The 72,089-nt window shown below is 42.5% G+C and overlaps 1 protein-coding gene across 1 annotated transcript; it reads right to left on the bottom strand.

Moving 5' to 3' along the window:
• Positions 1-32,891: 32,891 nt before the first annotated feature.
• Positions 32,892-59,345, bottom strand: LOC141127026 (aquaporin-2-like). The gene is made up of 4 exons (XM_073613150.1): positions 58,890-59,345; positions 50,329-50,493; positions 42,515-42,595; positions 32,892-37,930 (listed from the first exon to the last, which is right to left on the bottom strand). Exons 1-4 carry the CDS (start codon positions 59,250-59,252, stop codon positions 37,718-37,720), a joined length of 822 nt encoding a protein of 273 aa, XP_073469251.1. The 5' UTR covers positions 59,253-59,345; the 3' UTR covers positions 32,892-37,717.
• Between the last annotated feature and the right edge of the window lie 12,744 nt (positions 59,346-72,089).

Below are 72,089 nucleotides of genomic sequence, written 5' to 3'. Positions count from 1 at the left end.
GGTGACTTAGACATAAGAGGTGTATGGGGAGCTGAAACAAGGGCATCCCCTACTTTCCAAGGGATTCTGAGTTCCACGGGCCCTCCCGTCACAGAGATCTATGTCCCTCAATGCAGACAGTGTGAGCTCAAGGACATGTGCCCTCAACAAAACAGATATCAAATTGAGAGCAGTGGCTGTGTCCGTGCAGCCATTGCATTCAAACACAATATTCCCAAGGCACACATAAGGCTATAAATGTAAGTGGGTCCTGCAAAGATCACCGGCTGGAAACCAAAGACATTCAAAGCAGAAAGTACGTCACCAGCACACCAAGGATCTCCAGAACGAGTCCAAAACTTTATTTAGCGATCACACGATGTTATCGTGGAATATAGCATTGGAACTGTTCTGGGGATCCTTGGTGTGCTGGTGACATACTTTCCGCCATGCAGCACCTGCGTCTCAGTTGATATGAATGGGACTTCCTGAAGGCACACTGGTGAGTTCACACCTGAATCCCACAGGAACGTGGTCCATGTTCCTGTGCAATTCCTGTACAACTCAATACCTATACAACATTCAAAATGGGCTGAAATTGCACTGGATCGCACAATAGTTGTAGTAAAGGCACTACTTTTCAAAAGCATGCAGCACCAAATTGTACTGTGGTACAATGCAATGCGGTGCAGGCAAGCGCATTGTGTTTGTGATTTGCATTTGGGGTGTTGTTAGGAATATACTGACTCCTGCAGCAGAATGCATACCCAGTGCATTTTGAACGTGGTTCAGGAATCGCACATAGAACATGGGTTAACCGCACTGCGTTCTGATGTGAAGGAGCCCTTAAAGCTTAACTTATGGTAAACTGCTAAATACACAGATAAGGGTGCCTTTTAACCTTCTAAAAGATTTGTATTTCTGTCCAACAGTAGGGAAGTTTCCTGATCCCACGTAAAAGTCCCCTCCCCATTCCCACCTTGGTACTGGGCACTGAAAAGAAAGCATTAGACTGATGAGCTCATCTCTCTGTCACTCTGCTCTCTGTTTCCATCAGCATGCTTCTTGTACTGCAGCACACCTGCTTGCCTTCTTGTGCTGCTTCCCTTTCCCCCCACTCTGAGCCCTGCTGCACGGTAAGCTGCAAGCAGGGGCGGCCTGACCATCGGGCACTGCCCGAGGGCCCGTTCGCCAGTAGGGGGCCCCATGACAGCTTCCACTTTGATCTATCCATCAATCACAGCTAGCTGACAGGTAGATCGGGTTCTAAATCCCTGCTCCCTGCTAAGAGACTGCAGTGTAAACAGTCCTCTCCTGATGCGCTCCTCCCCGCCGGCCCCGCCTTCCTTCCCGTCCACCCCAGGTGCTTGTATTTGTCATCACCTTGGACGGACAAGAAGAGAGGAGGGGCCAGCGGGAAGGAGAGCCTCACGAAAGGTCTGTTTACAACCATTTCCCGTGCTACTCTGCATTTAGGAAGGAAAGTGCAGCAGCTTGTATGCTGTCCTGTGTCCCTTTATGTGCCCAGCATCCTGCTCTGTGCTCCAATGCCCTAATGTCTGCCCCATGCCCTATATTGCCCCCATGCCCTGCTATCTGCCCCATGCCCTGCTCTGTGCCCCCATGCCCTGCTCTGTGCCCCCATGTCCTGCTGTCTGCACCCATGCCCTAGGCTGTGCCCCTATGCCCTGCTCTGTGCCCAATGCTCTGATGTGTGCCCCCATGCCCTGCTCTGTGCCCCCATGCCCTGCTGTCTGCCCCATGCCCTGCTCTTTACCCTGGTGCCCTGCTCTGTTTCCCATGCCCTGCTCTGTGCCCCCATGCCCTGCTGTCTTCCCCATGCCCTGCTCTTTGCCACCTTGCCCTGATGTCTGCCCCACACCCTGCTCTGTGCCCCATGGCCTGCTGTCTGCCCCATGCCCAGCTGCCTGCCCCCATGCCCTGCTGTCTGCCCCATGCCCTGCTGTGTGCCCCATGATGTGCCCTGATGTGTGCCCTGTGATGTATTCTATGACCTACTGTCATGGGACACATCACCCTGCTCTGTGCCCCGTGATATACCCTACTGTGTGCCCCATGATGTGCTCTTGTGGTGTGCCCCATGATGTGTCCTACCGTGTGCCCTACTATGTGCCCCACTGTGTGCCCAGTTCCCTCCTGTAGGCCTTGTGATGTGTCCTGAGCCTTACTGTATGCCCCATTATGTGCCCTGTACGCTGATGTGTGCCATATGATGTGCCCAACTGTGTGTTCCGTGATGCATCATTCAGTGCCCCATAATGTGCTCTGCTGTGTGCACCATACTGTGCCCTATATGTGCCCTCTTGCCCCATGTAATATCCCCTGCTGTGTCCCATTATGTGCCCTCTTGCCCCCATGTAATATGCCCCATAATGTGCTCTGCTGTGCCCCATAATGTGCCCTCATGCCCCTATGTAATATACTCTGCTGTACCCCATAATGTGCCCTCCTACCCCATGTAATGTTCCCTGCTGTGCCCCATAATGTGCCCTGCTAGCCCCCGTAATGTGCCCTGCTGTTCCCCATAATGTGCCCCTCTGCCTCCCCCCATGTAATGTGCCCTATATGTTCCCTGCTGCCCCCCCCATGTAATGTGTCCTATTGTGCCCCCCCAACCTGTAATGTGCCCTGGTGTGCCCCATAATGTGCCCTGCTGCTCCCCATATAGTGTGCCCTCCTGCCCTCCACACACACATATTCTGCCCTCTTGACCCCCTATGCTCTGACCTGCTGACTTCTATACTTTGCCATGGTTCCCCCATGCTCTGCCCTGCTGCCCCCTGTGTACTCTGCTTGCTTGCAATCCCATGCTCTGCCCTGATGCCCCCTGTGCACTGTTTATCTCAGGTTCGACCCAAAATTGAGTGTGGGCAGGGACACAGGGGGCCCCATGATCTCCTGTTGCCCCGGGCCTCATGAGTTGTCAGTCCGCCCCTGGCTGCAAGATACCAATAAAAAAAAAAACACGAATGATATTTCAATGAATAGACAGCTGTTTTAATGTGTGCCTTTTATATCTGCCACAAGTTTAGATTATTCATTTTTTTTCTGCATTAATTACTGTGTAAAATTTACTTTGCCTATTATTTGCTGGCTACTGTTTTACAGCAAGATTTGTTTTCTACATCCTGTGTTTTTACAGTGTCTTGTGCTTTTTTCAGCATGAACTGCAGGGAGGCTCTAATTGATTCTCATAGCCCAAAATGATGCAGAAGACAATTTTCATTCCCTATCTAAGAAGCAGATCACCGACAGCTTCTTAAATTGCTTGCTGGCATTTAACATAATTTTGAATTCATCATGTCAACAAGAAACTAACAAGTTAACTACTCTACTCAGCCCCTCTTCACTTGTGCTGCTGCATGGAGTACTCCTTTATTAGCACGACTCTCTTCCTCTCCTCCAGTTTAATTTGGCATTTGGAAGAAAGTTGATGTCCCTGCTTGCTAAAATGTAATCAGACGCTGGATTCTTTGTTCATACGGAACAATTAATAATTACACTGTGATAATCTCCGGTATGTGATATTGCTATAATTAGACTGCTCTCAAATTATGACTTACTATTATTATTCCATTTAACTTCCTTTCATCTCCTGTATAATTAAGTTGCTAAGAACTTTGTAAATAGAATGATGATGCCCTGCTTTGAGACGTTAAAGCTGAAGGAATCATAGTCCTTTAATTGTTTTTTATTTTTTTTAATTATGTAAATGTGAACAATCTTATTAACAACTGTCAGTTTATTAGAAAATGTGTTCTTTCTATATTTCATATACAGTATATACAGTATCTCACAAAAGTGAGTACACCCCTCACATTTTTGTAAACATTTTATTATATCTTTTCATGTGACAACACTGAAGAAATGACACTTTGCTACAATGTAAAGTAGTGAGTGTACAGCTTGTATAACAGTGTAAATTTGCTGTCCCCTCAAAATAACTCAACACACAGCCATTAATGTCTAAACCACTGGCAACAAAAGTGAGTACACCCCTAAGTGAAAATGTTCAAATTGGGCCCAATTAGTCATCTTCCCTCCCCGGTGTCATGTGACTTGTTAGTGTTACAAGGTCTCAGATGTGAATGGGGAGCAGGTGTGTTAAATTTGGTGTTATCTCTCTCACTCTCTCATACTGGTCACTGGAAGTTCAAATTGGCACCTCATGAAAAAGAACTCTCTGAGGATCTGAAAAAAAGGATTGTTGCTCTACATAAAGGTGGCCTAGGCTATAAGAAGTTTGCCAAAACCCTGAAACTGAGCTGCAGCACGGTAGACAAGACCATACAGCGGTTTAACAGGACAGGTTCCACTCAGAACATTCCTCGCCATGGTCGATCAAAGAAGTTGAGTGCACATGCTCAGCGTCATATCCAGAGGTTGTCTTTGGGAAATAGATGTATGAGTGCTGCCCGCATTGCTGCAGAGGTTGTAGGGGTGGAGGTCAGCCTGTCAGTGCTCAGACCATATGCTGTACGCTGCATCAAATTGGTCTGCATTCCAGAAGGAAACCTCTTCTAAAGATGATGCACAAGAAAGCCTGCAAACAGTTTGCTGAAGACAAGACGACTAAGGACATGCATTACTGGAACCATATCCTGTGGTCTGATGAGACCAAGATAAATGTATTTGAGTAGCAAGGTATTGCCACCTAGGTATAGCTAGGGATTATTCAATTTGCGAGTACCATCATCCTAAAATATTGAAACTAAGAGGGAGTGGGAGGACCATAGCAAGGGCTACTCCAAACAAACCCTTCCTCCCCATAAAGAAGTGTTTGAACTGTTACGGTACCCAATAGAGACATATAGTATAGATAAAACTTTCAATTTATTGAATTACAAATGGTAAAAAAGTATATATAAATATACACCATTTGACAACAAGGCAACTTGAGAATTATTGCAAAAACAACATCCATTAAAAAATGACAGTGAGTAAAGCCCGCATGTGTAAATGAAGGCAGTTGATGTACTAACGGACGTTAAACCTCGACAGTTTTACGGCCAATGCCGCTTCCTCAGGAGGCATCCAGATATAGCATCTAAAGAGGTGAAATAATTAAAGTTACATACATAAATTTACAAAGATAATAGCAGTACATTTATCTTGGAGAGTAGTATTGGAGTAATTACAAATTGTATGGATACACTCACCAACTATTGCCCCATCGGGCAGAAACGGCACTTGGTTCAGATGGTGTCAAGCGTGTGTGGCGGCAACCAGGTGAGGAGTACAAAGACAAGTGTGTCTTGCCTACAGTCAAGCATGGTGGTGGGAGTGTCATTTTTCTGGGGCTGCATGAGTGCTGCCGGCACTGGGGAGCTACAGTTCATTGAGGGAACCATGAATGCCAACATGTACCGTGACATACTGAAGCAGAGCATGATCCCCTCCCTTCGGAGACTGGGCCGCAGGGCAGTATTCCAACATGGTAACGACCCCAAACACACCTCCAAGAAGACCACTGCCTTGCTAAATTAGCTGAGGGTAAAGGTGATGGACTGGCCAAGCAGGTCTCCAGACCTAAACCCTATTGAGCATCTGTGAGGCATCCTCAAATGGAAGGTGGAGGAGCGCAAGGTCTCTAACATCCACCAGCTCTGTAATGTCGCCATGGAGGAGTGGAAGAGGACTCCAGTGGCAACCTGTGAAGCTCTGGAAAATAATGGTGGCCACACAAAATATTGACACTTTGTGCCCAATGTGGACATTTTCACTTAGGGGTGTACTCACTTTTGTTGCCTGTGGTTTAGACATTAATAACTGTGTGTTGAGTTATTTTGAGGGACAGCAAATTTACACTGTTATACAAGCTGTACACTCACTACTTTACATTGTAGCAAAGTGTCGTTTCTTCAGTGTTGTTACATCAAAAGATATAATAAAATATTTACAAAAATGTGAGGGGTGTACTCACTTTTGTGAGATACTGTACATGGGTGTAGTGTTATGCCCCGTACACACGGTCAAATCTTCCGATGGAAAATGTTCGATGGGAGCTTGTAGACCTAGCAACGCCCCTGCTAGCATCCCTGGCCTTATGCGTCTGCTGCTGATTGGCCTGGAGGCCTTCTATTATGTGACAGACTGGCTGCCTTCTTCTTGTGGGTTCAGCCAGAATCTTAGAGTATCACTACCAATAACAGATAGTGAATTGGTTAAAAAAACGGATGACTCAACAGCTTCCTTTCAGTCTTTCAACCTTGGGAGGCAGTTGTTGCTCAATATCATATTCTTACCTATACCTTCTTCTTATCCTCAATTATTGCTCCCTAATCTTCATTGCTATATTAACTCATTTTTTCTAGTTTGGCTTGTCTTTATTCCCTCGGCTCTTTCCAAATTAAAACATTTTTACCCTTTCCAGAGGTGTGCATCCAATTGATTGTTTGATATAAAACAATTCAAATGCATAGCTACTATATATTAAAGTGTTACTAAACCCACAACAGTAAAATCAGTCTGTACATGCAGTAAAGCATGCTTGTTATACATACTGTGGAACCTATGGGGTTAATCTTCTGCATTGTGTAAAAAGGCTGTTTGATCCTGTCTTCTCTGATGCTCCTCTTCTTTTACTGTCCCCAATCTGTCTGCTGATAGAACAGAGCCCCAGGAGGCACTCTGCACATGCTCAGTTTGGTGTGCATTGCTAGAGAGTTTTTTTTTTTTGGGGGGGGGGGGGTCGGGGTGCATGTGATCAGCACAAGGCCAAAAAGCACTGTTCAGACAGAAAGTCAGAGGTCATGCAGCATCATAGGACAGTCAGAGGAGAATGAAAACTCTTCCTACAAGCTTTAACCAGTGCTTGGCCGGACACTGATAGGAGTCACAAAACTGCTATATAAAGCTGATGAGAAAGGGTATTTAGCAGTTTATATATTTTTTAAATAATTGTATTTCCATGTTGTGTGTACTGTGGGAGACCAGATATAGTGAATGCAGGGTCCTGGGTTTAGTAACACTTTGAGTCCCAATGAGTTTCTAATTTGTTTATCCATTTTGTCCTATTTCTGGATATCTCCCTCTTCATGTTTGAATCACTCCAACGCTTCTTAACCCCTTCACACCGACCGTACACAAATTTGCTTTCAGGCTTGAAGGGGTTATACCGGGATGATGCCTGCAGCCACAGGCATCACTGCGGTACCGTTTTTTAGAGCGGGGGGGTTGGTTCTTTAGTGATAAAAAACGAAGTGGCTAAAAGCCGCTCGGCTGTTATCCTAAAGGAGCGGGAGGGGACATCGGCACCTTCCGCTGCTCTTCCCAGGCCTCTCGTCCCACCGAGAGACCCGAGCCACCAGCCAGCACTTCTGCCAGCTAGGCTGGGACCCGTATGAAGCCAGATTCGGCTCCGATCGGGTCTCCAAAGTAAAATCCTGGACACGACATCACAACGTCACTTCCGGTTTACTTGGCTGCCAATGGCGCCAATTTAAAAAAAATGACAGTATTCAGAATCGCTGTTTTTGGCATTCTGAATACTTTTAAGTGCAAAGGAGGGATTTGGGTTCTTTTAGATCCCTCCATAAAGAATACGTGCCACTGCTTATTACTGTCACAAGGGATGTTTACATTCCTTGTGACAGCAATAAAAGTGATCAGAATTGTTTTTTTAAAGTTCCAATGTAAAAATAAATAAATAAATAATAATAATAAAAAAATTTAAAGCGCCCCGTCTCCATGTGCTTGCGCAAGGAGCGTCCGCATATGTAAACGATGTTCAAATCACACATTTGAGGTATCGCCACAATCGTCAGAGTGAAAGCAATAATTCTAACACCAGGCCTCCTCTGTAACTCCAACCTGGTAACAGTTAAATTTTTTAACCACTTCAGCCCCAGAAGGATTTACCCCCTTCCTGATCAGAGCACTTTTTACAATTTGGCACTGCGTCGCTTTAACTGCTAATTGCGTGGTCATGCAATGCTGTACCCAAACAAAATTTGCGTCCTTTTCTTCCCACAAATAGAGCTTTCTTTTGATGGTATTTGATCACCTCTGCCGTTTTTATTTTTTGCGCTATAAACGGAAAAAGACCGAAAATTTTGAAAAAAATGATATTTTCTACTTTTTGTTATAAAAAAATCCAATAAACTCAATTTTAGTCATACATTTAGGCCAAAATGTATTCGGCCACATGTCTTTGGTAAAAAAAATGTCAATAAGTGTATATTTATTTGTTTGTGCAAAAGTTATAGCGTCTACAAGCTAGGGTACATTTTCTGGAATTTACACAGCTTTTAGTTTATGACTGCCTATGTCATTTCTTGAGGTGCTAAAATGGCAGGGCAGTACAAAACCCCCCAAAATGACCCCATTTTGGAAAGTAGACACCCCAAGGAAATTGTGAAAAGGCATGTTGAGCCCATTGAATATTAATTTTTGATTGAAGTGATTGAATAATGACAAAAAAAACAAACAAAAAAAAAATTACAAAAAGTTGTCACTAAATGATATATTGCTCACACAGGCCATGGGCATATGTGGAATTGCACCCCAAAATACATTCAGCTGCTTCTCCTGAGTACGGGGATACCACATGTGTGGGACTTTTTGGGAGCCTAGCCGCGTACGGGGCCCCGAAAACCAAGCACCGCCTTCAGGATTTCTAAGGGCGTAAATTTTTGATTTCACTCCTCACTACCTATCACAGTTTTGAAGGCCATAAAATGCCCAGATGGCACAACCCCCCCCAAAATGACCCCATTTTGGAAAGTAGACACCCCAAGCTATTTGCTGAGAGGCATGTCGAGTCCATGGAATATTTTATATTTTGACACAAGTTGCGGGAAAGTGACAATTTTTTTTTTTTTTGCACAAAGTTGTCACTAAATGATATATTGCTCACACAGGCCATGGGCATATGTGGAATTGCACCCCAAAATACATTTAGCTGCTTCTCCTGAGTACGGGGATACCGCATGTGTGGGACTTTTTGGGAGCCTAGCCACGTACGGGGCCCCGAAAACCAATCTCTGCCTTCAGGATTTCAAAGGGTGTAAATTTTTGATTTTACTCTTCACTGCCTATCACAGTTTCGGAGGCCATGAAATGCCCAAGTGGGACAACCCCCCCCCCAAAAGACCCCATTTTGGAAAGTAGACACCCCAAGCTATTTGCTGAGAGGCATGGTGAGTATTTTGCAGCTCTCATTTGTTTTTGAAAATGAAGAAAGACAAGAAAAAACATTTTTTTTTCTTTTTTCAATTTTAAAAACTTTGTGACAAAAAGTGAGGTTTGCAAAATACTCACTATACCTCTCAGCAAATGAAATGCTCATAGCTTCTGGTTTCTTAGGCCATAGAGATGTTTGGAGCCACTCTGGTCTCTGTTCAGCTCTATGGTCAGCTGGCTGAATCACCGGCTGCATTCTCAGGTTCCCTGTTGAGACAGGAGAGCCAGAGAAAAACACAGAAGATGGTGGGGGGGGGCATTCCCTCCCACTGCTTGTAAAAGCAGTCTAGAGGCTAATTAGCTGCTAGGATTGCTTTTACATGAAAGCCGACTGCTGGCTGAAAAGAATGATACCAAGATGATACCTAAACCCGCAGGCATCATTCTGGTATAACCACTCAAAGTCGTGAATGGCGTACCTGAAGACAAAAAAATGGTTAACAATAAAACACAGTAAACGGTAAAGTATAAAAAATTGCATACCCGAAAAGCAAACTTGATAAAACATAATAACAATAAAACATTGCAGAATAGAATACAGTAAAAAAGAGCAGAACAATAGAGAGAGAATAGAGAGAGAGAGAACAATAAAACGACAACAATTTTTTTTTTATTGTATATATTTTTTTTTACACTTTTTTATAACTAACTTTTATAACTGTAACTGGTTCCAGGTTCGGGTCTCTCAAAATGCGATGGCATCTTTGGAGACCCTGTGAAAGTGTGCCTAGTCTGTGCAATGCTGTACCCTACGCTAATACTCAACTAGTGTATGGTAGCGTTCAAAACATTCACCAATGCAAAGACCAGGATTATCAGGACAGGAGGGACAATAATAGCGGGTGTCACGCCTATATCCGCACTTGCTGCAGACACAACATCTTTTTTGGGGGGGTTCGCTGGGTAGGGGTACTCGGGAGGACATAAAGAAAATGCCTCTCATGCAGCCAACTGCATTTGGTTTGGGATGTGAATGGGGGAAGTACGGGCGCTGCAGAAGTGGTGGGTTCCCAATTAGGATTGGCGAATGCAGCAGGAAGGGCATTATGGGCACGACGGGCCTGTGTTTGTCTTCTTGGTGGCAGCGGGACACTACTTGTGCTTGCTACCTCACCAGCTTGAACTGCACTTATGGGACTTGCCACGTCACCAAGTGTTACTGCAGTGCTGGTTTGACTACGACCGGGGTGTACTAGGCGGCTGGTGCTTGCCAGTTCACCAAAACGATACCAAAAAAACTGTTAGCGATCGCAGGGATCAGGCCTGACTGTGCGTGCTAATTAGCCTCTAGACTGCAGTTATGTGTTTAGTGTTTTGTAAGTGACAGTGATCGATCGATACTGCACTTGGGTGGGCTGGGCTGGGCCGGGCGGAGGGGCAAAACGCAGGTGCTAGCAGGTATCTGGGCTGATCCCGCTAACACTGCGTTTTTGGGAACCCTAAACTGCTGGGGATGCTAGTATAGATCTGATCGGATCAGATATTGATCCGTTCAGATACTATACCACTAAGGGAGGCGAATGCTGTGTGCGTGGGTGTTAGCGGTACTGGCGCTAATCTGACGCTGCCTGGGGCGACGCATATCACCGCCGGGCAATCAGGGGGCTAAACCTTTATTCGGTAATAAACGGCGGGTGCCCTGACACTATAAAAAATAAAAGAACTAACCAGCGTCACCCGTAACACTTATACGGTGATCAGTGGTGAAAGGGTTAACTAGGGGGCATTCAAGGGGGTTAAAACATTTATTCGATAGTATATTGGGGTCCCTGTCGCTATAAAATGCTGACGGCGAACTTAAATATTTACCTCCCTAACTAGCGTCACCAGCGACACTGGCGACGGGGGGGGGGTGATCAAGGGGTTAAAACTTTATTGGGGGGGTTAGGGGGGTATCCTAGACCTAAAGGGGGCTAACACTAACTGCCCTACCACACTAACTGTCACAAACTGACACCATGCAGTAATCAGAAAAAAAAAAAAAACTGCTTGGTGTCAGTGTGCCGGGGGGGGGGGGGGTGATTGAGGGATGATTGGGGGGTGATCGGGGGTGTATTGTGTGCCTGGCATGTTCTACTGTATGTGCGTGTGTTGTGCAAATGTGTTGTGAAAATGCCGAGCCGAGGAGAGATGACATCATTTCCTCTGCCTCTGTGTACAATACAGAGGCAGGGAAATGTTCCCATTGGCTGGGAGCGATCGCGAGGGGGGGCCACGAATGGATGGCCTCCCCCTCACCTCCGATCGCCGGGGAAGATTTGCTGACCGCCGCAGGCACCGGGGGGGTCCGATTGGACCCCCCACCCACGGGCAGGCAAGGACGTACCTATAAGTCCTTTTGCCTGCCCGTGCCATTCTGCCGACGTACATCGTCGTGCGGCGGTCGGCAACTGGTTAAAGCGTCGCCTATAGAGATTTTTACGTACCATAGTTTGTCGCCATTCCACGAGTGTGCGCAATTTCAAAACGTGACATTTTACATATCTATTTACTTGCCGTTACATCATCTTTCACATTATACAAAATAATTGGGCTAACTTTACTGTTTTTTTTTTTTTTTTTTTTAATACATGAAAGTGTCTTTTTTCTCAAAAAAATGCATTTGAAAGACCGCTGCGCAAATACCGTGTGACATAAAATATTGCAACAAAATATTGCTAAAATATATATATATATATATAATGTTTGCGGTAAGTAATCTTCTAGCAAAAATTATGGATTTTAACTTGTAAACAACAAATATCAGTAATAAGCTTGGGCGTGAAAGGGTTAATCCTGTCTATGTCATAAAACATAAATCTTTAGGATCCTTATTGGGATATTTTTAAAGAATCTTGATATACTATGTTTTAAAAAACATTTTTTAATATTGTTATATTTCCCAATCCTGGTCCTTATTTTCTTACTGTGTGATCCGTGTACTGAAGCCCACAAGGGCACTCCAGCATTTAGATCGCCCACATAGTATCACAAGAAATTACATTTCATATATTTTATTTGTTGTTTTAGATTAAAAATGTTTTCTTAAAGAGGAACTGCAGTCTGCTCACATAATTTGTAATAAAAACATCTTTGCCATTCTGAAGCTTCCCTCCAACCACTTTGCATATTATTTTATATATACTGTGATTCTGTACTTGCCAAATATTCTGCAGAAATCTCCCTCCACTGAGTCTGGCTGCATCCATTTTAACTGTGGGCAGCTGAAGCTGCTGCCTGTTCACTTCCTGGATTTACACAGACACACAGAGGCACACCTCCAGCTCTGCAGCTCTGATTGGCCCTCTTATGACTCATCCCCCTCCCTTCCTGGCAAACTCTCACGAGAGTGAGAGAGAGAGCTGTGCATGATGTCAAACGCCTAGGCATTTTTCCAGACAAGAAAAAGAAAGTGGGCTGTATAAGGTACTTACTGGCAGAAAAAAAATGATTTACTATCCAAAGTTAAAACAACAAGGGCAGAAGATTTAATAGATGGAAAGATGAAAAAAATGACTGAAGTTCCGCTTTAAATTGCTCCTAGTCTCCTTAAAGCGGGGTTCCACCCAAATTTTGAACAATATCTGTATGTATTCTCTTCCTTGCCTAGATGCTGACATGCCGTTTAAAAAAATTTAAATCGCCGTAATTACCTTTTATTTTTCTATTCTTCTTTACAGTTCCTGGTTCTCCTCCCGTGGGAGTAGACGTTTTTCTAACCTCTCCCAGACTCCGCACAGTCTCCTGGGAGCTAGTCTCAGGCTTCCCAGGATGCCACTGAGCATGTGCGGGAATGAGCGGTGAATGCTGGGAGCACAGCATTCACCGCATCCAGGAAATAAATGCTTGTGGGCTTCAAATGCCCACAATGAAGATGGAAACCGCCTGCAGTAAATAATATAAGTTATTCTTTCGACGAAATCTGACACAGGCGGACATATTACACGCAATATGTGAGTATGTAATGCTGAGAAGAAAAGTTTGTGAATGAACTCAAAAAAAAAAAACGATAGATAGGTGGACCCCCGCTTTAAAAGGAAGACGTGCACGTGCCTTGATTTAAGTATTAGAGCCATTCTCTATATAATTATTTAATTTTCAAGTGTGTAGTTCATTACATCAGAAGTGGGTTGAATCACCTTGGCTGTCATTTAATGTGGAAGAAAAACACCGTCCGCTGAAGGAGTGGACCATCTTTGGGAGACAGGGCTGGATTAAAGATGATAATTGTAGCATAAGCTGCTTATTTATTTTTGGATTCTTTACATTTCTTTGAACTACACTTCTACTTCAAACATTACAGAAGGCAAAGTTAAAGCGGAACCTCTTTCTCCCAAGCAACATTGATAATTATTTGTAATCTCCATGCTGCTAGCATTAGTAAATAGATTGGAAAGTATATCAGATTTACTTGTTTTAACCTTTTTTTTTTTTTTACATTTCCTCTGTTACATCCTGGTTTCTTGCCCAAATGATGTCATACATCCCAGGAGTCTTTAGGAGGAGAGGAAAGGAGGGGTTTTCTCAAGCACACTCTCCTGCATGCATCCTTGCGCTAAGGGCAGATGGATTCCAGGAAGTAAATGCTACATGAATCATTTGCCCTTACTCAAGATGGTCATGGCCAGAAATGCTAGGGGGTTGTTTTTCGAAGTGATTTCTTAACAAAATAAAGCATGGAGACATGAATGGATGGAGGAGTTTGCTTTGAATGTTAAAAATTAATTAACCACTTGCCAGGTCAATTCTGACACTTCTCTCCTACATGTAAAAATCATTTTTTTGCTAAAAAATTACTCAGAACCCCCAAACATTACATATGTATATATATATATTTTAGCAGATACCCTAGGGAATAAAATGGTGGTTGTTTCAACTTTTTATGTCACACAGTATCTGCGTAGCGATTTTTCAAACTTGTTTTTAAAAAAAATGGTTTCATGAAAAAAAAACACTAAAGTTAGCCCAATTTTTTTTTTATAATGTGAAAGATGATGTTACGCCGAGTAAATAGATACCTAACATGTCATGCTTTAAAATTGCTTACACTTGTGGAATGATGCCAAACTTCGGTACTTAGGCGATGTTTACAATTTTACCTTTTTAGAGTTACAGAGGAGGTCTTGGGCTACAATTATTGCTCTCACTCCAACATTCACAGTGACACCTCACATGTGTGGTCTGAATGCTGTTTACATATGCGGAAGCGGCGTATGTATGCATTCGCTTTTGCGCGCGAGTGTTTATTTTAATATTATTTTTATATTTTGACACTTTCCCTTAAATTTTTTTTTTTCTATCACTTTTATTCCTATTACAAGGAATATAAACATCCATTGTAATTGGAATAGGGCATGTCAGGACCTCTTTACAGTGATATCTGGCTTCTATAAGTCCCCGGATCTTGCCTCTAGGCTGGAAAGTCTGAGATAAAAAAAAAAACGATTTCAGCGTCCCAGCCGAAGAAACAACAATGTTTACATCTGCCAAGGCCGGACGTTACCTCATAACGTCGTGCCCGGCCTCCAAAGGTCATAGAGCCAGTAGAAGCACTGGAGGGAACGGCGGGTGGGAGGCGAGGGCATCCCCTTCCACCACCTGTAAAAACAATCAAGTGGCTGAACAGCATAAAAAAAAGAAATTTGCTGCAGGCATTATTCAGATATCCCCACTCAAAGTCCACAGCGTCATATGACATTGTGGGGGCGGGAAGTGGTTAAATAGTGTTTTTGGTTTGTGGTGTTCAGATGCAGTGAAGATCTGCTTTAAAGAGGAAGTAAACCCTGATGGGATTTACTTCCTCTTTTTTTCTCCTGCAAAGTAAAAGCATAATGCATACTAGCCCATTATGTTGCACTTACCTGCAAACCAAGCCCACGATGTCCGCGATGTCCCCGCTTGTAGCCACATCCATCTTCACCACTATTCCTTCTGGGGCCATGGACTCTGGCTCTGTGACAGTCCGGAGTCGCGTGATGTCACTCCTGCACATGCACGTGGGAGTCGCTGGTCATGGCATGAGCCCCTTAGAAACGGCACGATCGTGCCCTTTCTTCAGTGCGCATGCGCTGATGATGTTGGCGCAAGCATATATGGTAAATATCTCCTAAACCATGCAGGTTTAGGAGATATTTCCAGTACCTACAGGTAAGTCTTATTATAGGCTTACTTGTAGGTAAAAGTGGTGTAACTAGGTTTACAACCACTTTAAACATTGTACTATAAAAATACACTAAAAACTTCATTGGTGAATGAATAAAGCTGGAAATTATCTACTTTTCTGTCCTACTTGCAGCCGGTAGCACACAATTTTCTCCCAAACTGCAGTTGTATTTTAATGCATCCAACCAGATTTCAGTTTACATTTATTGGAACAATTAAAATGAACTGTTATGCATTTGCGGCTCTTTGTATGTCACTCTTTGGCTTATTAAATAAATGCATACAGTTTGCTGATAATGTATTTCTTTTTTTTGATTGGCACTTTGGCTATGATTTTTGCTTGAATACTTGGTTGGCATTTGTGAGCATTCTTAAAAAATGTTTTTCTGTTTAATAGTCAAAAAAGATACACCAAGGTCAACCAACCATTACTTTAGATGAATACTATTAATCAAAGCTTATTTTCACACCCACTTAGCCAAATCACAAACCTTCTTGCTCATACGCAGAATTTAATAGCTGTGAAGTTAAGAATAAAATATCTCCATTAAAGAACAGCCTGAACCTCTTCACCTCTCTCCATGGATAATAAAAAGTGGATTTAAATGTACATTTTAAAATCATTTTAGTAAGACAACTTTTTCTTACTTAAAAGCTTTCTATTCAGTAAATTGAGTCATAAAAATGTGGGCCTTGTCTGCTTTTCAAATAGACAGCATTTTTGAGAAGAAAAAATGGGAGTCATCACATAATCATATTTATTTTCTAAATATGTTGGTGAGTTCTGTATGTTGCAATCTACATTACAATAGGGAACAGTAAAAGTAGAATGTAACTGTATCTGAACATCATGAACCGGAAACACAATTTTATAAATTTTTAATATTCATAGCAAATTCACCCATCCACCCATGTGTCCATACTTTATTTTGTTGAGAAATCACTTTGAAAAACACCCCCTAGCATTTCTAGCCACAGTCATCTTGAGTATGGGCAGATGGATTCATGTAACATTTTCTTCCTGGAAACTATTTGCCTTTAGCTCAGGCATGCAGGCAGGAGGGTGTACTTGGCTGAAAAAACCTCTCATTCCCTCCTCCAGATGAAATAAAAAAAATGGAGACTTCTGGGAATTTATGATATTATTGGGGCCTAGGCCAGAAACCTGAAAGCACCTGAAGAAATGTAAAAATAGAGTTTAAAACAAGTACATAAAATATAACTTCCTTTATATTTACTAATGATAGCAGTGTAAGGATTACAAATAGTTAATGTTGTTAGACAGAGTTTATTTCCACTTTAAGAAAAAGTTTAAAGTACAATTACAGTTCTGGTCTAAAGTACAATACAGAGAAGAGTGGTATGGGAGCAAGAGTTGTAGGGATTGCTGCACAGGTAACCTGTACATAAAGCAATACATTGTTTGCCGTTGTTGACCCTCTTTGGAAAATGCTCTTGATTCTGCATACATACAGTCAGGTCCATAAATATTGGGACATCGACACAATTCTAATCTTTTTGGCTCTATACACCACCACAATGGATTTGAAATGAAACAAACAAGATGTGATTTAACTGCAGACTTTCAGCTTTAATTTGAGGGTATTTACATCCAAATCAGGTGAACGGTGTAGGAATTACAACAGTTTGTATATGTGCCTTCCACTTTTTAAGGAACCAAAAGTAATGGGACAGATTAACAATCATCCATGCAACTTTCACTTTTTAATACTTGGTTGCAAATCCTTTGCAGTCAATTACAGCCTGAAGTCTGGAACGCATAGACATCAGACGCTGGGTTTCATCCCTGGTGATGCTCTGCCAGGCCTCTACTGCAACTGTCTTCAGTTCCTGCTTGTTCTTGGGGCATTTTCCCTTCAGTTTTGTCTTCAGCAAGTGAAATGCATGCTTAATCGGATTTAGGTCAGGTGATTGACTTGGCCATTGCATAACATTCCACTTCTTTCCCTTATTTTTTAAGGGAAAACTTTTTTGTCTTTGGTTGCTTTCGCAGTATGCTTCGGGTCATTGTCTATCTGCACTGTAAAGCACCGTCCAATGAGTTCTGAAGCATTTTGCTGAAAATGAGCAGGTAATATTGCCCAAAAGACTTCAGAATTCATTCTGCTGCTTTTGTCAGCAGTCACATCATCAATAAATACAAGAGAACCAGTCCCATTGGCAGCCATACATGCCCACGCCATGACACTACCACAACATGCTTCACCGATGAGGTGGTATGCTTTGGATCATGAGCAGTTCCTTTCCTTCTCCATACTCTTCTCTTCCCATCACTCTGGTACATGTTGATCTTGGTCCGATCTGTCCAAAGGATGTTGTTCCAGAACTGTGAAGGCTTTTTTAGATGTTGTTTGGCAAAATCTAATCTGGCCTTCCTGTTTTTAAGGCTCACCAATGGTTTACATTTTGTGGTGAACCCTCTGTATTCACTCTGGTGAAGTCTTCTCTTGATTGTTGACTTTGACACACATACACCTACCTCCTGGAGAGTGTTCTTGATCTGGCCAACTGTTGTGAAGGGTGTTTTCTTCACCAGGGAAAGAATTCTTCAATCATCCACCACAGTTGTTTTCCGTGGTCTTCCGGGTCTTTTGGTGTTGCTGAGCTCACCGGTGCGTTCTTTCTTTTTAAGGATGTTCCAAACAGTTGATTTGACCACACCTAATGTTTTTGCTATCTCTCTGATGGGTTTGTTTTGTTTTTTTCAGCCTAATGATGGCTTGTTTCACTGATAGTGACAGCTCTTTGGATCTCATATTGAGAGTTGACAGCAACAGATTCCAAATGCAAATAGCACACTTGAAATGAACTCTGGACCTTTTATCTGCTCCTTGTAAATGGGATAATGAGGGAATAACACACACCTGGCCATGGAACAGCTGAGCAGCCAATTATCCCATTACTTTTGGTCCCTTAAAAAGTGGGAGGCACATATACAAACTATTGTAATTCCTAAACCGTTCACCTGATTTGAATGTAAATACCCTCAAATTAAAGCTGAAAGTCTGCAGTTAACGCACAACTTGTTCTTTTAATTTCAAATGCATTGTGGTGGTGTATAGAGCCCAAAAGATTATAATTGTGTTGATGTCCCAATATTTATGGACCTGACTGTATGCCATGTTGACAGCTTGAAGCCAATGGACCAGGAAGATAGGCAACAACCTAGCATTTTCGAAAGCAAGGATCAGCAGTAGAAACCTTTTTACTTCATCATTAACATAATTACATAGTTACATAGTAGGTGGGGTTGAAAAAAGACACAAGTCCATCAAGTCCAACCTGTGTGTGTGTGTGTGCTCATTTATGTCAGTATTACATTGTATATCCCTGTATGTTTTGGTAGTTTAGATGCCTGTCTAATAGTTTTTTGAAACTATCTATGCTCCCTGCTGAAACCATTGCTTGTGCAAGAGAATTACACATTCTTACCGCTCTTACCGTAAAGAACCCTTTACGCAGTTTCCGGTTAAATCGCTTTTCCTCTAATTTTAGTGAATGGCTGTGAGTCTTTTTAAATGCCCTTTTACGGAAAAGTTTTATTCCTATTGTGGGGTCACCGGTACAGTATTTGTACATTGAAATCATATCCCCTCTCAAGCGTCTCTTCTCCAGAGAAAATAAGTTCAGTGCTTGTAATCTTTCCTCATAACTAAGATCCTCCAGTCCCTTTATTAGCTTTGTTGCCCTTCTCTGGACTCTCTCCAGTTCCAGCACATCCTTCCTGATGACTGGAGCCCAGAACTGGATGGCACACTCCAGGTGCGGCCGGACCAGAGCCTTGTAGAATAGGAGCATTAACGTTTTATCTCTGGAGTTAATTCCCTTTTTAATGCATGCCAATATTCTATTGGCTTTTCTTGCAGCAGCTTGGCATTGCATGCTGTTGCTGAGCCTGTCGTCTACTAGGACCCCCCAGGTCCTTTTCCATCCTAGATTCCCCCAGAGGTTCTCCCCCTAGTGAATAGATTGCATTCATCTTTTTGCCACCTAAATGCATTATTTTACATTTTTCTACATCAAACCTCATTTGCCATGTAGTTGCCCACCCCATTAACCTCCCTAACGGTATTCCCGAGTGTGGCTTGGGGTGGATTTTCTGTACCAAAAGCGGTAACCCCGAGCCACACTCGGGATCGCGTCGCAGGATCCAGGAAGAGGTTACTTACATTGTCCCCAGGATCCTGCGATATGCTCCCGCTCTGTGTGCGAGCCGTCCTCTATTACAATGCCGAGCTCCGTTACCTCCGCGAAGCACGGGGACAGAGAACGGCGCCAAATTCAAAAAGTAAAAAACACAATACATATACAGTACACTGTAATCCTACAGATTACATTACTGTATCAATTTATTTCACCTCCCCTTTGTCCCTAGTGGTTTGTCCAGTGCCCTTCATGCAGTTTTATATTATAAATACTGTTCTTTCTGCCTGGAAACTGGAGATTGTCCATAGCAACCAAAAAGTGTCCCTTTACATCAAAAGTGGTTTTAGACCAGCTAGAAAACAGCGATAATAAATTAGAACACTTGCATAATTGAGCGATAGTGATTTGTGGGGAAATTCGTCATCAAACACTGAAAGTAATGACAGGGACAATTCTGCAACTGAGCAAATTTCAGTGTTTTTGATTTGATTACATTATTGAATAATTTTTATTATTATTGTATTATTATTTGTTATAATTATTTATAGTTATTTATTATATTATAATTTATAATTTTGTTTTTCAAACTTTATCATACCCGGGATGTCTACTAGACTCTTGTTTAGACAGATTTAAGTGAGTTATTCCTAAGAATTACAGGCCTACAATATAAAACGCCAAATTTCCATGCAAAATAATTATACCGCTTTCAGCATCAAAAATCGGACATAATCATACCGCCAGGGAGGTTAATTTGTTCAGATATTCTTGCAAGGTTTCCACATGCTGCAGAGAATCAATCGCCCTGCTTAGCTTAGTATCGTTCGCAAATACTGAGATTGAGCTGTTTATCCCATCCTCCAGATCATTTAAGAATAAATTAAACAGGATTGGTCCCAGGACAGAACCGTGAGGGACCTCACTTTCCACATTGGACCATTCCGAATACTCCCCATTTATCACTACCCTCGACCTTGTAGCCAGTTTTAAATCCAGGTACTCACCCTTTGGTTCATGCCGACAGACCTTAGCTTGTATAGTAAACGTTTGTGGGGAACTGTATCAAATGCCTTCCTTCATCTAGGCAGCTCACCTCCTCATAGAAGGTTAATAGATTTGTTTGGCAAGAACGATTTTTCATGAATCCATGTTGATTACTGCTAATGATACCGTTTTCATTACTAAAGTCTTGTATATAGTCCCTTATCATCCCCTCCAAGAGCCTGCATACTATTGATGTTAGGCTAACTGGTCTGTAGTTCCCAGGGATATATCTTTTATCATTTTTTAAAGATTGGTGCTACATTGGCTTTACTCCAATCAGCTGGTACCATACCAGTCAATAGACTGTTCGTAAAAATTAGGAACAACGATCTGGCAATTACTTGACTGAGCTCCTTATGGACCCTCGGGTGCAAGCCATCTGGTCCCGGTGACTTATTTATGTTAAGTTTTTCAAGTCTCTTTCTGATGTTATCCTCTGTTAACCATGAGGGTGCTTCCTGTGATAAACATCGCAGTTTTGGTTACTAAAGCCCCCCATTTCCCTCATGAAGACTGAGGAAAAGAATACATTCAAAACCTTCGCCATCTCACCATCCTTTGTAACCAGAATCCCTTCATCATTCTTTATGGGGCCAATATGATCTGCCCTCCCTCTTTTACTATTTCTGTACTTAAAGAATTTCTTGGGATTTTCTTACTCTCCTCTCCGCTATGTGCCTTTTGTGTTCTATCTTAGCCACCCTGATTACACCCTTACATTTCTTATTGCATTCTTTATACAGATGCTATCAGAATGCTGATGATGATCCCTCAGCCTTGTATTTTTTGAAGGCCTTTTCCTTTGCTTATATATGAATTTTTACGTTGGTGTTAAGCCACCCAGGGCTTTTATTAGCTCTTTTAAATGTATTACCCTTTGGGATGCACTGGCTAATACCCTTATTTGATATGCTCCTAAAGCACACCCATTCTGAAATTGTCCTGTAAGACATTTAGGAAACGGCAAGCTTTAGATGAATGCGTGGTTCCTTCCGCAAAGTCTATGTCTGAATAATTAAAATCCCACATTATTATGACACTTCCCATCCTTGCCGCCATTCCAAACTGTCATGCTCCATTAGTGATGTCATCCCCCACATTCACCTGTATATCATTTTTGATATACAGGCATACCCCCCTTTTTTACCCTCCCTGTCCCTGCGATATAGGGAATACCCTTGAATGGCAGCCAGCCAATCACGAGAGCTATTTAACCAGGTCCCTGAAATTCCCACAAAATCTTATTTCTCCTTATACAGTAGCAGCTCTAGTTCTCCCATCTTGTCCGCCAGACTCCTGGCATTACTGAACATGCCTCATAGTTTTGTCCGGACGCATACTATTGGGTGTTCTAAGGTTGCAAATAGGACTTGTTACTATACTTACCATGGGTTTAGGTGTTTTAGCCAACCTACCACTAATGCCCCCCAATACTACCCACTGAAATACGTTCCACACTGGCTATCTCTATGTCTGGACCCTCCCCCCGTCACCTAGTTTAAAAGCCCCTCTAACTTTTTGGCCATCTTCACTCTCAGCAGATCTGCACCCTCATCATTTAGGTGCAGTCCGTCACTTCTGTAGAGCTGGTGACCAACTGAAAAGTCGGCCCAGTTCTCCAGGAACCCAAACGCCTCCTTTCTACACCAGTTCCACAGCCAGGTTTACTGCCCTAATCTCCCGCTGCCTTTCTGGTGTGGCTCGAGGTACCAGTAGTATTTCTGAAAATACTACGTTGGAGGTCCTATTGCACAATTTAGCTCCTAAATCCCTAAAATCGTTTTTTAGGACACTCCATCTTCCTCTGAGTTTGGCATTGGTGCCAACGTGCACCATGACAGCCGGGTCTTCCCCAGTAATCTGTCCACCAGATCCGTAATGTGCCAAACACGAGTGCCCGGTAGACAACATACAGTTCATCGCTTCAGGTCCTTGTGACAGATTGCCCTCTCTGTCCTTCTGGGAATTGAGTCTCCTACCATCAAAATCTTCCTTTCCTTCCCCTTGCCTTCCCCCCACTCTCACTAGAGTAATTCATCCCCTGGCAACTAGGGGCATCACTCTACTCCAGCAGTGCTGGTCCATGACTGGTTTCACCAATGTCACGCAACTGGCGGACTTATTGGGATGTTCCAGCTCAGGATCGGCCTCCCTGACTCTTTCCCCTCTACCCTTCCTGACTGTCACCCATCTACTCTTCTCTGGTGCCTGCCCCTCTTTCTCTCCACCCACCTCTGTGCTGGCCCCTGCCGGCATCTGCCGGATACGTTCCCAGCTCTCCTTTGGGATAGTGATTCTTTTCAGTGTTGACAGTTGCTTCCCTGGGCTTCCAGGGAAACAACGTGCTTACATTTTGCACAGCAGAATTCGCCCTCGATCAGATGATCAAAGAACGCATACATGCGGCAAGATGTACACCGAGTCGCATCTCCAACCCCGCAGGTCATCGTATCTACTAATTTAATGGGGATTGGGGATTATGCTCTGTCCAAATTAACTAACAACTAGCTTCCTGACACTAATACTCAACAATACAATACACAGGTACACACGTACACAGGTACTCACAGCACTCGTGCACGCGGGTACTCACGGCACTCGTGCACTCGAGCACTCACAGCACTCTACACAGGTACTCACAATACACAGGTACTCACACTACACAGGTACTCACACTACACAGGTACTCATAATACACAGATACTCACAATACACGGGTACTCACACTACACAGTTTCTTTTAACCTGTTCCTGCCATCTGTATAAATACATGGGGCTTTAACACCAAGCCACAGCGCATATGTATGCATGGGGAACATCTTTTCTGTGCTGAGAGCACTCTAATTGCATACTGCCAGCACACTGAACTGCCACAATTAGCTCCAATCATTGTTTATGATCGGGAGTGTCTGATCGTATGACCGCTGTGACATTCGATCACAGTAGTCAGTTGTGTAGCCACACATGATCAGAAAGTCCACCTCCCTGCATTAAGATCTTCTTATGGCTGGGTTCACACTATTGGGAATTAGATGCGGAATTGTATCCGTTTCAGGCCTGAATTCAGTCAAAAACCTGGGCTGAAACCGGACCTGAAATGGTGAACGGGGACCTGCTGTGAGCCGCATGCAAAGATAGTATGAACCCAGCCTTAAGGTCCAGGGCAGTGATGGAAAGGGGTTTCATTTTAACTCCTTAGTTTATCTATTCATTTACTCCGCCATGCATTAAAGAGAAATTTCGCTTTTTTTATTATTCCCCGAAAATTGTTCCTGTATGTACCGGTATTTAAAAAATACACACAAGACAAAAATACATATATACTTTACTAGGCCATTTTTCTTCTTTGTCACTGTGCCCCCCGTGCTACCATCTTGACCTAACATCTTGCGCATGCGCAGACATATATATATATATATATATATATATATATATATATATATATATATATATATATATTGTTTAAAAAAATCCCAGTTGTGTAAAGCTGACCATACACTGATATTTTATTTTTTAATCCACCCAACACTACGCAGATGAATGAATCTCGTCCTCCCCACCGGCTAAAAAATACCTGTATAGTGGTTGCATCTCTTCATCCAAAAGTTTTCCAGAAGACTCCTGTGACAAAAGTCAATCAAACGACTGACTGAATGGAGTAGGGCCACCCACTGAGAGGTTTGCACAGTGTATGGTCAGCTTAAGAGGAAAAAGGGCACAGTCAGAGGAAAGAGAGTCATATTTATGGGTGAAAGCCCACTTTATAGAGATTTGGTTTAATGTGCCATTTCACCCAATATTAGTAGGTCTGATAACTTTTGAAGCAGTGAACATTAAATTATCCAGAATCTGTAGACCGAGCGGTGGGACTTTATTGCCTTGGTTGTTGATTATTTCATGGATGGTATGAGGTCTTTCTGCAGTTTGGTGTTGGCAGTTGGCGGCTTTGTTACCTCATTATGTAATCCAAAATTGATGCTGATAAAGTAAAACTACAATTTAAAAAACAATGCCCTCCCTCCTCAGATGAAAAATACAGAACACAAGGATGAATGTCCTACCAGATTTTCTCAAAGGGACACCTAATAAGGAAGGGGGGGGTCCACTTCCATTATCATCATGTGAGCAGTCCAAGTGTTCTAATAAGAAAAGGAGCACCCTCTGCATTCCTTTAAACATGGAAGATACTCATCAATAATGAAGTTTCTATTACAGGGATGTCTGTCATTTGATCCGTAGCTCAGGTTTCTGTAAAAAGTAGTGATCCAATCACGTAGTGTGGTTTCTCCCCAGCAAGAAGTCACTGAGTATAAGAGACGTCAATCATAGGAGAGTTTATTTTATGCATGGGCAGGCAACTGGTCAGGAGGGCCAACATCACTCATCAAAATGTAGTTTGTTGTCAGTCCACAATAAGAGTGCATTTCTGGCCCACATTTCTCTGTACTTGCAGGGTCTTTAGGGAAAATGTGTATTTACTGCACAAATGTAATTTTGCCCTGACATATGCTTTTAAATGGCTCATTGTCCAGTTGTGATTTGGGGGTAATCACAATAAGCCTGTCTATAACTGCATACACCCCTATGGTGTAAATGATTAGAGTACTGTTAAAGAAGAATTCCAGCTATGGGTATTGTAAACATAGAGTTTAATAAATCTATTTATCATACATATGATGGGTAAGTTTTATTGCCATCACACGCATTTTCCTCTGTGAGATCCACATAGACCTAGACCAATGAATGGGGCTTTTACTATTATGTGGGTTATTCGTTGTTGTTGCATTTTTGGATATTTATGTTTACTTTATGATATTCACCTGTATATTATCATTTTGTATTCGATTGTCGTATATGTTATGTATCTCATATTTCTTTTTGTATCTTTTGTAGCCAATATATGCCCTACAGCTCCCGAAGACGCACTATAGCGAAACATGTATAGCCCAACAGGCATTTTTACAGCTTTATATGCACATTATTGTTCAATATTATTTCTTGATAAACGTTTTTTTATGTATTTCTGTATTCTTGAGGGTTAACCTCTTAAACTCTAGTTAAACTCTTTTTAATATTTTGATATCAATAAAATATTTTTTATCAAAAAATATATATTTTTTGTTTATACCTATGGCACCATTAAAATCCCCCTTTCAATTTCCCTATAAATTCTCCAATTTGGAAAGTGGGTGCCTTCATCCCTTGAGTAAGTGTAGTCCTTTCAATATTCTATACATAGTTACATTGGTCCAACATTGCTGTCCAAAGTTTGCCGCCTCAACTTTTGTAACAAATACGCCCCTTCCTAACCAATGACACCATAAAGCTTCTAATTCACTCCCTAATAATCTCTCACCTTGACTACTGCAATTCCCTCCTCACTGGCTTACCTATACAAAGGCTACTCCCCCTTCAGTCTATCATGAATGCAGATGCAAGTCTTATCCACCTTACCAATCGTTCAGTGTCTGATGCCCCTCTCTGCCAATCCTGCCACTGACTTCTGCTCACCCAATTCATTAAGTTCAAAATACAAACAACAATTTACAAAGCCGTCCACAACTCTGCCCCAGCTACTGTACATCACTAACCTTGTCTCAAAATGCTAACAAAATTGTCCTCCCAAGACTTCCTGCTCTCTAGGTACCTTGTCACCCCCCTCCCATGCTTGCCTCTAAGACTTTTTCTGAGCCTCTGCCATCTTCTGGAACTCCCTACCCCAATCCATCCAACTATCTCCTACTCTGTCCACTTTTAGGTGATCTCTGAAAACCCTTCTCTTAAGAAGACTATCCTGCCTCCACCTAACAACTGTACTTGTATCGTCTCCATCAGCCCATCCCTCACATTTATTACCTTTTGTATCACTTGACCTTCACTCTTAGATCGTAAGCTCCAACAATCAGGGCCCTCTGATTCCTCCTGTGTTGAATTGTATTGTAATTGCACTGTCTGCCCTTACGTTGTAAAGTGCTGCACAAACTGTTGGTGCTATATAAATCTTGTATAATAACAATAGCCTGGACCAATGTATCTATGCATATACCATACTTGGCTGATGCCTCTAGAAATAGGAATCCACTAGAAGACACCACTGCTTCAGACTTGCTTCCTGGTCCTGCTGCATTCTGCACACAGACAGCACCCTGCTACTCCATCTTATCCAATCAAAGAACACTTTGCATTTACTAAGAAATTCTTGGAATAGCGCCCATGCCTGGCGGCTAACCGCCTGTGTTCAGAACGCAGCAAGGTAACCACTCAGCACGGGACCTGGAAGTAAGTGGTCATCACTGGAGTAGCAGTGTCTCCTTCAGTGATTTCCAGCTTCCATGGGGATCCCACAGGTGTGGTACATACATACACTATATTGTCAAATGTATTGGGATGCCTGCCTTTACATACACATGAAGTTTAATAGCATCCCAGTCTAATGCCCCGTACACACGGTCGGACTTTGTTCGGACATTCCGACAACAAAATCCTAGGATTTTTTCCGACGGATGTTGGCTCAAACTTGTCTTGCATACACACGGTCACACAAAGTTGTCGGAAAATCCGATCGTTCTAAACACGGTGACGTAAAACACGTACGTCGGGACTATAAACGGGGCAGTGGCCAATAGCTTTCATCTCTTTATTTATTCTGAGCATGCGTGGCACTTTGTGCGTCGGATTTGTGTACACACGATCGGAATTTCCGACAACGGATTTTGTTGTCGGAAAATTTTATCTCCTGCTCTCCAACTTTTTGTGTCGGAAAATCCGATGGAAAATGTCCGATGGAGCCCACACACGGTCGGAATTTCCGACAACACGCTCCGATCGGACATTTTCCATCAGAAAATCCGACCGTGTGTACAGGGCATTAGTCTGTATGGTTCAATATTGAGTTGGCCCACCCTTTGCAGCTATAACAGCTTCAACTCTTCTGGGAAGGCTGTCCACAAGATTTAGGAGTGTGTCAATGGGAATGTTTGACCATTCCTCCAGAGGCACATTTGTGAGGTCAGTCACTGATGTTGGACGAGAAAGCCTGGCTTGCAGTCTCCTGTTTAATTCATCCAAAAGGTGTTCTATCGGGTTGAGGTCAGGACTCTGTGCAGGCCAGTTAAGTTCTTCCACCCCAAGCTGGCCCATGTCTTTATGGACCTTGTTTTGTGCACTGGTCCAAATCATTTGGTGGAGGGGGGATTATGGTGTGGGGTTGTTTTTTAGGGGTTGGGTTTGGCCCCTTAGTTCCAGTGAAGGGAACTCTTAGGGCATCAGCATTACAAGACATTATGGACAATTTCATACTCCCAACTGTGTGGGAACAGTTTGAGGATGGCCTCTTCCTGTTCCAACATGACTGCACACCAGTGCACAAAGCAAGGTCCATAAAGACATGGTTGAGCTAGTTTGGGGTGGAGGAACTTGACTGACCTGCACAGAGTCCTGACCTCAACCCGATAGAACACCTTTGGGATGAATTAGAGCAGAGACTGCGAGCCAGACCTTCTCGTCTAACGTCAGTGCCTGACCTCACAAATGGCTTCTGGAAGAATAGTCAAACATTCCCATAGACACACTCCTAAACCTTGTGGACAGCCTTCCCAAAAAAGTTGAAGCTGTTATAGCTGTAAAGGGTGGACCAACTCAAAATTGAACCCTAAAGACTAAGACTGGGATGCCATTAAAGTTCATGTGTGTGTGTAGAGGCAGGCGTCACAATACTTTTGACAATATAGTGTAGTTACATTGGTCCAAGCTGGACCAATGTAGCTTTGTTTAAACTATCCATACCTGAAATTCAGCTAACAAAAATATATTTATTAGTAAGGCTTATATCATAGAGACTGGAGCCTTTGGTTGCTATGGAAATTAGTTAGCCTGGATCGCCACATAGATACATGAAATACTATGTTACACTAAAAATCTTTTAGATTCAAAGCAAACCTTGAATGGATCGCTTCATTACTAATTCAGAAAAATCTTATGTTGCATATCTATTTTACCTTGATGTATAAGCATGGTAAATAAAGAATATGTGAAATGAATAGAATCACAGCAAGGTATCCTAAGCAACCATTAATGACTTGTCTCTGGTGCCGTGACTTCACACAGACATGGAATAAAAATGAGGTTAAACATAACTGATGACACATAATAAATGGTAAATGTAAAATATTTTAATGTCAAATACTTGCACAGTACACGTAGTTTGTAAATGTACGCTAGGAAGCAACATCATTAGAGGAGCATAAAAAACATAGAATTCTACCTATAAATCTGACATAAATGGTATTTTTTCCATGCAAGAGACGAATACTTGAGAGTAAAGTCACAGTCAATAATCCAATGTCATATAACCTCTGGGGCAAGTGTCAATTATTTATGTGGGGACCAACAAAATGAATGGCAGTCTTAGTTTTAAGCTACTTAGATTTTCTTGGTATACATCGTACCCAATACCAATTTATCTTAGCACATATTATTTACCAGTCCTGTCATCTGCATTGTGTATTCGATATTTAAAGGAAACGGTGACAGCGTACTGAACATGGGTCATTGTAAGACTTATTGTCATAAATAATAGATAGAAAGGAATGCAGTTCTGTATTAATGAATGCATCAATAAATGTATTTTATTTAATTCAACTACCTCCCACTCACGGTATTGTGATATAATGGGCACAAGTCGGCTCTCTTGTTCTGGGACAACATCATATGATGCCATTCCACTCTCACCGCACTTGCGCGCCCGCAGGGGCGAGCAGCGTGGCCATCAGTGTTGCACTCTGTCCCTGGGGCACCACCGATCTCGTTAAAGAGCCGATGACGAGGCACTTTGCCCATGTGATCAGCTGTGTACAATAAGAAAATAACATGTCCAATAACAGCTGATCACATGTAAACAAGGAAATGCCGGTTATTGCCATTCCTTTTCTCACACAGCATGTGAGATGAGGAGAGCCGGTCAGTGGCATTTCCTCACAGGGGAGATCTGCACAGATAATCCAGTTAGCCCCAACAGTGCCAGCAGCAGTGATGCCAATCAGTTCCCAGCAGTGATGGCAGTCAATGCCTAACAGTGATGCCAGTCAGTGTCTAGCAGTGATGCCAGTCAGTGCTGCCTATCTGTGCCGCCTATCATAGCCCATCAGTGCCACCTATCAGTGCCCATCATTGCCGCCTATCAGTGCTCATCAAGTCTGCATATCCGTGCCGCCTATCACTGTCCATCAGTGCTTCATATTAGTGCCTCCTCATCAGTGCCGCCTTATCAGTGTCCATCAGTGCAGCCTATCAGTGCCCAACATTGCCCCCTATAAGTGCTCATCAGTGTTGCATATCAGTGCCCATCAGTGCTTCATATTAGTGCCTCCTTATCAGTGCCACCTCACCAGTGCCGCCTTATCAGTGCCCATCAGTGAAGGAGAAAAATTACTTATTTACAAATTTTTATAACAGAAACTCAGAAAAACATATTTTTTCTCAAAATTTTCAGTCTTATTTCATTTTTTTTTTTTAGCAAAAAATAAAAAACCCAGTGGTGATTAAATACCACAAAAAGAAAGCTCTATCTGTCTAAAAAAAAAAAAAAAAAGATAATTTTGTTTGGGTACAGTGTTGCATGAACGCGCAATTGTCATTCGAAGTGCGACAGTGCTGAAAGCTGAAAATTGGCAAGGGCAGGAAGGGGGTAAAAGTGCCCAGTAGGCAAGTAGTTAAGTAAGTATAAGTGCCTGAATGGGATTTGTATAAGCCGCTTGCAGTCCCAGTACAGCAGAGCTCAGAGTGGGAGAAGAAGAAGCAGCCAAAAGAACCCGTCAGTTAATGTATTGACAAGGAGCATGATGGAAAAAAGCAGTGCAACAAACTCATCACTGTGCTGCTTCTCCTTTGCTGTCCAGTTATAAGTTGGGGCGGGGGGTAAAGCACCATGACAACCTGGGCTAAGAATTGAGTTGGACAATGACTGATGATATTTTGTAGGGATACATAAGTATTGTGGGGGACAGCTCCAGATTTAAAGAGATTATTATAAAACAAAAGCTACCTATTTATTTTATCTTATATTGGGCTAATTGGTTTTATTCTTTACTTACATTCTGCTTGCCTAGAGTTCAACCATAAAAAATTATACACGTGGTTTTACGATTTCTATATTAAGGTATTTCCAAAAGGTCATTTCCAGACGCTGCTTGGAGTGGGCATGTGATTATTATTCTAGTGACAGAGATTTGAGGAAATCCTTATTATATGACCTGTAACAGTACTGTATGTGCCCATGAAAAGAATATTGGTAGCTGTGCGCGGTGACCAACAGAGACTGATTTGTTTCTTGGAAAGAGAAAAAAAAAAGCACTGCAGTGGGTTGTACAGGCTGCTTCAAAGAAGAATACATTTTAACTGCTTCAGCCCTGGAAGATTTGGCTGCTCAACGACTAGGCCATTTTTTTGCGATTCGGCTCTGCGTCGCTGTAGCTGACAATTACACGGTCATGCGACGTTCTACCCAAACAAAATTGACGTCCTTTTTTCCCACAAATAGAGCTTTCTTTTGGTGGTATTTGATTGCCTCTGTGGTTTTAATTTTTTGCGCTATAAACAAAAGAAGAGCGACAATTTTGAAAAAAACACAATATCTTTTACTTTTTGCTATAATAAATATCCCACATTTTTTACCTAAAAATGAATTTTTATGGCGGACACATCGGACATTTTTGACACATTTTTTAAACCATTGATATTTATACAGCGGTCAGTGCTATAAAAATGCACTGATTACTGTGTAAATGTCACTGGCAGGGAAGGGGTTAACACTAGGGGGTGATCAAGGGGTTAACTGTGTTCCCTGCATGTGTTTCTAACTGTGGGGGGATGGGACTGTCTAGGAGGAGAGAGAGATCGGTGTTCATACTTAGTATGAACACACGATCTGTCTCCTCTCCCCTGAAAGAACTGGGATCTGTGTGTTTACACACACAGATCCCGGTTCTCGCTCTGTCACGAGTGATCGCGGGAGCCCGGCAGTCATCGCGCCCACCTGCACTTGCATCAGCTCCGTGCATACGCTGGCCTAGTGGCCAAAAGGCGAAGTGACGTAATGTAACGTCGTTTCACCCAGCCCTGCCATTTTGCCGCAGTAAAACTGCGGCGGCTGGTCGGCAATCGGTTAAGCAAATGAGTTAATTTAAATATTTTTGCACAGATTACCTTCAGGTAGTTTTTGTTGAGACATTAACATTTTTAACAAGCTTGCCATATGCTGAATATGATAGTAAATACAGTAATTTGTAAATTATCCAGCAGTGGGAGCTCTAAGTTGTTCAGTGTAAATGATCTAATTTATCTCTTTATCGCTTTTATCAACCATTAAGATATCAACCACACAGGAAGTGTGTTGTTTCAATGAGTCAAATTCACTTTGGATTCAATGAGTCAAATTCACTTTGGATTCACTTTGGACATGCAAAGGAAATTAAGAAATAGAAGTTAATTTACGGTTTACAAAAGGAGTAGAGCAGGGGTCTCCAAACATTCTAAACAAAGGGCCAGTTTACTGTCCTTTAGACTTTAGGAGGGCTGGACTGTGGCCATTGGGAATAGAAATGGTCCCGCCATCAGTGGGGAAAAAAAACCATTCCCCATCCTTGGTGTCAGTGGGAGGAATTGTGTCCCATCATTTGTCCCCATTGCAGGTGTCATTGGGAAAAATTGTACCCCAATCATTGGTGTCAATGGGAAGAATTTTGCCCCATCTTTGGTGTCAGTGGGGGGGAATTATGTCCCATCATTGGTATCAATGGATGAAATAGTGCCCCAAGGGCCAGATAAAGGCAAGCAAAGGACCGCAGTTTGGAGAGAGCACTGGAGTAGGGAATAAACTAAAGCTTTGTTTACCTTGAAAACCCAGTTGTGTTCAAGAGATATTAAACAGGATTTTTGCTTTCACATGATTGGATGATTGACGATTTACCTTAACTCAACTAAATTAATAATTCTCTACTCCTTTGGTAAATAAATCCTATAGCTTTCCATTTTGAGAAGAAACTGTAGAGAACAAGCATTGGGGTTGATTTACTAAAACTGGAGAGTGCAAAGTTTGGTGCAGCTCTGCATAGAAATCAATCAGCTTCCAGGTTGTTTTGTAAAATCTTAATTGAACAAGCTGAAGTTAGAAGCTGATTGGCTCCCATGCAGAGCTGCTCCAGATTTTGCATTCTCCAGTTTTAGTAAATCAACCCAATTGTATAGCACTGCAAAGCAGAAAGCAGAGCCTGACTATATAATGAGTAAATATGTCTGCCACCACATACAACGTTGTACATACAAAATGATAATACGCACAAATAAAGAAAAAAAAAAGCTTGCACTAATGCGTTTATTTACATCAAGCTTATTTCATTTACATGTTTATACAAACCAAATTAAATAGTCTATACATTTATTCAATTAAATCTGAAAACAGATATATTCTGTAATATGTAACATTACCATAGTGTCTTCATTTTTTAAAACACCTTGTTAGATAGAAAGTGGGCAGGAGTGAAATTATGGAAGGTAGGTAAGGAGGTTAAAGCTTTACTTTAAATAGTCCACTTTATGCTTATGGCCCCCATCATTTCAGTATGAGGTTTAGGTGCAGAGAGGGGACTTTTTTGGTATTTTTTGGGGACAGCCACCAGCCCCAGGTCTCATTGGTTCAGCAGGGGCCCAGGGACAAAGAGGGAAATATTTTTTTCTCTGCCGCAACAGTTTGATGTAGAAGAAGAGGCCGGAACTTTAATTTATTTGCTGGGAACCATGACAAGGAGGATTACTCTTCCTGCTCTCAAGAATTATTGAATAGTTCCCTCTGTTCCCAGGCCGTCTGCTGAACAGATGGGGCCTAGGAATTTTTTTTTTACTTGCTAGGAGCAGCAGGGTTACACACCCTGCACCCAGAGGTACCTAAAGAGTCTCTTCTCTGCCCCTTGTCCCCCAGCTAAAATGATGGGTTCCAGGTCCAATACAGGAGGGCTGGCTATACTTCCTATTTCCGGCCTTGACTTACCCTAATCTCTTCCTACAATGGCTAATTCTTGGTTCTTACAGTTGGTTGTCTCTTCCTGTTTCTTGAAGCCACCCCTACCCCACTGATGTGCTACAATACATTTGTGTTATCAGAGGGCTGGCTGCAAGAACCTGGAAAAGACAGCCGGCTCCTGTCAGGGAAGAAGATGGCGGCGTGGGACCAGGTGTGCAACAGTGGAGTTGCAGATCAGTACAGGACAGTTTGCTGGGCATGCGAATATGTTTTTTGTGTGGATAACACAGCAAAAAAGGTAAGGGAAAAAACAGAGGTGGGAAGTGAAATTTCTCTTTAATAATTTTTGGGTGCAGGAGAGAAATCTTTTGACTCTCGTCAACTAGGACTCTGCACTGCTCCGGGTCTGACTCACTGGTTTCTACTTCTGCCCTTGTTCTCTCTGGCTCTCCAGCTGTTTCATACTGGTTGAATGTTAGCGCTCACATGTATATGTTGTTCTCTCTGGCTAGCCTTCTGCAGGCTGACCCACTGCCTGCCATGCTGCTCATCCTCAGCACTGCCACTCTCAGCAGATGCAGCAGAAAGGGCTGGAGTGACATCCAGCAATGCAGCCAGAGGGGTACATTTTTGTATGTATGTTTGCGTGTGTATACTGTGCATATGTGTACGAACGCTGTGCATGTGTGTACAGCCATGGCCAAAAGTTTTGAGAATGACACAAATATTAAAAAGTCTGCTGCCTCAGTTATTATGATGGCAATTTGCATATACTATAGAATGTTATGAAGAGTGATCAGATGAATTGCAATTGATTGCAAAGTCCCTCTTTGCCATGAAAATGAACTTAACCCCATAAAAAAACATTTCCACTGCATTTGTGAAAAAGGTTTCAGGGTGGCCAAGAAAGTTCAGTAAGTGCCAGGACCATCTCCTACAGTTCTTTCAGCTGTGGGATTGGGGCACCACCAGTGCAAAGCTTGCTCAGGAATGGCAGAAGACAGGTGTGAGTACATCTGCATGCACAGTGAGGTGAAGACTTTTGGAGGATGGCTGGCCTGGTGTCAAGAAGGGCAGCAAAGAAGCCACTTCTCTTCAGGAAAAACATTGAGGACAGACTGATATTCTGCAAAAAGGTACAAGGATTGGACTGCTGAGAATTTGGGTAAAGTCGTTTTCTCAGATGAAACCTCTTTCCCATTGTTTGGGACATCTGGGAAAAACCTTGTTCAGAGAAGAAAAGGAGAGAGCTACCATCAGTCCTGTGTCATGTCAACAGTAAAGCATCCTGAGACCATTGATGTGTGGGGTTGCTTCTCAGCCACGGAAGTGGGCTCACTCACAATTTTGCCTAAGATTTTGCCTAAGTGGCAGTTCTGAGGACGAGCAGCATGATAAGCTGTGAGTAAGCCTGCAGAAGGCTAGCCAGAGAGAACAAGGGCAGGGGGGAGAAACAGCCATGAATAAAGAATGGTACAAAAGCATCCTCCGAGAGCAACTTCTCCTAACCATCCAAGAACAGTTTGGTGAGGAACAATGCCTTTTCCAGCATGATGGAACACCTTGCCTTAAGGCACAAGTGATAAGTGGCTTGGGGAACAAGACATGGGTGCATGGCCAGGAAACTCCAGAGACCTTTATACCATTGAGAACTTGTGGTCAATCCTCAAGAGGCGAGTGAACAAGAAAACCCCACAAATTCTGACAAACTCCAAGTATTGATTATGCAAGAATGGGCAGCCATCGGTAAGGATGTGGCCCAGAAGTTGATTGACAGCATGCCAGGGAGAATTGCAGAGGTCTTGAATAAGAAGGGTCAACACTGCAAATATTGACTTTATGCATAAACTTAATGTAATTGCTAATAAAAGCCTTTGACACTTATGAAATTCTTATAATTATACTTTAGTATACCATAGTAACAACTGACAAAAATATCTAAAAACACTGAAGCAACAGACTTTGTGAAAATTAATATTTGTGTCATTCTCAAAACTTTTGGCCACGATTATACACAGTATGTATGTGTGTGTGCATAGGTGGTGCTGCTGTGGCATGCAAAAGGGGGTGGTGGTGAAATGATGATGAAACTGGATGTGCTATGTGCTGGGCTAAATATACCTCTGACCCCTACGCTCTGTACATTACATACACCTGACCACTGCACTATGTACATTACATACTCCTGACACCTGCACTCTGTACTATACACACATCTGACCCCTTATCTTTGTGCATTACATATCCTGACCCCTGCACTATGTACATTACAAACACCCATCCCCCGCTCTTTCTGCATTACCCACTGCAGTGCAGACTCCTTTAATGTGTATGTTACATACTCTTAGCACATACATGCGGTACATTATATACTTCTGACCCCTGCACTCTGTATGTATGCTCAGGAATTAAACTCCTACAACTAATAGCTCAATTATGCTGCACCCACAGTTTGCTGCTGCATGTTACCTCTTTCCTCTCCCCTGGGTGTTTGGGGGAGGGAGGCCTGTCAGGTAGGCTGCATTGGACGTGGCAATAATAGGGTCGCTTTATGAACAGTACAAGAAAATGTTCTGTCTAAAATCGGTGATTGTAGTGGAGAAGAGTTTCTGAGAACAGACAAAGCTGTGTGATTATAGGTTATGTCAGGGAAAACCAACACCCTTATAAAGACTTTTTAGTGTCCTAAACTGGAGCAAGAGTGGAATCCCCATTTTAAATGTAAGTATTAAAAGTGCATTATTTATATTTTATTGTGGCTTAGTTAAAAAGAGGCCAGAATAAAATATGTGGATTGGATTCACAAAAGAAAAGAGCTGTTCAAAGAGATCTAGATCAAAACAGATGTGAAATTTAACAAAATCATTTTTAATAATAATTTCATATGTCGAGTCTGTATTATAAGCAGGATTGTCACCAATACCACTTGCTCTGAATTGTCACCAATATTGCTTGCAGCCAAGGGCCATGTTTATTAAAGTCACGTTAAATAAGACCTGTCTGCTTTCTAAGATGGCAAGCAGCCAGTCTGATTTTCCAAATGCAGGTTTGTATGTGATTGGTTAATAAGTAATTGCACAGTCAGTTCTTATCTCGGACTTTGATAAATGAGGCCAATTATATTAATAACACAAAAATGTCACAGAAATAAAAAAAGTCAAGATTTTATTTTTACAGAAAAGGTGCTAACTAGACCTATAGGGGTTGATTTGCTAAAACTGGAGAGTGAAAAATCTGATGCAGCTCTACATAGAAACCAATCAGTTTCCAGTTATTTTGTCAAAGCTTAATTGAACAAGGTGAATTTAGAAGCTGATTGGTTTCTATGCAGAGCTGCACCAGATTTTGCACTCTCCAGTTTTAGTAAATCAACCCCATAGTGTTCAGTTCATAGTGAAAACTTTTTTGTTAAGCATTAAAACATTATGTTCTATTAACTCATTTAGGTCAGTCCATCCAAAACTTCAGTTGTTGCTATGTTCTGGAATAGTGGTTTCATTTATCTCTATTTTCTGTGCACGCATTGTGCAATTGCAAGTGGGCTCAGTGGATAAAATGCCTTTTACATTGTGGTCAGTGAAAAAAATGCACCCCATTTTAGTGTAGTTCAGAATGTCATCCTTACAGACAGCTAAAAGATTTCTGGAGTCATTCATCAGGCTCTGACAAATGAACTTGGCCCAGAAACTATGCGGGAATCATCAGATGAGAGGTTAGTCAGCTACAGCTCATGGAACCCCTAGTAAAATATGGAGGAACTCTAGAGTTCCAAGGAACCCTAGTTGGGAATGGCTGGTCTAGAATGGACATTTTTTTTATCAGACTCAGGTTCAGAGAGGAGCATAATGATTCATTTCCCACCATTATTTAGTATGTCAAATTGTTAATCTGAGGTGTGAAATACCTCCAATGTTCCTATTCAAAGTAAGAACAGTACATCCCATTGGGGATTAAAGGTTCTTATAGGTGTCTCCAAGAAGTAGAGTTGTGGTTACCATAAGAAGTCCCAGGATTCCAGGTACAGCTATAAGACCTGAGCCAAGAGTTGTTGATCCCAGTGCATTGAGTCCATACCATGGCTGCGTGTATTAGAAATAAATTCTGAGTATGCTAATGTTCAGGTTTTTTTTCCTGATGTAATTCCTGAGGCATTCTTTATCACTGACCTTAAGCTTTCTCCATGTTCTTTGAATAGTTGTTAAGAGAATTGAGTTCCACTGAGTGCTTACGGTGTTCCTCTCTTTCACGTTCATGCTCTGGATCGAAGCTACCATGCAAGGTGGATAGTCTATCTAGGAGATTTGGTGCAGGTGGTGTAAGAAGATAAGTATAGATTAAGGCCGCAAGGATCGCACCGGACATGGGGCCTACCCAGAAGATCTGTAATTAAGCATCAATATAAATTAAATCTTTCCAACACAGATGACCTAAGTATATTTGGTTGACATTATCATGGTAACGACTCCAATTATCAGTGATTTGGTACAGTTATTAGCATTTGTGTTATGGTAGGATATGTCTTATTATGTCCTCACTGTATCTCTATACAGCTACTGTTCCATGCACATAGTAGTATATTAAACATTCATGTCAAATAGCCTTCTAAACATAAAAGTAACAAATCTTACGTTAAATTGAACTATCTATCAAGTTTCAGACCCGGTTCACACAGGGACGACTTGTCAGGCGACCTAGACGCCTGACAAGTCGCCTCCCGTTCTGTGCTATGGAACCGTTCTAAGGGGAGCGTTCATGCTCTGGATCGAAGCTACCATGCAAGGTGGATAGTCTATCTAGGAGATTTGGTGCAGGTGGTGTAAGAAGATAAGTATAGATTAAGGCCGCAAGGATCGCACCGGACATGGGGCCTACCCAGAAGATCTGTAATTAAGCATCAATATAAATTAAATCTTTCCAACACAGATGACCTAAGTATATTTGGTTGACATTATCATGGTAACGACTCCAATTATCAGTGATTTGGTACAGTTATTAGCATTTGTGTTATGGTAGGATATGTCTTATTATGTCCTCACTGTATCTCTATACAGCTACTGTTCCATGCACATAGTAGTATATTAAACATTCATGTCAATTAGCCTTCTAAACATAAAAGTAACAAATCTTACGTTAAATTGAACTATCTATCAAGTTTCAGACCCGGTTCACACAGGGACGACTTGTCAGGCGACCTAGACGCCTGACAAGTCGCCTCCCGTTCTGTGCTATGGAACCGTTCTAAGGGGAGCGACGCAAGTTGCTCCAACTTAGAAAAAGGTTCCTGTACGACTTCGGGGGCGACTTGGGGCGACTTGCATAGACTTCTATACAGAAGTCGTTTTGCAAGTCGCCGCGGAAGTCGTTTGCAGGTCGCCTCGCTGAGGCGACCTGCAAGTCGTGTTGCCCCTGTGTGAATGGGGTCTTAGGGTTTATTCAAACCAACTTCTGCTTTACAACGCAGAGGCTGGTGTGCAGTGCAATGCAGTGGGAATATTTCAGTGCCAATGCTCTGATAGCTGCTCTGTTTACTTTTTTTTTTTTTAATGTCACCAGTGAGATTTCATTTAGTTTTATTGGCCGCCATGTGGTGTGAGCTGTTGGATTGCCTTGCGCTGTGCCTAAAAATAGTACGGCCTGCCATACTTTTTTCAGTGCACACCACTGCAACGCAGTGGTGTGAATTGGCTGAGGGACTGAGGTGGGACTGCAGTGGTATAGCCAGCCAACATAGCCCTACTGCACCTGGTGTGAATAGACTCGTATTGCTGAGATGTCACTGCAACTCTGTGTGGTCACTAGGGATGAGCCGAACACCCCCCTGTTCGGTTCACACCAGAACATGCGAACAGGAAAAAAGTTCGTTCGAACATGCGAACACCGTTAAAGTCTATGGGACACGAACATGAATAATCAAAAGTGCTAATTTTAAAGGCTTATATGCAAGTTATTGTCATAAAAAGTGTTTGGGGACCTGGGTCCTGCCCCAGGGGACATGGATCAATGCAAAAAAAAGTTTTAAAAACGGCCGTTTTTTCAGGAGCAGTGATTTTAATAATGCTTAAAGTCAAACAATAAAAGTGTAATATCCCTTTAAATTTCGTACCTGGGGGGTGTCTATAGTATGCCTGTAAAGGGGCGCATGTTTCCTGTGTTTAGAACAGTCTGACAGCAAAATGACATTTTGAAGGAAAAAACTCATTTAAAACTACCCGCGGCTATTGCATTGCCGACAATACACATAGAAGTTCATTGATAAAAACAGCATGGGAATTCCCCAAAGGGGAACCCCGAACCAAAATTAAAAAAAAAAAATGACGTGGGAGTCCTCCTAAATTCCATAACAGGCCCTTCAGGTCTGGTATGGATATTAAGGGGAACCCCGGCCAAAATTAAAAAAAAAAAATGACGTGGGGTTCCCCCTAAATTCCATACCAGACCCTTCAGGTCTGGTATGGATTTTAAGGGGAACCCCGCGCCAAAAAAAAAAAAAAAAATGGCGTGGGGTCCCCCCAAAAATCCATACCAGACCCTTATCCGAGCACGCAACCTGGCAGGCCGCAGGAAAAGAGGGGGGGACGAGAGTGCGGCCCCCCCTCCCTCCTGAACCGTACCAGGCCACATGCCCTCAACATTGGGAGGGTGCTTTGGGGTAGCTCCCCAAAACACCTTGTCCCCATGTTGATGAGGACAAGGGCCTCATCCCCACAACCCTGGCCGGTGGTTGTGGGGGTCTGCGGGCGGGGGGCTTATCGGAATCTGGAAGCCCCCTTTAGCAAGGTGACCCCCAGATCCCGGCCCCCCCCCTGTGTGAAATGGTAAGGGGGTACATAAGTACCCCTACCATTTCACGAAAAAAGTGTCAAAAATGTTAAAAATGACAAGAGACAGTTTTTGACAATTCCTTTATTTAAATGCTTCTTCTTTCTTCTATCTTCCTTCATCTTCTGGTTCTTCTGGTTCTTCTGGCTCTTCTGGTTCTTCCTCCGGCTCCCGCTCTTCTCTTCTTCTTTTCTTCTCTTCTTCTCTTCTTCATTTTCTTCTCCGGGCCGCTCCGCAGTCCATGCTGGCATGGAGGGAGGCTCCCGCTGTGTGACGGCGCTCCTCGTCTGACAGTTCTTAAATAACGGGGGGGGGGGGGCCACCCGGTGACCCCGCCCTCCTCTGACGCACGGTGACTTGACGGGACTTCCCTGTGGCATTCCCCGTGACGTCACAAGTCACCGTGCGTCAGAGGGGGGCGGGGTCACCGGGTGCCCCCCCCCCCGTTATTTAAGAACTGTCAGACGAGGAGAGAAGAAGAGAAGAAAAGAAGAAGAGAAGAGCGGGAGCCTCCCCCCCATGCCATGGGTGCGGAGCGGCCCGAGGAGAAGAAGATAGAAGACGCCGCGGAGAAGATGCTGGACGAGAACGCCGGAGGAAGAACCAGAAGAGCCAGAAGAACCAGAAGAACCAGAAGATGGAAGGAAGATAGAAGAAAGAAGAAGCATTTAAATAAAGGAATTGTCAAAAACTGTCTCTTGTCATTTTTAACATTTTTGACACTTTTTTCGTGAAATGGTAGGGGTACTTATGTACCCCCTTACCATTTCACACAGGGGGGGGGCCGGGATCTGGGGGTCACCTTGTTAAAGGGGGCTTCCAGATTCTGATAAGCCCCCCGCCCGCAGACCCCCACAACCACCGGCCCTTGTCCTCATCAACATGGGGGGCTACCCCAAAGCACCCTCCCAATGTTGAGGGCATGTGGCCTGGTACGGTTCAGGAGGGAGGGGGGGCCGCACTCTCGTCCCCCCCTCTTTTCCTGCGGCCTGCCAGGTTGCGTGCTCGGATAAGGGTCTGGTATGGATTTTTGGGGGGACCCCACGCCGTTTTTTTTTTTTTTTTTTTGGCGCGGGGTTCCCCTTAAAATCCATACCAGACCTGAAGGGTCTGGTATGGAATTTAGGGGGAACACCACATCATTTTTTTTTTTTAATTTTGGCCGGGGTTCCCCTTAATATCCATACCAGACCTGAAGGGCCTGGTATGGAATTTAGGGGGACTCCCACGTCATTTTTTTTTTTAAATTTTGGTTCGGGGTTCCCCTTTGGGGAATTCCCATGCCGTTTTTATCAATGAACTTCTATGTGTATTGTCGGCAATGCAATAGCCGCGGGTAGTTTTAAATGAGTTTTTTCCTTCAAAATGTCATTTTGCTGTCAGACTGTTCTAAACACAGGAAACATGCGCCCCTTTACAGGCACACTATAGACACCCCCCAGGTACGAAATTTAAAGGGATATTACACTTTTATTGTTTCACTTTAAGCATTATTAAAATCACTGCTCCTGAAAAAACGGCCGTTTTTAAAACTTTTTTTTGCATTGATCCATGTCCCCTGGGGCAGGACCCAGGTCCCCAAACACTTTTTATGACAATAACTTGCATATTAGCCTTTAAAATTAGCACTTTTGATTTCTCCCATAGACTTTTAAAGGGTGTTCCGCGGCATTCGAATTTGCCGCGAACACCCCAAATTGTTCGCTGTTCGGTGAACTTGCGAACAGCCAATGTTCGAGTCGAACATGAGTTCGACTCGAACTCGAAGCTCATCCCTAGTGGTCGCAAAAAAAGAAAACTCCATTGGGGACATGAATAACTATTTTTGTTATAGAGGGAAAGGTTTATTGCTGTGTCCTTCCCATTTGGGAAATTTCCATTCAATTCCAATTCAATACAACGTTGAAATATATACGTGAAAGCTGTTTTATCAGGAAAATATTTTTTGTAATTTTGCCCAGCCAGTGCTGACATTAGCACAGCCCTGACAGGCAGTACAGCCAGGTAGTTTTGGGCATTTAAACAGACATTCATATTTTCATTTTAATAAAAAGGGATTGATAACATTTATGTCATGCCTTTGAATCTAGTTGCAGAGATTTAGTGCTCTGGAGGTAATACAGTCAAAGTTTCAAACATTCTTACCCAATGTGATTCAAAATTTCCCATAATTATAGCAGGGCCAAAAGACCTCGCAGGGTTCATGGAACAGCCAGTGAAGTAGATCTAAACACAAGACATACCATAAAAAAAACAAAATTAGATACTAAACATCTGCAATAATACCAGATAGCAAATTAAAATACGTTAACCATATCCCTAAAATCTCATATAAGCTATAATGTAGAATTTCAGTTTTCTTATCTCTTTAAGAAGTTAAGTGTTAGGGCCTGGATTTGAACACAGAACCTCTGCTGTGGCAGGCAATGTCTCATTGTGCTGAGACACCTGGAATTCTTTGCTCCTCCCATAAACTTACTGATTTAAGCCATGTCTCTGCACTTCTTGTTTGCCAGATGTGTGCTCTCTCTAGCCAGTATCTCGCTTTTGTCTTTCCTGCTGCCATCCGTATCTTTACTACCACTCATTACTGACCCTTGGCTTGTTCTTCAACTATGCTTCAGCTTGATCCCAACCTGCAACTACTTGTTACAGAGTTTTGGCTTGTTTACTGACTATGCTTCTGTTTGATCCTTAACTGCTATATCCGCTTCTGGACCCTGGGTTGCTCACCTCCTGGTGGCGTGATCCTGAGGACTAAGACCTGGTACTAACACATAGCTAAACCCATCTTCACCATCTTGAGCTCTGGTGAACCCTGGTTAGTACTTAGACTCCACCCCTCAGATGAGCCTGTGTTTTATGCCAGGGTGACCTGCTTGTATACCAATCCTGCTGGTCGGTGGGAGTTCCTCTACTGCTATATCTACTGATCTCTGAGCCTGACCCCTGACCATGACATTGGGCTGAATGCTTTTCAGCCATTCAGAAGCAGCAATGTATTTTTATCAATGAATACATAGTATCCTCTGATTGGCCAAGGTGGAGAAGAGGGCAGATGACGTCATGATTTCCACCTTTGCCAGTCAGAAGAAGTCTTGTATTCATTGATAAAAATACAATGCTTCTCTTGAATGGCTAAAAAGTACTCAGCTCAACTGGAAAGATAATAATTCGAAGATTGAGGTGTAAGAAACAAAGGTCCAACTGGAAATGTCAATCCATCAACATCTCAATGAACTTTTCTGTCTCCTCCTGATAGTGTTATTTTTCAGTTGCCCCCAACTCTTTCATTGTTCTTCTTCTCTGCCTCCCCTCCACTGTGGAAATGTCTATGAATGTCATAGTGCTGATATAATCATTTAGAAAATATCCACCGCATAGAAGAAGAGGACCTCCACTTCTGTGCTTGCTGCCAGCAGTTAAAGTAGGTCTACACCCAATCCTTAAAATCTTCTATAAGTTTTAACTTGTTAATTTATTCCTTTTAAATTAGTAGCTTTCTTTAAAAATATTTATTTTCAACCTGCTATGAAAGTCCTCATTTAGACAATTTCTTTTCCATGGCGACACCTGTCTCTGAAATGTGCTTCTGTGTTGTTACCTACGGTGAATCACATGAACCCCTGGTGGAGCCTACCAGCTGCTATACTGATACAGATTTTTAAAAAATACAATAAAGATAAAATATTGCACATGAATATATAATATTTATTTTTCTAACCAACAGAAATTTTGTCTTAATTTCCCATGTTTACCAGCCTCATATTAACTGTTTTGTTGAAAAAAAATTGTAACTGAAGGTCAAATTACAACCACAACTGATTGCGAGGACTGATTTAATATACCCTTTCCATGTTCCTTGTTCTCACTACAGACTTTTAATTATGATGAGTATAAAAAACAGTTTCTTCATGCTGCTTAAAAAAAAAAAATACAATAGTAACAAGTGATATACAGGGAGAGATTTACTAAAACTGGTACCTACAGAATCTGGTGAAGCTGTTCATGGTTAACCAATCAGCTTCTTACATCATCTTGTTCATTTAACCAGTAGCCAACCAGTCGCCGTCATTATACTGATCAGCTCTCCTGAGCAAATTGCCATAGGTATACATCGGGAGCGTGGCCGTCTAGGGGGCGGGCATACCTTTGCTTCAGAACCGATCAGTCTCCAGGCCCAGGCCAATGATTTCTGACCTGGACCTGGTGATCGGTTCTGGCGAATGAGATACTGTTCTTTGCCTGTAAGTGTAAACACAGGCAGAGGAAATTATGTCATCTCCCCTCGTGGAACTTTTTTCCATTCCAGAGAGAGTAGAGAGGACATCTAATTGTGGGTTGCACAACACTACACTAGCATCAGTACACGTAGGCACACTTGTCACCCCCTGTTAACCCCCCAACCCCCCCCCCCCCCAGTTAACCCCTTCACTCCCTGTCACAGTGACATCAAGTGCAGTTTTCACTGATCACTGCATTGGTGTCATTTGTGACTAATAAGGTTAGGGCAGTTAGTAGTAGGCCCCGGTAGGTCTAGGGTACCCCCCTAAACTAAGGTGACCAGATTTTTAAAATGAAATCCATGGACATTTTTTTTTTTTATTGGCAAATAGTAAACTATTTTATAAGCATATTTTTCTCAAATGATATATGCAGTGTATGTGGTATGTGTTTATGTAATGAGTGTATGATATATACGTTATTTCTGGAAATCATTTCATATCAGCCCCATAGCATTATTATGCCAGCCCAACCGCATAACGTCATTATTTTCGTGTTCATAAAAGGGAAAACAATGCATTTTAAAGCACATTTGAAGAGTGTTTTATACTCACCAGTGCTCATCAGTGCATCCTCATCAGTGCCCATCAATGCAGCCTCCCCACTGCCAATCAATGCAGCCTCATCAGTGTAGCCTCATCAGTGTCAATCAATGCAGCCTCCCCAGTGCCCATCAGTTCAGCCTCACCAGTGCCCATCAGCCTGTTCAGTGTCCATCAATGCAACCTGTTCAGTGCCCGTCAATGCAGACAGTTCAGTGCCCATCAGTTCAGCCTGTTCAGTGCCCATCAGTTCAGCCTGTTCAGTGAACATCAATGCAGCCTGTTCACTGCCCATTAGCTCAGCCAGATCAGTGCCCATCAATGCAGCCTGTTCAGTGCCCATCAGCTCAGCCTTTTCAGTGCCCATCAGCTCAGCCTGTTCAGTGCCCATCAATGCAGCCTGTTCAGTGCCCATCAATGCAGCCTGTTCAGTGCCCATCAGTTCAGCCTGTTCAGTGCCCACCAATGCAGCCTGTTCAGTGCCCATCAGCTCAGCCTTTTCAGTGCCCATCAGCTCAGCCTGTTCAGTGCTCATCAATGCAGCCTGTTCAGTGCCCATCAATGCAGCCTGTTCAGTGCCCATCAGCCCAGCCTGTTCAGTGCCCATCAATGCAGCCTGTTCAGTGCCCATCAATGCAGCCTGTTCAGTTCCCATCAGCTCAGCCTGCTCAGTGCCCATCAATGCAGCCTGTTCAGTGCCCATCAATGCAGCCTGTTCAGTGCCCATCAGCTCAGCCTGTTCAGTGCCCATCAATGCAGCATGTTCAATGCCCATTAATGCAGCCTTCTCAGTACCCATTAGCTCAGCCTGATCAGTGCCCATCAATGCAGCCTGATCAGTGCACATCAATGCAGCCTGTTCAGTGCCCATCATCTCAGTCTGTTTAGTGCCCATAAATGCAGCCTGTTCTGTGCCCATCAGCTCAGCCTTTTCAGTGCCCATCAACTTAACCTGTTCAGCGCACATCATCTCAGCCTGTTCAGTGCCCATCAATGCAGCCTGTTCAGTGCCCAGCAGCTTAACCTGTTCAGTGCTCAGCAGCTCAGCAGCCATCAGCTCAGCCTGTTCAGTACCCATAAATGCAGCCTCTTCAGTGCCCATAAATGCAGCCTGTTCAGTGCCCAGCAGCTCAGCCTTACCTAGAGGAGAGGAGATGGATTATACAGACTGGAGATCTCCTGTTTACTCCGCATGGACGCTGTCCTCAGACGAAGTCCTGCCTCCTATAATAGACGTCACCAGTGTGCTGCCTATCATAGGAGCCAGTCCAGGAGGCCGGACTTCCTCTAAAAGTTGGGTAAGCGGGAGATCCCTGCTCTGTATAATCCGGCAGCACTCGACTCCCCCACCCTCCGAGACAGCCCAAGCCCCAATGGGCCCAGTGAGACTTAAGGGAGGATGGGGGCGCTGCCGCACTGGACTGACATTTCACATCCCAGCCAAATATAAAGTTGGGTGACCCAGAGGTGTAACCTTCAGGGCCCTGATGCAAAAAACCTTGGTGGGCCCCCCTGATTAAATTGGTCCCGGGGCTCTTTTCTCTGGTCCCATGGTCCTCCCCACTGATACTGACAGAAAGTAATAAATATGTCACCAGCACACCAGGGAACTCCATATAAGGGTCCAATGCAGTGGCAAAATTACCAGGGTTGCAAAGGTCACACTTGTGATCAGGCCTTGGTGTTGTGCCGCCGTGTGAGCCCCTGCTTTTGATAGCGCTGTTCTGGCATCTCTTTCTCCATGGCAGCGGTGACAATCTATTAGGACCCAGTGCTGGTTACATTATGGGTCTGATAGATGCATGCGGGGGAGTGCTGACACTATTGGTTGTAGACAGCTGAGTCCCCCACCGGTCACCTAGCAGCAGTACTGATGCATAGCCTTCTCCATTGTCATGCTGATCGGGATGTGATCCAGGTGATGCTCCCAGTCGGATCTAATAAACACAGTATTTATAAGAATCAAGAGTACAACCACATACTGTATATATCAAAAATATGTTTAGCAGCCACGTGGGCTACATGCCAGTAAAGTTGGGGCTCTGATCAATTTAACCACTATTGTATTTAATATTAGATCCGACTGGGAGCATCACCTGGATCGCATTCCAATCAGCATGTTAGAGACGGCTAGGCAGTGCTACCGCTGCTAAGCGATCTGCGGGAGGCTCAGCTGTTTACAACCAATTGTACTCGCACTTCTGCACATGTGCCCATCAGCCCCATAAAGTAACCAGCACTGGGTCCTAATCTGCTGCTATGGAGACAGAGACCAGAGCTGTCAATTACAGGGGCAGGACAGCAACCCTGGTTGTTCGACTGCTGGTCCACAGTGGGAGGATTCCCCCATCCACTTGGAATGTGTAGATGGGGGAATTGTATTACATTTTTTTTTTTTCAGTGTACTGATTGAATGGAAAAAAAAAAAAAAAAGCAATCAATGTATTTGCTGCACAAGTGCTAAATGGAACTTGGAAGAACGAAGGGGGGGGGGGGGGGAGACAGATAGGGAGAGAAGGGAGGGAGATAGGGAGAGTTCTCTGAAGTGTCAAAATGTAAATGCAGGAGAAGCAGTGTCCCCGTGCTCAGGAGAAGCAGCAGAATGTATTTTGGGGTGTAATTTTACATATGCCCATGGCATGTTTGAGCAATATATCATTTTGTGACAACTTTGTGAAAAAAAAATATACTTTTTTTTGTCATTTTCCCGAAACTTGTGGCAAAATATAAAATATTCCATGGACTGAACATGCTTCTCAGCAAATACCTTGGGGTAACTACTTTCCAAAATGGGGTCATTGGGGGGGGGTTGTGCTATCTTGGCATATCATGGCCTCCGAAACTGTGATAGGTAGTGAGGAGTGAAAGCACAATTTTACGCCTTTAGAAAGCCTGAAGGCGGTGATTGGTTTTCGGAGTCCTGTAAGCATCTAGGCTCCCAAAAAGTCTCACACATGTGGTATCCCTGTACTCGGGAGAAGCAGCAGAATGTATTTTGGGGTGTAATTCCACATATGCCCATGGCATGTATGAGCAATATATCATTTAGTGACAACTTTGTGCAAATTGTTTTTTTTTTTGGTCATTTTTTAATCACGTGTGACAAAAAAATAAAGTGTTCAATGTGCTCAACAAGCCTTTCAGCAAATTCCTTGGGGTGTCTACTTTCCAAAATGGGGTCATGGGGGGGGGGGGGGTTGTACTGCCCTGCCATTATAGCACCTCAGGAAATGAGATAGGCAGTCATAAACTAAAAGCTGCGTAAATTCCAGAAAATGTACCCTAGTTTGTAGACCAATAAATATACGCTTATTGAATTTTTTTTTACCCGAGACATGTGGCTGAATGCATTTTGGCCTAAATGTATGACTAAAATTGAGTTTATTGTATTTTTTTATAACAAAAAGTAGAAAATACTTTTTTTTTTCAAAATTTTCGGTCTTTTTTAGTTTATAGCACAAAAAATAAAAAACGCAGAGGTGATCAAATACCACCAAAAGTTAAAGCAACGCAGTGCCAAATTGTAAAAAGTGCTTTCAAGAAGGGGGCGAATCCTTCCGGGGCTGAAGTGGTTAAGCTTTGACAATAAAACCTATAAGCTGATTTGTAGAAGGCTGCACCAGATTCTGTGTGCACCTGTTATAGTAAATCTCCTCCATATAATATCAGTTTAACCTCCCTGGCGGTATTCCCGAGTCTGGCTCGGGGTGGATTTTCAGTACCAAAAGCGGTATCCCTGAGCCAGACTCGGGATCGCATCGCAGGATCCTTGTAGATGTTACTTACCTTGTCCCCTGGATCCTGCGATGTCTCCCCGCTGTGATCTGCGAGCCGCCATGTCTCACTCGATTCACAGTGCCGAGCTATGTTCCCTGCGATCGTTGCGACGCACGGGGACGGAGTTTGGCGCCAAATTCAAAAAGTAAAACACACAGTATAGATATAGTATACTGTAATCTTACAGATTACAGTACTGTATCAAATAATTACACATCCCCTTTGTCCCTAGTGGTCTGCCCAGTGTCCTGCATGCAGTTTTATATTTTAAAAAATGTTCTTTCTGCCTGGAAACTGGAGATTGTCCATAGCAACCAAAACCGTCCCTTTACATCAAAAGTGGTTTTAGACCAGCTAGAAAACAGCGATAACAGCGAAATTAGAATCACTTGCAGAATTGAGAGATAGTGATTTGTGGGGAGATCCGTCATCAAACACTGAAATGTAATGACAGCGACAATTCTGAAACTGAGCAAATTTCAGTGTTTTTGATTTGATTACATTATTGAATAATTTTTATTATTATTATTTGGTATAATTATTTATAGTTATTAATTATATCATAATTTATGATTTCGTTTTTCAAACTTTATCATATCCGAGATGTCTACTAGACTCTTGTTTGGACAGATTTAAAGGGGTTGTAAAGTTAATTTTTTTTTTTTTTTTAAAATAACAAACATGTTATACTTACCTTCACTGTGCAGCTCGTTCTGCACAGAGTGGCTCCGAACCTGGTCTTCTGGGGTCCCTCGGCGGCTGTTTCAGCTCCTCCCCGCAAGCATTTACCACCTTAATGCGAGCTCCCTCGCACGGTGGTGAGTGCTTGCGGGCGCGCTCCCGTGATACAGCCGGCGGCTATAGCCGCTCGCTGTATCACTCGGCCCCGCCCCCCGGCGCGCCGCGTCATCGGATGTGATTGACAGCAGCGCGAGCCAATGGCTGCGCTGCTTTCAATCCATCCACTGCAGCCAATCAGCGACCAGGCTGAGCTGCAATGAAGATGACGAGGACGAGCAGCGAAGATTCGAGGCGTCAGGTAAGTAAAACGGGGGGCCTGGGGGCGGCGGTACTGTCAAAAGTTTTTTCACCTTAATGCATAGAATGCATTAAGGTGAAAAAATGTTTACCTTTACAACCCCTTTAAGTGAATTATTCCTAAGAATTACAGGCCTACAATATAAAACGCCAAATCTCCGTGCAAAATAATTGTACCGCTTTCAGCACCTAAAATCTGAAATAATTATACCGCCAGGGAGGTTAAAAGTGTATATAGCTACAAGAAAAATGACCTCACACTTCTTTGTTTTCATTTAAACAAGGTACCGGTATATCACAGATTGATTCTTTACGTACCCCAAGTAAATGTCCTAAAGCAACTGATAAACCAATGGATAAGGCTGGAAATCCTGTATTGTCTGTTCTTCTGCTGTCTGTTGTTCCGAAAACACACAACACAAGCTGCATAGTAGTGAAGAGCTCCACAGCTACAGCCTGTCCAGAAGTGGTGCTATTGCTAACCTGAAGATATATAGGAAACACAGAGTATTAATGCAGCATACAGAATAAACTACGTCCAGTGGCATACAGGAATTATTATTTCACATTGTAGGGTGTTATAGCCATGTGGCTTTAATTACATACATTTTATGATGTAGGGGAATCCAGTGTCATACTGGGAATTTTATTCCATTCCAGGCACTTTAAAGTATCAGTCTACCTAAAACCAGTATTTGAGTTTTTGGTAAATGCATAATTTTGTGTGCTGGCCAGAATTCTAGTGGTGAGGCTCCACCAGACTATAACTGAAATAACTCTTCTGGAAGGATAACCTCTTTGTAAAGCACAGGGACAGGCTTTAGAACATTTTCTTAGTGCCCACTAAGGAAGAGCTCTGGCGTGTTCGCATGCTGCACATGCCCATCCCGCCAGGAACTCGGCACTGCACAGCGCTAATCACAAGCAGTGAGACATTTCTCAATGTGCGGCTGCAGAGATCGGAAATGTCTCATTGCCTGTGATTAGCGCAGCGCATTGCCGACTTCCTGGCACATGCAGCTTGCGAACACGCCGAAGGTCATCCTTAGTGCCCACTTGCTTAGGGACTTCTCAGAGGCAAGCTCGGTTGCCCCTGGGGGGGAGGCAAACAAACCACCCGACCCCCCCCCCCCGGGGGCACCAAACAGACCACTCGACACCCCCTACCCGGGGTGTGGTACTCACGTGCTGGGGCTCTTGGCGGTGATGCAGAGCAGATAACTGTTGCAGAGCCGATGATGGTGGCCATCTTCTGGATCTCCCTGTACATCCTCCCCACCCCCAGTACCTGCCAATACAATCGCTTTGCCTCCTGGCAAATCGCGCTCCTCCCGCTTCCTTATTGGCCAAGAGGAGAAGCAGGAAGACAATAGCGAATATTAATTCACTATTGTCACACAAGTGGGTGGATTTGGGGTGCAGTGCTCTGCACCCCGAGCCCACCCATTTTTGAAGCAAATTAGAGCCTCAGGCTCTAATCACATGCTTAAAAAAAAAAACAAACCCATTGGAATCCATGCGTCCGGCGCCCCACATGTAGATTAGCCTCGTAGGGAGCGCCTGCCACCCGCCACCTGCTCGGAATGCAGAATCTTCCTCACTGTGTTAAGCATCTTGCATTTTATGAACTGAAAAATGAGGGCCTCGATGTGGAGTAACTTTGCATTGTCTAGCAAAGATAGCTGACAGCACTATCCTTTCTTCCCTAGCCACTTTAAGACCATTAATAAAAAACAAAACAGTAAGGTTAGCCCAATTTTTTTGTATGCCGAGTAAATAGATACCTAACATGTCATGCTCTAAAATTGCGCACGCTCATGGAATGGCAACAAACTATGGTACTTAAAAATCACCATAGGCGACGCTTTAAAAGTTTTTACCTGATTTTACCTGTTTAGAGTTAGAGAGGAGGTCTCAACTTAAGTATGCGTTCACTTCTGCTTCTGCTTCTGCATCCACACTGTCCCTTTAATGTTTTTTTTTATCAATTTTATTCCTATTGCAAGAAATGTAAACATCCCTTGTAATAGAAATAAGCATGACAGGTCCTCTTTATTGAGAGATCTGGGGTCAAAAGGACCACAGATCTCTCATTTACCTTTAAAAGCAAAAAAAAAAAAAATGACAGTAATTTTGACTTTAAGAAAAAAAAATCCTGTCTATCTGCCCGGGGACCGGAAGGGACGTAGGAGGTTGCTCCGGTCCTCCAAGGGCATAGAGATGAGTGGGAGCTATCTTGACCTCACTCGGTTTCCTGCCCAGCCATTGGCCTCACCAAATCGGTTCGGGGCTTACCGACAGCTCAGGTAAGCTCGGAAACCACCTAGAAGCGACGAGGGGGGCACCTCTTCCACCGCCTATAAACGTGATCCTGTGGCAAATCTGCAGCTGGGATCACTTTTATCTTAAAGCCGACCGCCTAAAAAAAAAAAAAAACTACCGGGGTTGGGGCAGCTATCTGCAGCCCTAACCCCGGTATTTAATGTCAAAGTAGAAACATACATTTACAGTTAGGTGGTCGGCAAGTGGCTAGAAATAGCCCCCTAAGGGTCCAGTCAAAGTTCTGTAATTCCCCACAATACTCTGCACCATCTAACTGCACGGAATCTACAGCTCCAGTCCAATATTTGTCATTGCCGTTGTTCCCCTCACAGTGTTTTTAGAAAACTTGTATTGCTGCACCTTGGTGTGTTATCTGTTATCATTTCTCCATGGGACTGAGTGCAAATGCAATAAAATACATGTAGAATATTTTTTTATAGAAAATAACATGCAATAATATGTGATTATTGTTCTTCTTCATTAACAACATAACTGACACAAAACACATGCAGACGCAAAAACATAAAAAAGACACAAAAGTGGAACTTTTTAAACTTTCCATCTATTAAATCTTCTGTCCTTGTTGTTTTAACTTTGGATAGTAAAACATTTTTTTTATCCCAGTAAATACCTTATACAGCCCACTTCCTGTTTCTTGCCTGGTAAAAAGCCTAGGCTTATGACTCTCTCTCTCTCACTCCCGTAAGAGTTTGCCAGGAAGGGAGGGGGGATAAGTCATAAGAGGGCCAGTGAGAGCTGCAGAGCTGGAGGTGTGCCTTCTGTGTGTCTGTGTAAATCCAGGAAGTGAACAGCCAGCAGCTTCAGCTGCCCACAGTTAAAGGACATGTAAAGCTTCATTAAAAAAAAAACAAACATGTCATACTTACCTCCTCTGTGCAGTTGGTCTCCTAGCGGCGCTCCTGGCTCTTCCTCTTCTCGAGTACCCCATAGGAGAGCCGCTCTCCCTCGGGGCACTCATGCTGCGTCCATTGACACAGACAGCAGGACTCTGCCCCGGCCCAGGCGTCATTGGATTTGATTGACAGCAGCGGGAGTCAATGGCCATGCTGCTATTAATCTATCCAATCAGGACCCGAGACACCGGCTGGAGCTGGAGTGCTTGTCCCTGTCGCTGGAAAGACCGGGTTCAGGTAAGTAAAAGGGGGGCTCGGGGGAGCTGCTGCATCACAGGAGGTTTTTCACCTTAATGCATTCTATGCAAACCTCGAGGGTTTACAACCCCTTTAAAATAATTGCAGTCAGTGGAGGGAGATTTCTGCAGCATATTTGGCAAGTACAGAATCACAGTACGTATTTATCGGCGTTTAGGAGGGAATTTTAAGGAAAAAAAACTTTTAGGAGGGAAGTTGAAGGGAAAAAAACTTACATTTAAATGCCCAACATTGCAGCCTTCTCAGTGCAGCCTTGCCCCAGTGCAGCCTTGTCAGTGCAGCCTTCCCCAGTGCAGCCTTGTCAGTGCAGCCATGTCAGTGCAGCCTTGTCAGTGCAGCCTTGTCAGTGCAGCCTTGTCAGTGTAGCCTTCCCCAGTGCAGCCTTCCCCAGTGCAGCCTTCTCCAGTGCAGCCTTACCCAGTGCAGCATTGTCAGTGCAGCCTTCCCCAGTGCAGCCTTCCCCAGTGCAGCCTTCCCCAGTGCAGCCTTCCACAGTGATCCCTTGCCATCCTGGGCTTCAAAATCGCCGACCGCGATTTGAAAATGGCGCCGCCGGCACCGAAATACACAGAGCCGGTCCTCGGCTCTTCTCGGCGGCTCTCGTTCACTTTCGGCTCCACTAGTAGTCCCAGCCGAGATGGGCGTGACTGTGAGCGGAGCTATCCGAACCTAGCCGAGTACACTCGGCTAGGTTCGGGCGGCGTCGAGTGAAGCCGAAAGTGGCCTGAGAGGAGCCGAGGACCGGCTCTGTGTATTTCGGCGCCGGCGGCGCCATTTTCAAATCGCGGTCAGCGATTTTTTAGATCTGTCAGCGGGGGATCGCAGGGGATCGGCGTATAACACGCACCCGCGATTTTCCCCTGATTTTAAGGGGAAAAAAGTGCGTGTTATACGCCGATAAATACGGTATATAAAATAATATGCAAAGTGGTTGGAGGAAAGCTTCAGAATGTCAAAGATGTTTTTATTACAAATTATGTGAGCAGACTACAGTTCCTCTTTAATTCGCTGACACCCAAAATAAAGAACATCTATAACAAAAATGTTCCTCCCCCTTAAATAATGTAGAAAAAGATCCGTGGAGATGGAACAGAAGGTATTTTTTATGGGTTGGTTATGGATACATGACCAAATGTCAGTCCTATCAAGCACTTTCTATTTGATGCATGACGATTCTATCCTCTCTCTCCAAATTCCTATAGGCACAATGAAAGCCCAGGATTAAATATAATTTATTTGCCAAACTGAAGTCGCAAGGAGGAATGGCTCTTCAAAATATATTGGAAAATTACTTAGCTACCCCTTTAGCTAGAATAATAGATTGAAACTGCCGTGGACAAGACTAGTTTCTCACTTGAACTACTTTAAGCGTTCTTGAGGCATTTTTATTGAGCGTTTGTTCATGCATTTTCCAGTTGTTTTCAGCCTTGACGCTTTTGTTTTAACCAATGGAAAGCTAGTAGCTATGGGGAGGAGAGGCAGGACATTGCATCAAAAAGGCATGCTACATGCATTTTCAGGAGAATTTTAGGAGCTACCATTGAACTTTATGGGGACCATAATGTGCAACTCTGACGCAAAAAAAAAATGTACTTATTCAAGTTTTGAGAGACCAACTTCAAACAGCAAAATGATCATGTTTTAATGGACACCATTGAATTAAATAATGACAGTCTTGATGCTGAACATTGAAGCTCTTCAGAAAACGTGCTTCAAATCACTTATGTGTGAACTGGACCCAAAGACTGAGTACAACTACTGTAGAACAGTGCCTCTAAGCCTCGTACACATGATCAGATTGTTGGCCAACAAAACAGTGGACTTTTGTCCGAAGGGCGTTGGCCCAAACTTGTCTTGCATACACACGGCCACACAATTGTTGGCCAACAAATACGAACATAGTGACATACTACATGGTTTTTCAGCTCTTTAGCGCCACCCTTTGGGCTCCTTCTGCTAATTTCGTGTTAGCAGAAGTTTGGTGAGTGTTGATTCGGGCTTTTCATTTCGCTCTTTTCATTTTGCGCTTTTCAGTTCGTTTCTGAACGGCCGTTCGTCAACCAGACATGTTTTGGAATCGGAGGAGATAACATGTTATTTATTATTGGCCTTGGAGTTATTGTTTTGACATTATTTTTTGGGTTGAATAATGATTTGATTTGGTATATTTTCTATATTTTTGGATGCATAGAATTCACTTTTTGGTTAAGTTCTATTGGCAGATAGCATGTCTAATTTTATTTGTTTTCTTTTTTAATGCACAATAAAAAAAAATGTGTAGAATAATACTTGGCTATGTGTTTTACTTCAAATGACAGTTTGGGAGTAGGCAGTTACATTTAAAAAAATACAATGTAAAATTGACAAGAGACACCAACATAGTTGTATCTTTGATCTTAAAAACTATGGGATAATGGTGTTGTGGTAACTTGCCCAAATAAAAAAAAAAAAAAAACATAATAATATTATTCTTGATATCACTAGAAAAAAAAGCCTTCAGTATCACCAGCAAACCAGCTTCATTATTATCCCATAAAAGAAGAAGAGAATTGTGCGCTTCATTTTGAGATTTCATAATTTGCCACGTCACAAATGTTAATTCTCCATTACGAACGCTAGTTTACAAGACCAACCGCTTCTGGCTCGTCCTTGCTTCCGAGCATGCGTGTTTGCACTTTGGACAACACACATTTGTCCGCGGAAAATTAGAAAACCTGCCATCCAACATTTGTTCACGGAAAATCCGACAACAATTGTCCGATGGAGCGTACACACGGTCGGATTTTCCGCCAACAGCCTGTCATCGAACATTTCCCGTCGGAAAGGCTGATCGTGTGTACGAGGTTTTACTCTCCAAGTATGAGGCTAGGACTATTGTTACAGATAATAGTAACCAATTATCTCTTACTTGGACACACCCAGGTTCTTTTCAAACACTCCAGTAATTACAGAACTCTTTCTATTAAATAACCAGCCATATTTATCATTTCAAATGAAACTTTATCCATACCCCAAATACACGATGATATGAGTATGGTTAAAACCAATAATTTGTTGAGTCTCAGCTACTTTATCCTGTTTGGAGATGGTGGGGTTGATTTTTACTAAATCTGGAGAGTGCAAAATCTGGTGCAGCTGTGCATTGTAGCCAATCAGCTTCTAACTTCAGCTTGTTCAATTAAGCTTTGACAAAAAAAAAAAAAAAAAGAAAAAAATATCGGAAGATGATTGGTTTCTATGCAGAACTGCACCAGATTTTGCACTCTCCAGTTTTAGTAAATCAGCCCCAGTATCCTTTGTCCCTGATATTACCCTTTTGCCCTTATTTTTTAACCACTTCCCGACCAGCGCACCCCGATGTATGTCGGCAGAATGGCCCGGCTGGGCAAATGGGCGTACAGGTAAGTCCCATTGAATTTCCTGCTGTGCCATTGCGTGCGCGCCGCCCGGGAGCTCCGTGAGTCGGGTCGCGGGTCCCGCGCACTCGATTGCCGTGGGGATACCCACTATCGCCTCACGGAGAGGACGAACGAGGAGATGCTAATGTAAACAGCATCTCCCCGTTCTGCCTAGTGACAGTGTCACTGATCTAAGCTCCCTGTCATCGGGAGCAGAGATCAGTGACATGTCACAGCTAGCCCATCCCCTCTACAGTTAGAAAACACTCCCTAGTACTGACTTAACCCCTCCCTGCACCCTAGTGGTTAACCCCTTCACTGCCAGTGTCATTTACACAGGAATCAGTGCATTTTTATAGCACTGATTGCTGTATAAATGACAATGGTCCCAAAAATGTGTCAAAAATGTCTGATGTGTCACCAATAATGTCGCAGTCACAATAAAAATCGCTGATCGCCGCCATTAATAGTAAAAATAAAATCATTAATAAAAATGCCATAAAACTATCCCCTATTTTGTAAACGCTATAACTTTTGCGCAAACTAATCAATAAACTCTTATTGCGATTTTTTTTTACCAAAAATATGTAGAAGAATACGTATCGGCCTTAACTGAGGAAAAAAAATGTTTTTTAATTATTTTTTTGGGGATATTTATTATAGGAAAAAGTAAACAATAATGCGTTTTTTTCAAAATTGTCGCTTTTTTTTTGTTTATAGCGCAAAAAATAAAAACCGCAGAGGTGATCAAATACCACCAAAAGAAAGCTCTATTTGTGGGAAAAAAAGGACATCAATTTTGTTTGGGAGCCACGTCGCAGGACCGCGCAATTGTCAGTTAAAGCGACGCAGTGCTGAATCGCAAAAAACGCACTGGTCAGGAAGGGGGTAAATTCTTCCGGGGCTGAAGTGGTTAAAATCTAGCATTCTGATGTTGAATGGGTAACTTTGATTTTTCATTAGCATTTTACCAGAACTGATTCTGGAGTCCTGTCACATAGGAGTGAACTACTGCTTTCCTGACCATGAGGGAAGATGGTAAAATTACAGAATTCATCACTTACATCAATAGAATAATGTTAATTTTGAGCACAAGAAGTACTGTTCTAGAAAGCAGTGTGCAGAGTGTATTTCAGTGTGTGAAGTTTTGACAAAAAACCTGGAAGATGATTGGTTTCTATGCAGAGCTGCACCAGATTTTGCACTCTCCAGTCTTAGTAAATCAACCCCTTAAAGTTTATGTGAACCCAATTACTAAAATCTCTGGGCAAAACCTGTTTATTTATTATAATTTTTGGGGGGGATAACAGGGAATGGTTAGGAAATTCAAAGTTTTAGAGCTCAGAACAAGAGGTAAGGGGAAAGTTTCCGATGGAGACACCTGTTCACAGGACAACTATCTTAAGATGTGAATTTCCTCTAACTTTCTGTTGCATTTTCTGAGACAAGATATGAAGGGAAATTTCCCCAATGGTACACAAACAAAGAAAAAAAATGGTCATGAATTTTAACCCCCATTCTATCCAAAACAGTTTTGGCAATACATACACTTTAACATGGCCACACCATGGAGATGTTTGTGAGTGCCTTTCTGCTATTTAGATATTACCCAGTATTTCATATTCTAAAGTAATTCAAGAAAAATAAATAGTTTTGCACCCAAGGTAAATAATCAAATCCTCCATCAGCTCATTGTAATTTACTGGAACATCCCTTCCCTCTTCTCTGCCTTTAACTCTTCTCTGTTATAGATATTGAATATGCCAATTGTCAAAGTCAGTAACCCATAGAAGTCAAAAAAAATAAAAAAAAACATTGGCTGACTGGCTGCACTGACTCCCGCAATTTGCATGTTCTTGTTTCTTTAGCCCACACGACTAAAAAATCATAATAAAATATTTATTTAACTATATAGAAAAATGACTGGCCTTGAACATTTACCGTTTAAAGTTACTGTTCCCATATGGCCCTCCCACCTTTTACTTACCGCATTGACTCCGAAGCTACCTCGTATATTGGATGGGGTGAACTCAAAGAGTAAGCCAGCTCCAGCCACAGCTCCCAGCATCTGAGCCAGGATGTAGAAGACACACTTCAGGACTGAGATCTGTGATCCCACCAGTAGGCCCAATGTTACTGCAGGATTGATGTGAGCACCACTGACATGTCCTATTGTCTGGACCAATGTTGCTATACCTAGACCAAATGTTAGTGCGATCTGCAGAATAGTGGGCATTGATGAGGGCCAAGGTAATGCACTGCCAAGACCAAAGAATACAAATAACAATGTGCCTAAAAATTCAGCTAGAACTGCCCGAGAAAAGGCACCTGAGCACAGGTTTCTAAGCATGGTTTCTACCAAAGTCTTTCTAAAGCCGTGCTCTCGTATATTCTATGCTATATGTCATTGCAATGACGATGTGACTGCATTCATGCAGGTATATATCTCTGTAGGGTGGGGAAAGCATTCTGAGTACAGGTGTGGACTGCTCAACATATAATTACATATTTCAATGTATTTCAACAGCCGTAGCAGTTTTTTTTTTTTTTTGCAGATGACAGTGGTGTATATATACCCTGTATGAACATACAGGTATTTCACAAACTCCACACTCGCCAAATTAACTCAACAGATATAAGGAGATTAAGTCAACAGATGTGCAGCTGTACATGTTGCATAAAGTCAAGCACATGCTGGTGCCCTGTACATTGGTGTGCACACAAAGCACAGGTCAGCTAAGCAAGCCACAAAACCTGAAGGTGAATCATTGTGTCAATGAGGTGGCTTATATGTCTCTTGTGCTGTGTGTGTGACAAACTCCATCCACTCTGGAAAAGCATACCTGTATCAAGCTGAAAAGCTGTGTTATGCATAGTGCCGCTGTTAAATAGAGAATATATTATCTTATAAAAGAAATGTGTAGTGGTGGTTTTAAATTTTTTTTCTTTTTTTATTTACTGTGGTCACATGGTCAGGTCTAAAATTGAAACACCTAATATGCACAGCCACAGGTGTGTGCCTGTTCAGTAGGCATCGCCACATCTTCCAGTAGAGGAGGGAAAAGTTACAGGGACCTACATGACAGATGAAGTGCCCCTGCTGCAAAAACAAAAGGAGAGAGGAAAGAAATTACAGCTGATTCATGATTATAGCATTATTTTCTTTATTTAGCCTATCTCATACTTCTCCTTTAAATAGCATGTTAACATGCATTGCATTAAACGTCCACCTTTTGCAAAAAGCAGCAAATGCAGCAACACTGATCTAATGATCAATGTGCATTTACAATTTTTTTGCAATGAAGTCTGCACCTGTAAACAATGTGTTATGGGTACAATACACAGACTCTTTCAATGTTTTACCCTGACCTCAGGTCTGTATGGACTATGGAGGTATGTACCTGCAGTTATGGAGCTAGAAAAATTCTGGCTAGACTGCAGGGCAGTGTAACATGCTAAGAAGGGAAAGGGTGTTTCCAGTATGCTTTGCATAGTCCCTCTGTTGTGGGGGGCAGATGGGACAAGTAGGTATTCATTGTGAGTAACCCTAGGGCTGGGTGACGTGGCTGTGCAGGTAGAGTGTGGCCTCACTGAATTAAACTGATCGCAAAATGATGCATGAAGGAGCGCCCTGCAAGTCAAGTAATGGGAAACAGTTTGGGTTTTGGAGATGGTGTATGCGACCATGCATCAGGTTACACCCTAAACATGGATATAACATAAAAGACTAAGCCCTTAAGAATGCCAACGCACCACAGCATGGCCTTAACTGCACCTGACCCTTTCTTTTTGTAACACAACATTTGCAAGTGCATGGTAGGTCGCTACTTTGTGTTGTGGCATTTATTAGTGCATTGGGTTGCCATTCAGAATTAATGGCTGCAGAGCGCATAATTCTTGCACGGTTGTGCATATGTGAAAGCGATCAGATTAACCATTTCAGTTTTTTGGACATACTTTGTACGTCCAAAGAGAGAACTGTTACTCACAAGCTGATGGCTGCAGTAGCAGCTATCAGCTTGTAATCTATTTGTTCAGCAAGCTGTGGGCTTGAAAGTCAAAGTGATTTGGGAGCCGCCGATCACTTTATACTTTCACACAATAGGCGGTGAGCTTCCCCCCTTGTGGTTCCCAAGCTCTCAGGCACTTATTGGGAACCTGGGACCACAACCCAAACAATGAAACGGAGAGTGATGAAGGTGCAATGTGAACCTCTAACTGTTATTACCCAAAAAGTACTGACCTTTGCAAAAGAAAAAAAACAACACATCGCTGTTGTAGAAATGAGAACAAATATATTTAATTTGTACAAATAAAATACATATACAGTGTCTCACACCAAGTCTGTAATGCATGGGTCCCCAAACATTCTAAACAAAGGGCCAGTTTACTGTCATTTAGATTTAGGGGGTCCTGACTCTTGCCATTGGGAGTAGATAAGGCCCCAACATCAGTGGGAATAAACAATGCCCATCTTTGGTGTCAGTGGAAGGAATAGCGTGCAATTGTTGATGTTAGTGGAAGAAATTTGTACCCCATCGTTGGTGTCATTGGTAGGAATTTTACCCCATGTTTGATGTCATTGGGAAGAATTGTGTCCCATCTTTTGGTGTCATTGGGCCCCTTTGTTGGTGTCATTGAGATGAATTATGCTCCATCTTTGGTGTCATTGCTCCCTATTGTTGGTGTCATTGGGAGGAATTGTGCCCCATCATTGGTGTCATTGGGCTCTATTGTTGGTGTCATTGGAAGGAATTGTGCCCCATCATTGGTGCCATTGGGCTCTATTGTTGGTGTCATTGGAAGGAATTGTGCACCATTTTTGGTGTCATTGGGCCCCATTGTTGGTGTCATTGAGGGGAATTGTGCCCCATCATTGGTGTCATTGTGCCCCATTGTTGGTGTCATTGGGAGGAATTGTGCCCCATATTTAGTGTCATTAGGAGGAATTCTGCTCCTTCATAGGTGTCAGTGGAGGGTAATTATGCCCAATACTTCCTCAGTGGATGAAAATAGTGCTTCAATGGCCAGATAAAAGCAAGCAAAGGGCTGCATCTGGCCCCCAGGGCCACAGTTTGGAGGCCAGTTCTCTAATGCATAAAGAAAATGTGCACATATATACAAGTACATGTAGCCAATTGAATCACTTCACTGTACAAATAGCAAACTGACACACAAATATTCTATTCATTATCAATAAATAAAAAATAGCGCTATCGTTTATTGACACTGTGATCACCTTAATTGTTATAGGGAAATATTTAGAACTAAGTCTGATGCAACTAAATATATCTCTGACAAACCTTAGTAAATCACCTGTTGCTTATTTCCATACATATTTAAAACATCTTGTGTTGTAAAACATTGTGCGCTACTATATTAATTATGAAAATTTAAAAAAAGAAAAGTAAAAGCATTTCCCATCAATTATTCATATAATTAAACATAATTGATAGCTATAGTTATGGATCCATTAAACCCACAATTAAACATCATAATTAATAAAATAATTGTGATTATATATAAAGGATTTCATAATGGGTTTATCAGAATGTATAACCTGATTATATAGATGAAAAAAATGTCAGGTAACCTGGTTCTGGAGATAAGTAGTACAGTAAGCCCCACTACTATTAATTAGTACACTAAGCCCTACTATTATTCAAGATACTAGAGGTTATACCTAAAAAAAAAAAAAAAAAAAACCCAATGGTCATCTGCTCCCCTCCCCCCCCCCCCCCTCCGGTGCCACATTTGGCACCTTTCGGGGGGAAGGGGGGAACACATACCTGTTTTTGACAGGCACTCGTCCCCACTTCCGGGAGACTGAAGTTTGGCACATCTACTCCTTCCTCCGCCGCTGGGCCAGTTAGAAAGCGCAGCGCGCTTCGTGCATGCACAGTGGGGAACCCGAAAGCTGGTTTCCCTCACTACGAATGGCGGCGGCAGCACCCTAGAGCCGATCTGAAAATCGGCTGGGGTGCTGACATTGCGGGATCCCTGGACAGGTAAATATCCTAATATTTAAAGTCAGCAGCGATAGTATTTGGAAATCCGCTTTAAACCATTCATGTGAGCTAATAATAATAATAATTCATCAAGTTTATGGCATTAATACCTATCATTATAATTCACCAATACAGGAATCAGTATTGCTTGTATTAGCATTAGCAGAGACTTTTTTTTTTAAGCAAATAAATACCTCTTTCTTGCCGTTAATAAATATTATTTATGGTCAAGGCCAGCCTTTCTCAGCCTTTTTTTACCCCAGAGAAACCCTTGAAATAATTTTTAGGCCTTAAGGAACTCCTGCACAAATTAGTTCATCGGTGGTCAGCGTGAAGAATGATCCTTATATTGGTGGTCAGTAGGAAGAATTAAATACTTACATTGGTGGTCAGAATGCCCCAGACAGCTAAATATTAATCAATGTCATACCATACCACTGGTTCTGCCAATGGGTATTGGACATGGAACCATGGAGGCACTATAAGATGGGAGATTAATCAGCCACAGCTCATGGAACCATGAACAACCTCTGGAGGAGCGTCGTAGTAGTTTATTCATGCTTCCTGTCAGATTGTATCTGCTCACCAATACAGGATGTACAGGCAAGCAGATACACTGGCAAATCTGCTGGAGACCTGCACAGCACCGGCGATCTGCTGATCACTGGTGCAGTGCTTTACAAAAAAAAAAAATAATAATAATAATAAATGCACATTTTTTTACCTGCAAAAAAATGTGCAATTATTTTTTTTTTTTTCAAAAAAGTGGATTTATCCTTTAAAAATGTAACATATCATATAGTGCAATATATACAGTACCTTGAAAAAGTATTCATACCCCTTGACATTTTTCACATTTTGTCATGTTACAACCAAAAAGGTAAATGTATTTTACTGGGATTTTATGTGATAGACCAACACAAAGTGGCACATGATTGTGAAGTTGAAGGAAAATGATAAATGTTTTTTAAAATGTTTTACAAATGAATATATGAAAATTGTGGCGTGCATTTGTATTCAGCCTCCTTTATTCTGATACCCCTAACTAAAATCTAGTGGAACCAATTGCCTTCAGAAGTCACCTAATTAATAAATAGAGTCCACCTGTGTGTAATTTAATCTCGGTATAAATACAGCTGTTCTGTGAAACCCTCCAAGGTCTGTTAGAGAACCTTAGTGAACAAACAGCATCATGAAGGCCAAGGAACCCACCAGACAGGTCAAGAATAAAGTTGTGGAGAAGTTTAAAGCAGGGTAGGTTATAAAAACATATCCCAAGCTTTAAACATCTCACGGAGCACTGTTCAATCCATCATCTGAAAATGTAAAGAGTATGGCACAACTGCAAACCTACCAAGACATGGCTGTCCACCTAAACTGACAGGCCGGGCAAGGAGAGCATTAATCAGAGAAGCAGCCAAGAGGCCCATGGTAACTCTGGAGGAGCTGCAGAGATCCACAGCTCAGGTGGGAGAATCTGTTTTTACAGCAGGTTGATTATTGCCCATCCAAATTAAAAACAAAACATTTAAACAAAGACTCCCATATCTATATCACCCGAAAAATGGATCTAAACTGATTAACCCCAAAGAAATAGCGGACGCTAGTTATTATGAAAGCTTATATAATCTGAAAGATGACAAGGAAACTCCTCAGCCAACCCCAGAACTAATAGAGCAATTCCTACATGATATATCTCTACCTACATTACAACCATTAGACCAAGACATGTTAAATGCTCCATTCTCTATCTCAGAAATACAAGAGACTATATCTAGTCTACCAATCAACAAATCCACAGGCCCTGATGGGTACTCTTCGGAGTATTATAAAAATTATGCCAGTATTCTATCTCCAATAATGCACAGAGTGTTCCATGCTGCTGCCTCCTCCGCCTCATTTCCTTCAGAAATGCTACAAGCTACGTTAATTACATTGCCAAAACCAGGGAAGGAGCCGGCTAGGGCACAGAATTTCAGACCTATATCACTTTTAAATGTTGATCTAAAGATGTACGCTAAACTTCTAGCAAATAGGATAGCACGCCTATTCCCCTCATTAGTAAAACCAGATAAAGTGGGTCTCATGACAGGTAGGCAGGCTACAGATGCCACAAGAAGAATACTGAACCTAATTCACTCAGCAGACAATGACAGACAGCCTTCCATTCTTCTGTCATTGGATGCTGAGAAAGCCTTTGATAGGATCCACTGGCGCTACCTCTCAAGTGTCCTTTCAAAATTTGGATTTTCAGGTCAAATATACTCAGCCATAACAGCCCTGTACTCTTGGCCCTCAGCACATGTGTTCACCGAGGGATTATTCTCTGAACAATTCTTCATCACAAATGGAATGAAACAGGGGTGCCCATTGTCACCCCTGATCTTTGCCCTCCTGATAGAGCCTCTAGCCGAAAAAATTAGAACCCACCCCCAAATTGAGGGAATTTGCCTAGGAAAGGAAATACACACCATAACACTATTTGGTGACGATGTCATTCTATCGCTTTCTGGCTCTTTCTCTAAAAGCGGTCCATGAGGTGCTAGAAATGTTCACTGCTGTATCCTATTATAAGGTAAATGCTTCCAAATCCAGTATATTAAGCATAGCAGTAGACACCGAGTTGAAAACTCAGATTCAAAACCTACTCCCGTACACCCTCTCTCACAACTATTCAAATGCAATTTTGAGCCTCTGGTAACAAGTTTCAAACAAGAGATGAACAGGCTCAAGAACTTCTATCTCCACTGGTCGGGTAGACTAGCTGCTTACAAAATGCTCCTGCTCCCCAAAGTGCTTTATTATTTCAGAGCACTCCCAATCCAACTTCCAACCTCATTTTACAACACTATGCAAACTTCTTTATCCACGTTTATTTGGGATGGAAAAAAGGCAAGATGCGCACACAACAATCTTACCAAACACAGGGAAGCAGGGGGTATGGGTGTCCCAGACATTAGAGATTACCACATAGCGGCAATTTTGGACCAACGTAAGTTCTGGTTCAACTCCCCTGAACAGAAACAGTGGCGTGAAGCAGAACAGGCCCAGGCTGAACAAGGTCACATAAAAGATCTATTACTCTCCACCACTATAGCCGACCCGACACATTACAAACAGCACCCGACAATAGCGGCTACCCTACGTGCGTGGAAATATTTTGTACGTAATAGAAATATACATGTTAAACATAAAAAAGTTCCCATCCCAATAACAGCACTCTCATTCTTAACCCCGGACCTGAAATGAACACACTGGGGGAAATATGGTATTCAAAATGTTCCTGACCTGATAGAACGAGAGCAAATTAAACCGTTCTCAGAGCTAAATTCTAAACACTAATTTTCTGTAACAGAATTTATGACTTATGCCAGAGTATCTAGCATCTTAGCCATTACTAAAATGCAATATGTCTCACTCCCAGAATCTATTTGGACTATGTGGTACTCTTCCTCCACGCCCAAAAAAAGAAATAACAGAAATTTACAATCTACTTCACAGCAAACTACACTTCGAAACCTCAAAACAACGTTATGTTTAAATGGGATTTAAACATAACAATTTCCCAAGTCCAATGGATCCGAGCGATAAAATGTAACTATACTCACACCAAATGCTCCAACTTTAGGGAAGCTGCCCAGAAAATACACTTGAGATGGTATAAAACACCATACACACTAGCAAAGTACATGAAGAATACCTAAAACTTTTGCTGGAGGGACTGCGGGCAGTTGGGCAATTTATCTCACATGCTCTGGTTTTGCACTTCTCTACGTAGCTTCTGGGCAGCAATAGCAAGACTGATTGCAAACGTAACAGGAATCCTCAATAAGCTAAAAGCTGAGCAAGCCCTCTTAAGCATCGATATGGATACATATCCTCCTCCATGCCGCACGTTAGTAATGCACATCTTATATACAGCACGGTTGGTCATTGCACGTGGATGAAAATCCACGATCTCCCCATCACTAAGGGAAGTACTGAGCCTAATCGGTGACTCTTATACATATCAGAAATCCATTGCCTTTAAAGAAGGTAACCAATATGGATTCGCAAAATGCTGGTCACTGTGGGAACAGTTCTATAAAAAACACAACACAAAATAGAAAGAAAGATATTAATTCTTGAGAAGGTAGTACAGCTACTCTTTACTCGATATAAACACTATAGATTCTAAAAGAAATTCGTATTTTAATTGCATGGTTAACCCTAGTAAAGTATCCATAAGATATGGAAGTTGATTTATAAGTGAAAGAAATATGTCTCATTTCAACTTTAGTAAGATGACATAGATATGTATTGGTTGATACGATAAGCTTTATGTACCAGCAAATGTTTATTAAAGAAACTTACAGTTGGAATAACAATATTAAGTTCAATAACATAGTAAGGAGTCTGTAAAACTCCAAAATGTTGTATGTTTATATTCTTGATTTTTGAAAATCAATAAAAACATTTTAGAAAAAGATAGGTCAATCAGCCACAGCTCATGGAACCCCTAACAACCTCTGGAGAACCATTGTGGTAGTTCATTCATGCTTCCTGTCAGATTGTATCTGCTTACCCATACTGGATGTATGGGCAAACATATACCCTGGCAGATCTGCTGGAGACCTACATGGCACCAGCGATCTGCTGATGCTTTACCGGAGGAGATGACACTCTAGAGATGACAATGACCGGGCTGCTTCACCGTTAAAACTGGCAGATGGCTGGCAGGGCTCTGATGGACCTCGCTGTGGTCTTTATAGCATCAGGATCCTAGAGCGAAGGAGTGCAGAAGCTGCAGAGACCAGTCTAGCTGTGGGGAGAAGCTGAGGATCGGGTAAGCATACCTACATTTCTTATTCCCTTAGGCATAAATGAGCATTTAAACCTTGCAGTGCGGGCACAGGGTTGCCCAGGGTTGGGCTTTAATGCACTTTTTATTTGCATACCGTAGATTATTTTTTATGGTATGAGTTATTAGTTTTTTTTATATACATAGGTGTTTTATCACTGCCTGGTTTCATAAATGTGAATTCCCACTTATATGCTCGTGATAATTAAAAAAATGTATTTACTATGAACAATTATAAAGATTGCAATAAACAACTTAAAAAGGAAGTTATGTGATTAAATAAAAAAAATGTTCAATCACATAATTTCATACGTTTTTCTTTTTTCATTTGTTTATTGCAATTTTTTTGATTATTCATTGTAAATAATTTCTTTAAATTATCACGAGCATATAAGTGGTTATTCACATTTATGAAACCAGACAGCGCTCAAACACCTATGTATGTAATTCAAAGGTACAGTACCTTATTAGAGCAGTGGTTTGGTTAATTCACATTGGTTAAGATATAGTATTATTTTCCTAAGCACGGGATTATATAATTAGTATTCGTTTTTTTTATATATTTATTTTTGGATAGTGCTGTATGTTACATATAAAGAACAGGAAGTTAGTAGCGCACTGAGTTTCTGGCAGATCAACAAGTATTTTTCTGTCCTTGCGGCATTTTTAAAGGGATAAAACATGGGGAAATTTACAGAGATGTTCTGAATATGTTTTTCCTTTTGTTTAGCCCAGACATATATTTATAGGCTCAAAAGTGCAATGGTGAACATTTTATTTGCTAACAAAGAAAACAATCGATTTCTTATTGTGAGCTGAGACATGTGACACCTCAGATGTGTTTCCTGCGCCGTGCCATACTCTGATCTGAGGTTTACCTCCAGCTTGGGACGTTTTGCCAAACAAGCAGAACAGGATGTGTGCGCACGGGTCTGTAATTGAGAGAGCACCGGATAACAAAGTGCTGGATAAAATGCTGTATATTTCACTTCAGCTTGATTCATTTATGAAAACGTGTCAAAGGAGAGATCTACAGTGCGCAGCTATTGAAGATAATCCCAACGGAAGAGATAGAAATAAACCTGTCATAGCAATGGCTTAAATGAACCTTTCAGTATGACTTGTTATATTTAAATCACTATGCTTAACTGTCGTTTTCAGATATTTTTTTGACTTAATAGGCATCTCTGTTTTATGCATCACTGATATTTTTAAAACCCTGGAAGGATGTTCTGATTTTACTTTGATTGGTATCCCTACCTTTTTATTAATTTATTAAAGTCAACATATAAAATATTTTCTGACAAATCTAGGAGATTCATTTCTGGCATTTTACAGACATATACAGCAGTAATCCAAGGTTTAATAAGAGGTTTCTATTTAAAAAAAAATAGTAGTGTAGAGGTGCACACAATAATTAGAGAAGACAGATGAACAATATTTCATTTTCAATATTCTTTATTAGTAAAATATAATACAAAACACGCATACCCATGCAGGCATTTTCCCTTCCTTTTCATTATATAAATTAATAACTAATGGGCACTGCAATGGCTAGCTATAAATACAAATTACATTAATTTCCCCCCCTTTCTTTCTCAATTCCCCACACCTTCCCTCCCTTAAATTACATCTACTCACCCCCCTCCCACCCTTAACCCGCCCCGAGATTCCCTCCCCCCACCTCATCCAAATAATAAATTTGACAGGGAGAATTTTCGGGCTGAGTGGTGTTTTCCCCTGATCCAAATCTTCCCACCCCCATTCCTCTATATTCACACATACACATCTGCATAAGTTAACATTTGAGTTCCTCTACTTCTCAAAGGGAGACGCCCAAACACTCTAACCATGGTCTCCATAGCTTCATAAATTTGCCATAACTACCCCTTCTAATGTACGTTGTCTTTTCTGTCCACACCAACTTATTCATCACTTCGATCCACTCTTCCGGAGTTGGTGGTGTGGCAGAAAGCCAGGACTAGGCTATCAGTTTCCTTGCCTGGTAGAGGCACCTCCGCACAGCGGTGTTAGTACTAATACACCCTGTATTCTCCCCTATCAGGCCAAGAATACATACCCTGGCCTCCAGGGCTAATTTAATTTTCCACCTAGTTTCTATGATCTTTACTATCTCCCCCCCAGTACCTTACTAGTTTTGGGCATCGCCACATCATATGGATAAGATCTCCTGTATCCTGACACCTGGGACATTTATCATCATGTCTATTACCAAATTTATATAATCTTTTTGGGGTGTAATAGGCTCTATGCAGTAGGAGGATATGCGAAGCCTGCTGCGACAGAGAGACAGACACCAGCGGGCCATACTCCAAGATCTTCTTCCACTGGAGGTCCGTAATCTCCCCCACATCTGCCTCCCATCTCGCCCTAACTCCCATGGTCACCTGCAGGGCAAGTAGTTTTTCAGCCAGTTGTCCATATGCCTTTGCTATCAGGCCCTTAGTGCTGTTTGTTCTAGTAATACTTTCGAGGAGAGGGACCTTGCACCATACAAGCGGGCGGTTCTTGAATTGGCTGTCCAGGGCGTGTCTAACCTGCAGGTAACAATAGAATGTTTTTTTTGGGATTCCATATACACACCTAAGCTCAGTAAAGGATTTTAGTATATTATTATCTTCATATAACTGAGCTTGTTGGGGGCCCGTCCTGTAGTGACCCAGCCTCCAGTGCCTCTATCAAGGATTTATGCGACCTGTCCTGTAGCATAATTTTACCACTAGTATCCTTCCAATCCTGTGTCTCGCATCCCCCTATGTGCTGCAATTGAGCAGCAAGGAAATAGTTATGTGGTTGGGGCACTGCCATTCCCCCCTCCCTGGTGGGACGCTGCAATGTTTGCAAGCTAATCCTTGTCTGCCCTTTCCTCCAGATTAGTTCTCTAAACAAGGTATTTATTTTTAGAAACCATTTCTTCCCAATCCAGACTGGGGAATTATGGAGAACGTACAGGAGTTGTGGCATCCATATCATTTTGACTAGATTGGTTCTGCCTGCCATAGATAAAGGGAGTTTACCCCAGATGGCACTTTTCCTTTTAAATTTTTCCAACAGGGGGGCTAGGTTGTCTTCAATATATTGATAGGGATCACTAGATACCACTATACCCAAATACCTAATTTTCTCCGTTACCTTTAGCCGAGGCATACAGCCAGTCGGGGCATTAATAGTTGAGTCTATTGGTAGAAGCGTGGATTTACCCCAATTAACTACAAGTCCCGATAAGTTCCCAAACCTTTCCACAAGCTGGATCGCTTTTTCTAATGATGGGCCTGTGTCACCTAAGAACAGTAATACGTCGTCTGCATATAATGCTATCTTATCTTCCCCATTACGTCTCTTAAATCCTTGCACTCCGGTCGATGTTCTAACTACTTCCGCTAACGGCTCCATAGCTAGGGCGAACAGCAGGGGTGACAGTGGGCACCCCTGCCTCGTTCCTCTCTCAAGAGGCATCCATTCGGAGAAATCGCTATTTATCTTTAATCTGGCACTTGGCTGGGAATACAGTATTTTCACCCATCTTATAAACGTGGGGCCAAACCCGAAGCTCTCCAGTACCCACCAGAGGTAATCCCACTCCATGCTATCAAATGCCTTGGCAATATCCAAGGACAATATTGCCCTAGAGGCATTTCCCCCTGCCGGGGATGGAGACACAAGTACGTCCGCCTGATATTTATACTAACAGACCTGTTGGGAATAAATCCCGACTGGTCCGGGTGTACCAAACCCAAGATACATTTGTTTAGCCTAATTGCCATTATTTTTGCGAGAATTTTAATATCAGAGCAGAGCAATGAAATTGGTCTGTATGTAGATACGTCAAGGTGGTCTTTCCCCTCTTTCGGTATCAATATTATATTGGCCTCTGACATTGACGGGGGCAACCGTCCTTCTGTAATCGCCCAATTCAATGTTTTCAGGAGCAGTGGGAGCAGTACCGCCCCGAAGTGTTTATAGACTTCCAAGGGAAGTCCGTCCGGGCCTGGGGACTTTTGATTAGGCATTTCTGCTACTGCTTGTTTTAATTCTTCAAGGGTTATAGGGGATTCCAGGTCAGCCCTATCAGTATCAGGGAGAGTCGGCAAGTGTACTTTCATTTAATTACTTCATTTAATTCTAACCTACACTGTGATTTGTATAAATCCTTATAATAATTAAAAAATGTTTCTTTGACTTTCTGGGGGTCAAATGAATTTTCACCACTAGAGGTCCTAATCGTAGGCAGTGATGAGGAGGGGGAGTTGGTGTTGACCAACAGTGCCAACATTCGCCCCACTCTTTCCCCCTCACCAAAACATTTCTGCTTCTGGAA

Source organism: Aquarana catesbeiana, linkage group LG02 (genome assembly GCF_042186555.1).
Source record: "Aquarana catesbeiana isolate 2022-GZ linkage group LG02, ASM4218655v1, whole genome shotgun sequence".
Taxonomy (NCBI): Eukaryota; Metazoa; Chordata; class Amphibia; order Anura; family Ranidae; genus Aquarana; species Aquarana catesbeiana.
This window is presented reverse-complemented; position numbering and strand designations above follow the sequence as displayed.

Coding starts and splice junctions, on each gene's coding strand:
- LOC141127026 (XM_073613150.1), bottom strand. CDS start 59,252: ATGCTTAGAAACCTGTGCTCAGGTGCCTTTTCTCGGGCAGTTCTAGCT. Junction 50,494..58,889: donor GTAGCTTCGGAGTCAATGCG/GTAAGTAAAAGG, acceptor ATATATCTTCAG/GTTAGCAATAGCACCACTTC. Junction 37,931..42,514: donor GAAATTTTGAATCACATTGG/GTAAGAATGTTT, acceptor GCTTAATTACAG/ATCTTCTGGGTAGGCCCCAT.